Source organism: Blennius ocellaris, assembly GCF_963422515.1.
Source record: "Blennius ocellaris genome assembly, chromosome: 16".
In the NCBI taxonomy this organism is placed as follows: domain Eukaryota; kingdom Metazoa; phylum Chordata; class Actinopteri; order Blenniiformes; family Blenniidae; genus Blennius; species Blennius ocellaris.
In genome coordinates, this window is record NC_137665.1 from 25,434,083 (window position 1) to 25,506,171 (window position 72,089).

Sequence of the window (72,089 nt, forward strand, 5' to 3'; positions counted from 1 at the left end):
CGCACTCCTCTTTTCCCATGAAAACGTGCATGTGTCGTCTCCACGGCCTGTCCTGGTGCAGCAGGAACTGTCGTTACACCTGAGAGCAGAGTATTCTTAACTGCTACTTCCACCTCGCATGCAATGGTCAGCGCTCTGTCCAGAGTGAGGTCCTCCTCCAGCAGTCATTTCTCCTGAACAGCACACAGATGAGCATTTGTAATGAGCTGATCCCGTATCGACTCACTCTCCTCTGCTCCAAAACCACATGGCGCCGCCAGAGCTCTGAGCACGGCGACATATTGACTCGCTGTCTGTCTGTGTATCAGCAATCCAGCACATTAACTTTCGGGACAAAGTGTTTTTCAAGCGTAGCCATGGCTTCACCAAACGTTGTGCCTTTATTCGGTAACCAAGCAATGACCCAAGCAATGTAGCAGAGCGGTGTGGCGCCTCGCATCCGGCCATCCATTCCCAGTAGCATTTATGACGAGCAGGTAGTTAAACAATTTTCCGCACGTTGCAAATGGTACAGGCGGCTCACCAGCTTGATGTGGAAATGGGGGTGGAGCCGGTACTGAAGTTACCATCCTCATCGCCAGTTTGTTGTGTTTCATTCTGGTGAAGGAGGAGATGTACTTGAACGCCTCACGCTCTTCTCTCATTCTCTTAACTCCCACACACAGCGACACCTGTGCTGTGGAAGCAACACAGCAACGGCATATTAACACATGAACATAACAGACATGTTGAGATCTCTTACATCTTTGGCTCCTCAGCTCCGGAAAAAGACTCACATTTGGAAAATAGAAATATCTGCGAGAAAATGTTTTTGTCATACTCATTTAATTAAAGTAATACTGACCATGCCGAGTTACTTTGCAGTAGCTACTTTTAATGTTGCTAAAATACCGTTATTATTCAACCTGGCAACCGTTAGCAATGAGCACAAACTATACAGGGACATAACATAAAAAGAATTACGTTTGTCTTCATCGGTGAGATACTTCGATCCAACTAACATTATTGTGACAATAAATGATTCCTTCATAACTTTGTCTTCATTGTGTAGTTAGCATCATGTAATCTAGCAGGTTAGCAGCTGTGTGTGAACCATTTTAATCATTTGTGAAAAAAAACAAACCAAAAACAATAATTTCGCTTTTATAGTTTTGGAAATCAACATCGAGCTGTGAGTTGTGTATGAACATGAATTGCTGCAATTACAAAGGAGGCTTTGCACATTATTTCTAACAAAGTTTCAAGTAGTCTTCATGGAGCAGTTGGAGCCAACATAATGCCATATTTCAAGTTGGAAACATTTTCCAACTCAGAATTTTGTCAGTTCCAGAAACAGTTTGCATTTCAACATTTTATAATTGCACAAATATAAGCAACCTTCTTTGTTGAATTCTATACCATTGTTGTTAATGTTGTATGAGTGATGATCAGGTTAGTCTCTGCTAAATTTCTTTTTGGTAATAATCTCCTATGTGGGAACTTTACCAGTTTCCAGCTGCCTGAGCGCACCGGAACATGATAGTCTTGGACATCTAGCTACCATGGACGATGCTAACCTGGTCAAATAGTACTGAAAAACTATGTTTGATTTTTAACCAATCATGTGAGACATTATGAAGTTTGTCAATGCCATAATGGCAGCAATATGATAAAAACAAGAAAAACGAGCATCTATATTACTTGTTGTCATCACTGTTTGAATATATGCGTTGTTTGTTCCTCTACTTGGTGGAATATTTGCCCTACTCGCCCAGATTACACTGAAAAAGTAATTCTCAGTCATTTCCACAAACACGAACATAATTTGTTGAGTTAATGTAAATGAATTATGTCTTACATTTACATCTGTTCATATTAAGTAGACTGAATCCCATTTATTCATATTATCTGAACATGTATTAGACTGAACCATTTAACATCAAGAAACTCAATATGCTCATGTTAATCAAACATATTTCTGATATGTAAACCAAAAAACTGCAGTTGATTTTTTTGAGTGTAATGAGCAATAATTTGTTTACATGAGTTCCTAGTGTTTGAAATGAAGCTGCATCTTCAGTGAGCAGGTCTTCTTCCATGAAGCTTAGACTACTGCTCTGTCATGTTTGGACCTCAGGTTTGCAGCCTGTCAACTCCTGCTTTGTACTTTTTGAAAGGTTTGCAATTTGCCACGTCACCATCAGATGCCACCAAATCCCACACACTGGCCTTTAAAAGCTTCACATGCAGCTGCTGCTTAACTGCACCACAACACTGCAATTCAATTCAAGTTTGACCGACTTATGATGTTAAAATCTCATGCACAGAAATCTCTCCACTCAAGGAACTGCTGTTCCTCATATTCTGACAACTGAGGGGTTTTTTTTGGCTGAAGCTCCAGTGCAGGGAACAATGTATAGAAAATAGCTCTATATGCCTTAAGTTTATAAAACACAAGTTAGAAAATGTCTTTGTTTGGAATATGTCTCTTTTATCTGCCCAGTGCACAGAATGTCCTCTGTTGGGCTTTCACAAAATGAAAATGACTAATGCTTTCTGTAGAAAAACCTTTGGAAACTACTGACTCACATTAAAAGCACATTCAAGTTCCAATTATGTCATGATTATCTATTGCAGATCAGAAATCAAAGTTCTTCAAGCCAACGTAAATAGCAGTTTACACAATACAATATCAACTCCAAACATATTTATGGACTGGATTTTCTACTTCCTTTATAAAACTGAGCATTCAAAAAAAATCCCTCAAAAACAAAACATGGATTCACGACGACCTTCAGTACATTTCTGCACATGCCTTCACCAATTTCCATTATTTTCCTTTACAGTTATTTGATTATCTGGAACAGGGATTTTCAACCTTGTTTCCCTGGAGTAATGACTCAGAAATGTTGCAGACCCCTTCTCCAACCTCTGAATTCCAAATACATTCAAGTGGTGACATGTCCCACCCTGTCCAGCACACAGGAACAGGAGTTGTCAATGAAAGCCTTTTTCACATGTCTGATGAGAATCAGCTTGTTTTCTTCGACGAGTTGAGGAAGAACCTGTCGTGTCCGAGTCCCTGTTGGTACCATGGAAGTACAGGGTGATGAATCTCAGCTGTGACCAAATGATAACTGAGAGCTCCACACATTCCAAGCCACTAAACTATCGGGATAGGAGCATTTGTCTTTCATCCAGGTTAATATTCTCGTCTCACAGTCATCTACAGGCAACATCCAGCCACACATTCAAAGTCGATGCAGTAGAGTGCTTCCAGCAGGTACAGTCGCAATGCTTGTTTGTGGCCAGCAAATAAAACGTCACTTCTCAATTTTAATGAGGAAAATGTCCATTGTAGTTCACATACTGGTTTGAGACTCCTTTGTGTAAAATACCTGAGTGCACGTTAAGTGTCTCCACAACAAGTGAAATTCAGTGAAGCAATGCAGAATCACTTTTCGTGGCAGCTTGAGTGTCCACTGCCCATTACGTTAGAAGACTGAAGTACCTTAATATGGTCATGGGGTCATATGGACACAAGGTCAATCAAAAATCCTTAACTTTTTTGATAATCACTCTTTTTCTCTGTGTTTTTGTTAATGGAATGGTCGTGACACAATGACCCACGCACCAACCCAATAAAATGATTTAGCTGTGTCTTTCAACACTGTGCTGTTGATGTTAGCCCTGTCAGGATCTGGAGGTTGCGCCATGAACCCTGGTAATTCTGACCTTGATTAACCTTCACGAAAAGGAGTTAATTTGTTGCTCTTATGGGTTTGATCTCCTCAACTTTTCATTCAACGTACTACCTTGACCTTTTTCTCATCTTCCAAGTCTTTCACCTTTCCTGAGGACTAAGAAACGGACTCATCTCCTCTCTCACTTCATTCTTGAGCCAGTGCTGTTTTGTGTTGGAAGGCTGAGACTAGTAGCCGACCCCCAGGACCTTCTTCATTTGCTCGTACACCACATAGGAGATGCTGACAGCAGGAATGACTTTGAGGAAGTTGGGGGTGATTCCTCGGTACAGGCCCTGCACTCCTTCATGAGAAATGATGTACTTGAACTGTCCGACCATGGTCAGCTTGGGTAAACCATCGGTGGTGGCTGAAAGGAGAGGAAGAATCGAGGTTTTCAGCAGCTGACATGTCGGATCAGTGAACTGTACTTTTGTGCTGGTTTATCTGACCTTGTGCCTGCATCCGTGTCCGGATGAGAGCGAGGGGGTAGGACGCCAGCTGACCACAGGTGCTGGACACGGTTCCACAGCCCAACAGGACCAGAACCCCCGGGTCTGCGGAATTCACACAGTACCTCTGGAGCCAGGCATTCTTCAGCGTCTTCATCAATACACAGTGAAACATTAAATCAGTCAAGGAGGATAGACGAGAAAAAATATTTCAGAACTTATCAGTTGTTCTGACATTGCTAATGCAAACCTGAACTTATTGAATGCAAGTGTGTTGTTGTCGTGTTGCTGTGACACATTGCTGAGCTGTCAGGTTGACAACTGATTTACTCACTAAGTTCATCTGATGTCACATTATTTAGTGCAGAAGTCTGCAGCCTTTATGGCCCCAAGACACGATTTTGACAATCAATTATACTTTCAGCTGTTTTAGCCATTCTTTCAGGTTTTATACCATACCGTTTGAGTGCCCGAATGATCCTCGGAGCTATGTTGTCGGGGGTTTTATGCCCCCCCAGTAGGGTCCCCAAGGCAAACAGGTCCTAGGTGACGAGTCACACTAAAAGCAGTTCAACACAACCCCATGGGAAAAAAAACAAAAGAGAGGAGAGACGTCGCCCGATAAGGCACAGCCGGGACCTCATTCTGGAACCAGCCCTGGGGTTGAGGCTCGTATGTGAGCCTGGTGGCGGGGCTCTTGCCCGTGGGACCCGGCCGGTCTCAGCCCAAAGGGACAACGCGAGCCCCTCCACCTCCTCCTCTTGTGAGCCCACCACCCACAGAGGCTACCCTGGGGGTCGGGTGTAGTGTGGCAGTCGATGGTAGGGGCCTTGACGACACGATCCCTAGACACAGAATCTGGTTTTTGGGACACGGAATGCGACCTCGCTGGGGTGGGGGGGGGGGTCTAGATATAGTCGGGCTCACCTCCACTCACAGCTTGGACTCTGGAACCCAGCTCCTCGAAAGGGGCTGGACTCTCCACTTTTCTGGAGTTGCCCGCGGTGTAAGGCGGCGGGCTGGTGTGCACTTGCTTATTGCCCCACAGCTCAGCCGCCATGTGTTGGAGTTCACCCCAGTGAATGAGAGGGTCAGGTCCCTACGCCTTCGAGTAGGGGACAGGTCTCTGACTGTTGTCTCGGCCTATGGACCGAACAGCAGCTCATGGTACCCAACCTTCTTGGAGTCCCTGGGAGGGGTGCTGGATAGTGCCCCAACTGGGGACTCCATTGTTCTCCTGGGGGACTTCAACCCCCACGTGGGCAATGACAGTGAGACTTGGAAGGGGGCGATTGGGAGGAACGGCCTCCCCGATCTGAACCTGAGCGGTGTTCTGTTATTGGACTTCTGTGCTAGTCACAGTTTGTCCATAACGAACACCATGTTGGAGCACAGGGGTGTCCAGAAGTGCACGTGGCACCAGGACACCCTAGGCTGGAGGTCAATGATAGACTTTGTGGTCGTGTCATCTGATCTCTGGCCGCGTGTCTTGGACACTCGGGTGACGAGAGGGGCAGAGCTGTCAACTGATCACCACCTGGTGGTGAGTTGGATGCGTTGGACTGGGAGGAGGCCGGATAGACTCGGCAGGCCCAAATGTGTTATGAGGGTCTGCTGGGAACATCTGGCCGAGCCCTCCGTCCGCGCAGCTTTCAACTCCCACCTCCGGGAGAGCTTCTCACAGATTCCGAGGGAGGCTGGAGACATTGAGTCCGAGTGGACCATGTTCTCCACGTCCATTGTTGAAGCTGCTGCTCGGAGCTGTGGCCGCAGGGTTTCTGGTGCCTGTCATGGCGGCAATCCCCGAACCCGGTGGTGGAAACCAGAAGTAAGGGATGCCGTCAAGCTGAAGAAGGAGTCCTATCGGGCACTGTTAGCTCATAGGACTCCTGAGGCAATCGACAGGTACCGGCAGGCCAAGCGAGCCGCAGCCCGGGCTGTGGTGGAGGCAAAAACTCGGGTCTGGGAGGAGTTCGGAGAGGCCATGGAGGAGGACTTTCGGTCGGCCTAGAGGAAATTCTGGCAAACCGTCCGGCGCCTTAGGGGGAAGTAGTTCTCCACCAACACTGTTTACAGTGGAAGTGGGGAGCTGTTGACCTCAACTCGGGATGTCGTCGGGCGGTGGAAGGAATACTTCGAGGACCTCCTCAATCCCACCACCACGTCTTCCATTGAGGAAGCAGAGGCTGGGTTCTCAGAGGTGGACTCGTCCATTTCCCAAGCTGAAGTCACCGAGGTTGTTGTGAAGCTCCTCGGTGGCAAGGCACCGGGAGTGGATGAGATTCGCCCAGAGTTCCTTAAGTCTCTGGACGTGCAGGGACTGTCGTGGCTGACTCGTCTCTGCAACATCGCGTGACGATGTTCATTCCTACCCTCACCTATGGTCATGAGCTATAGGTCATGACCAAAAGAACAAGATCCCGGAAACAAGTGGCTGAAACGAGCTTCCTCCGTAGGGTGGCTCAGCACACCTTTAGAGATAGGGTGAGGAGCTCAGTCACCCTTAGAGATAGGGGGAGGAGCTCAGCCACCCTTAGAGATAGGGTGAGGAGCTCAGCCACCAGGGAGGAGCTCGGAGTAGAGCCGCTGCTCCTCCACATCGAGAGGAGCCAGCTGAGGTGGCTCGGGCATCTATTTCAGATGCCCCCCAGACGCCTCCCCAGGGAGGTGTTCCAGGCATGTCCCTCCGGTAGGAGGCCTCGGGGCAGACCCAGGACACGCTGGAGGGACTATGTCTCTCTATGGCCTGGGAACGCCTTGGGGTGCCACCAGAAGAGCTGGAGGAAGAGTCTGGGGTGAGAGAAGTCTGGGCAACTCTGCCTAGACTGCTGCCTCCGCGACCCGGCCCCGGATAAAGCGGTAGCCAATGGATGGATGGATGGATGGATGGACAGCCTAAAAACTGAAATAGGCCCATGTTAATATTGGTTATAAACACGGACGGCTTTAAAATAGAAATAAAATTAATGTAGCAGGTCTCAGGCAGAGTACCTGTAAACAGATAAGGTTTCCTGTAAAACAGGAGAAATAATGAGTTCGGCAACCATAGCTTCTGGAACGTTGAGCCTCTCTCAGCCAAATTTATTTACAGATTTTCAAAACATCTCTTTTCATGCATTATGTATTTTCACATACACATTTCATTTCAACAGAACATCCACAATATCAAAAGCAAAACCAAGGCACGAGATGAGGACTACAAAACGTAACACTTTCAATTACTTACAAATATACATCGATAACTTTAACATCCAATTTTATCTACACATGAACAATATACTGTACCTAAAAATCCTTTTTAAACCAAAGCTGGTTAAATGTGCTGGAAACTATGACGTGGTTTGGTCACAACCCCCCAAGAAATAATACAACGGCGCTATCTTGAGCCATACATGATACACAAAAAAAATCAACATTTCTTTTACACTTGGTGGAAGTATTGATTGTGTTGAAGTGGTTTTCCAAACAAGTTCATCTAACATCCAATCTGCATGTGCAGCAACAAGTGTGGGTGATTGTCAAAGTTTTTATGACTCCACCAACCTATAAAACAGGAGAAATAATGAGTTCAGCGACCGTTGAGCCTCTCTCAGCTGAATGAGGAAGTCCAGGAGAGTGTGCTCATAAAGAGAGTCCCAGAGGGGAAGTAAGGCACCACACTGCCACCTACTGGTGACACTGAATAGCTGTCAGTGCATCAGATACACATGGCTTTTGCTGTTCTAGATCCTATAACTGAACTTTTTTTAGTCCATATCAATACATTTCCAAATGAATATTTTCAGATTAAAACAACCAAAATTACATAAAATGTGACGATACATTTAATGGGTATCACATCAACAACATTACAGAATGACAGTACGGATTTGGCTTACCTGGATTATGGCCATGAAGCAAAATTGAATTAGACTTTTGTCCAAAAAGGCACCGTCAAACAAACCCCGGTCCTTCAGATCAACAAACAGTGCGATGTAAAACTCCAGTGATTCCCTTGTGAGGAAGCCCCACCAGCTCTCTGTCCTCTGATTAGCCGTGCTTGCTACTTCAATGTAGCGGTCAATAGCAGAGGTCCTGCAGATTCTGACGGAGAAAACGCTGAAAGTCTCGGACTTTGACATTCTCCGTGCCCGGGTCGCCTCTAACAATCCTGGGACACCCCCCTTGTCTATTAACTGCCTCCACCTATTTTGGGGTCACTGCTTGTTGGAAATGCATTCATCCCGACGATTTTCCGGGAAAACCCATCGATGTAGCCGTTAATACAGATGCCAAATGGCTTCAGTTTGTCAAATGAGTCCAGATGCCAAATATAATTGGGTCCTTTAGCAAAATAGGTTTGGCGATGCAGCCGTCTTGTTCTTCCAAGTTCGACACCTCTTGGGTCAAGTTCATTCAGGATTAAACGAACGTCTTCTTTCCTCACATGTGATCCGTTTTCCTGGCATTTTGTGTACATCCACCTGTACCCATGGAGCTGGCCCGTTGTTTGTAACTGTGCATTAATGAAAGTCACTAGCCGACGGAAACAGGTGTATCCCTTGCGCTGAAAAAGATTTAGAGACTTTAAATCCGTTTTAAATGTCTGTCTGACACAATATGGCGGTGACGTGAGCAAGCAAAGCAGTTATGTCTTTGTAATTAAGTCCAAGGTTGAAATATAGCTCAACGAAGTCTTGTAATGTCCTTTTAACTACGAGATCACAGAGCAATGACGTTACCTGCTATCTGGTTTCTCGTGTGCACCTGATAGTTTTGTGTGCACACGAGAAAGATTTTTCTTTTCTTTTCTTTCCGATGTCCCTTTAGGTGAGCTTTTAACCGGTTTCTAAAAACCTCAACGGCCTCTACAGCCCTGAGTTTCCTGGCAGGCTGTTCCACAAACGGGGGCCGTAGGAGGTGACTGCAGCCTCCCCATATGTCTGGGTCCTGGTTTGAGGCACAATTAAAAGGCCGGTGCCGGAGGAGCTCAGGGCTTGTGAAGGTCAATATGGTAAAAGCGCCTCGATACAATTTAGTGAGTAGTGAGGTAAAACTAGGGCACCGCCATACAGTGGGTACGGAAAGTATTCAGACCCCCTTACATTTTTTACTCTTTGTTAAATTGCAGCCATGTGCTAAAATCATTTAAGTTCATTTTTTTCCTCATTAATGTACACACAGCACCCCATATTGACAGAAAAACACAGAATTGTAGACATTTTTACAGATTTATTAAAAAAGAAAAACTGAAATATCACATGGACATAAGTATTCAGACCCTTTGCTCAGTATTGAGTGGAAGCACCTTTTGAGCTAATACAGCCGTGAGTCTTCTTGGGAATGATGCAACTAGTTTTTCACACCTGGATTTGGGGATCCTCTGCCATTCCTCCTTGCAGATCCTCTCCAGTTCTGTCAGGTTGGATGGTGAACGTTGGTGGACAGCCAGTTTCAGGTCTCTCCAGAGATGCTCCATTGGGTTCAAGTCAGGGCTCTGGCTGGGCCAGTCAAGAACCGTCACAGAGTTGTTCCCAAGCCACTCCTTCGTCATTTTAGCTGTGTGCTTAGGGTCATTGTCTTGTTGGAAGGTGAACCGTCGGCCCAGTCTGAGGTCCTGAGCACTCTGGAAAAGGTTTTCGTCCAGGATATCTCTGTACTTGGCCGCATTCGTCTTTCCTTCAATTGCAACGAGTCGTCCTGTCCCTGCAGCTGCAAAACACCCCCACAGCATGAAGCTCCCACCACCACACTTGACTGTAGGGATGGTGTTGGGCAGGTGATGAGCGGTGCCTGGTTCTCCACACATACCGCTTAGAATTAAGGCCAAAAAGTTCTATCTTTGTCTCATCAGACCAGAGAATCTTATTTATCATAGTCTGGGAGTCCTTCATGTGTTTTTTGGCAAATTCTATGCGGGCTTTCATGTGTCTTACTCTGAGGAGAGGCTTCCGTCGGGCCACTCTGCCATAAAGCCCTGACTGGTGGAGGGCTGCAGTGATGGTTGACCTTCTTGAACTTTCTCCCATCTCCTCACTGCATCTCTGGAGTTCAGCCACTGTGATCTTTGGGTTCTTCTTTACCTCTCTCACCAAGGCTCTTCTCCCCCGATTGCTCAGTTTGGTTGGACGGCCAGCTCTTGGAAGAGTTCTTGTCATCCCATACGTCTTCCATTTAAGGGTTATGGAGGCCACTGTGCTCTTGGGAACTTTAAGTGCAGCAGAAATGTTTTTGTATCCATGGCCAGATCTGTGCCTTGCCACAATTCTGTCTCTGAGCTCTTCAGGCAGTTCCTTCCACCTCATGATTCTCATCTGCTCTGACATGCACTGTGAGCTGTAAGGTCTTATATAGACAGGTGTGTGGCTTCCTTAATCAAGTCCAATCATTAGAATTAAACACAGCTGGACTCCAATGAAGGTGTAGAACCATCTCATGGATGATCAGAAGAAATGGACAGTACCTGAGGTAAATATACAAGTGTCACAGCAAAGGGTCTGAATACTTATGGCCATGTGACATTTTTACAGATTTATTAAAAAAGAAAAACTGAAATGTCTTCAATTCTGTGTTTTTCTGTCAATATGGGGTGCTGTGTGTACATTAAAAGGAAAAAAAAACATCCTGGAGGGCGCAGCCCTGCATGTTTTCCACGTCTCCCTGCTTCAAACCGGCTGATTGCAGTGAGTGGCTCATTAGCAGGCTTTGTGCTAAAGGTGGTGATGAACCATTCAGGTGTGTTAAAGAAGGGAGACATGGAAAACATACAGGGCTGCAGCCCTCCAGGGTCTGAGGCCATGTTTACATGTACCGGAGTATTTGAAAAAAACTGATATTTCTCATCATAAATGATTCCGGAAAACTCTGGCCACAGTGAAGATCTGGATAGACTCCATGGCTCTGTTTGCATCTAAAGGGGAGGAGGTGGATTTTTACGTCACAATTTGTGATGTGATGTATTTCTCCAGGATTCTGATTGCCTACCCTGGATTCATGCTTCCTGCTACACCGCCCCCTACAGACCTGGCTGCTCATAGCAGCTCTGAACCAGGTGGATATGCGGGTCCGTGTTTTGCAAAAACTCAGGTACGCGTAAACGTGGTGTGCGTTTGAGACCTCTGAGTTAAAGGTGAGTACTCATACTCATACTTGTCCTTTAATAAAGTGTTATCGGTGCATCAGTATGTTTAAGTATTGCAGCTGCTTGGACTCTTTTCGTCCTTTTACAATTTTATGAAATGTTTAGCAATTCTAGCCAATTAACAATGTTGAGAAAGCTGCTCAAACCAAATCACATTTTAAAATGCTTGAGCTATTTCAGTCTTTTTTTTAATACATTCATTTGATTTTTGGGGTACCTCGACTTCTGGTTTTTTTGCAATTTGTTCTTTTGAACTTCTCTAGTGGTTTGAGCAACTTTACATGTTTTAACCATCTTATTGAAAAATAATCAGCCCTGTAAATAAAATATAGAGATCAATAATTTAATTTACATATAGTTTAATATGATGCATCAACCCACAAAATTGGGGTTGATCATTTTCTGTCAGGAGGAGTTAACTCAGAATTAACGAGGCTTCTTCCTCCAACAGACAGGAGGTTGATGAATTAGCAACAGAGCCCCTTTTCACTGCAGACAACGGTTTTGTTTCATGCTAATAAAGCCAAAAGTAAGTGATCCGTTACTGTTGTGCTACTGACAAAAGAAATGACATTACAGTACAATATTTGTACTATATTACTGTACACTATATTATTTCTAACACTGGCTCCCATGCTGCTCAGAATTAGTCATTTCTGATTTTAAGGAAGAATAATTACCTCTATTTGCATGTATTTATTGTTTATCTTTCGTGTGCCTTAATTTTCTTTTTTTCCCCATTAATTATCATTAATGGCATATATACTATATATTTAATTATGTGTGTTCAAGATTTTTATTTCTTTTCTTCCATCCCATAAAAGCTTGTTTTTGTTTTGGTGAAGAACAGGTACTTAAAACATTTCACTGCACATTATTCTATGTATAATTGTTCTTTGTGACAAATAAAGGACTTGCAATGAATCATTGTAAGGTCAAGGCCTTGGCTACAACTGGGAATCAAATCTTTGTTTTCACACACACACACACACACACACACACACACACACCTCGTACACAGCGAGGTCGATGCCGGCGTACGGGATGATTCCCAGCGTGTTGGGCAGGTAGCCTCTGTAGAAGGCCCGGGCACCTTCAGTCCTCAAGATCTGTCGGGCGCAGTCAGCCATGCCTGAGTATTGTGCTGTCTTCCTCAGCGTCAGACGAGTTTTCAGCACCTGGACAAAAAGAAAGGCTCACATCAGTCAAAGGAAGACACAAGATGGCCTTTACGTTAACAATATGAATGAAAAGAGGATCAGAAAGTTATTTTCTCCCTTTTTTTGTTTTGCAGGGTGGATCGTGGCAGCACCAAAATACACAAAGACCACAAACCCCATGGGCTTACAAACCTGCTTCCCTCCGAGTCATGGCTACTTTTATATATTTGTGAATATTGCATCTTTTTTAATCATAACAAACGTCTTTGAATACTGAAACTGTTATGGTCCATTGTCTTTCTGCGTTTCCCCATTCTCTTCTGGTTTTTGTGCAGGCAGTGAGCTGGGGGCGTGGCCCACTGCTCCTGGTGCTGCAGACCAGGACCTTTTTACCTGTTTAAGCAATCAACTCCAGTATAAAAGCTCCTTGGTCTCCGCACCACTCCGTCCTGTTTGATCCAGCTCATGCTCGTTGTTCCTGCTCCAGTTGGCCAGCTCCCTGCTTTTCCTGCCTGCATGATTTTTGTTAATAAAAGCCTCATTTTGAATTTCCCCCCTGCCTCTGTCTGTCTCTGCTTTGGGGTCCGCTCAGCTAAAACCTAACAGAAACCAAGTGCTGATGTTATTTAACTTCAATATGTTTCTTTTTTTGGTATAATAACACTTTAAAATATCTCATTTCTTGACATCTACTGTCGTCTTACCTTATGTAACCCGATGCATCTGAAAACAGGAATCCTTGTATAACCTTTTTCTTACAATAGAAAAGAATAACATACCTAAAATTTCTCTGCAGCATTTGCAGCACTTTATGTAAAAAACACGATGAGAGCCACGTGACACAGTGGAAGAGCTGATGGACTGATGGGATTGCTCAAATCTGAGAATGTAAGAATCTTAAAATGCTTTTCCACTGGGCTAATTAAAGGAAAGAGACCACCACATCAACTCAAACACTTTATTGTGACACTAAGAGACCTCAATGTCAATAGCAGAAAGACATTCCTGTGGGAATGGAAAGTGGTGCGCTGTGAGAGATTAGTAGTGAAGAAGTACTTCATGTTAGTCTGATTAAAACCAGCACACATGACATGGATGTGAGGTAGTACCATGACTCCATGTTGTGACAGCCACACAGACACTGTGTGGACCGTGCAGACTCCCACAGGCCTGAGAGCAGGACTCCAGGTGAGTTCAGAGTTTGGACTGACCTCCATGGGGTAGATGATGGTCTGGGCCGTCGCTCCGGCCAGAGAGCCTGCGATGAACCGCTCCTGGACCCTCAGACTGGCCCCGTCCTTACTGCCCCTGATCAGCCTCTTGATCTGGAGGAACACAGGTCACAACATTAGCCGAGGGGAGCGCATCAGAGCCAGCGTGGGAACAAAGTCATCACTGGGTTCATCTTCAGGGGATTTCCTTCAAAGATAAACGATTTCGCTTCACTTTGAAACTCACATTTCACAACACATGGCGTGAAGTCGTGGTGATAAACACGGCGAGCACTGACCTGCTCGTAGGCCATAAACTTGATGGCAGATTCTGGAGCGATCTTCAGGATGTTGATGCCATTTCCCCTCCAGAGGGAGCCAACGCCTCCCTCCTTGACCATTCCTCTGAGCCCAGACCACAGGTTGACCCCCCGAGATGACAAGCCGTGCACCTGGACACACACACACACACACACACACACACACACACACACACACACACACACACACACACACACACAGAAGGGTTATACAAACTACTTAGAAGTGCTCATTTGAGCACTTCTAAAATTAAATCTATTTAGATGAAAATATCACAATACTTTCCTTACTTTGCAATGAGAAATGACAGACCAAAAAGATACAAAAAACTGTGTTGAGAGTGACTCATCAGAGTGGTTTTCTCTCTTGTAACTGCTCGCTGGCGGGAATACACAGTGACAGTTTTGATTTGAAGAGATTTGCAGCCCTGCACTCATTCCTCTAAAAAGTACTTCTTCCCACACAGGGCTGTGGGATTGAACTGAGAATGCTCCAAACACCCACCATGTGCTTCATGCCCATGCTGTGAGTGTGTGTGAATGTTAGGGCAGCTTGTGGAGAATGCAATAGAAAAAAGTACCATGTTATGTCCAGGGCTCAGTTCAGCCTACAACACAACATTAATACGCATGTACAGGCAGGAAACCAACAACACACTATCTGCACTTGGAGCCGTCGGCTGCTGAGAAAAAAAGAAATGAGTTAAAGGCATTTTAGTCCAAATTATAGTTATTATATTATATATATAATAACGACCAAGGAAAAATCTTCCTTTCTTGTTCTCTGATATTCATGGTGGAATAATAAAAGTGACAGAGAAATATAATTTATAAAATAAATGGCCTAAATAATAGAATTCCCACAGGAAATGTTATTGTGCCTGCCACGCGAGGACCCCCTGCCAGGACCCCCTGCTCTATACTATATGGGGTTGGCCCCGTAACCGTGAGCCTAGGGCGGGATCAAAAGTGTGCGGGAATCAGCTTACTAGCTAGTGATTCTTGATAGTAGCCCCCCCCCCCCAATTAGGCCACCCTCAAAATTTCAGCTCATTTGAACAAACTTGTGAGCATGCTATGCTAACACCTGCGATTTGCCTGAAAATCACAGAGGACACCTCCTGGGTGTCACTGACCTGGAATCAGGTTTTATCTCACATGCTAACATGCTACACTAACTAGCTTAGCAGGTTGGCTAATTAGCGAGGGAACTGTGATTGCAGCGCCCCCTTTAGGCCACCCTCCAAATTTGAGCTCAATTGAACAAACTTGTTAGCATGTTAATTAACATTAGCATCAGCCTTAAAAAGCACTGAAAAGCATGCTACCTAAGATACTGTATGTGTGTATGTGTGTGAGCACTGTCTCGTCAACCATAATATTACTTGTCCACCCTATGAAAGGAGCCGTGTGTGTTGCCAGGCAGATTAGGTACTGCAGTCTGCAATGGCAGACTGATTAGCTGTGTCTGTTGCCTTGGAGACAGATTCCAACACAGGCCCCTGCAGCTGTCACTGAGTAGCAGAGGCTGTGAGAAAAAAGGATGAAAACGAGATACGCAGGTCCCGAACAACTTCTTATAGTTGGAGAGCCATGACACTTGGGTGAAAAATGTCTTCAGCATCAAAAGAAGTTGAAGGATGTATGTGAGCTTCTCATGTCCTCACAATGTTCCGTCTCCGCGTGAGGACTTGAGACAAATGTCTCAACTTTTGGGTGTGAGGGGGAAAATGGCTCCTCAAAATACATTGGAGTGGATGGGAGAAAATCCTGAACTTGCTGCCAATTAAGTCTATTTGTAGGAGAACCGTGTCTTTCCGAGACAAAAGTGTCCCCTTGTGAGAAGCACAAGGCCTGTAGCTACGTTCTGTTGTATAATATGATGAGAAAGACGAAGAAATGTGGCCATGGCAATGAGAGAAAGACATTTTTTTTTTTTTTTTTTTGTAATCCAGCAGCTTCTGCCACTCTAATAAAAAAACTCTCCACTCTAGACTTTCCAATACACACTCATGTCAAACTGGAAAGACGGGGGGAAACGTTATGAAATTTGAAGGCTCACAGTGTAAAATTGGTGAAAGTTTGAAAAAAGTCGTGTACACATCTGAATAGAGGACAAGTGTGGCAAGGATTTAAGACAAAAATCGAGTCTGTAACTGTTTATTTGGCGATGTGATGTGGCGTAGAAAAAGAAATACATTTTTGGTGGATTTTTTCTCGGCTCCCATTCATAGCGGATGGGAAATTCTATGCCGTTTTTTACATTTTGCTGGGAAACCGTTTGCGTTAGCCCTTATCTGAATAGATCCCAACAATTCGGCACGTTTTGATATGCTTTTTGTGTACCTACTCCAAATGGTACCAAAAAAGCAAAAAAAAACGTCAATTTCTCAGGATAGTAATAATTGTGCGATGCCACTTAAAGAGGCAGGCACAATTAATAATGTGAATATTGAATTGTAATTATGTGATTATATTTTTGATCCCCGGACACAGAATCTGGCTTTTGGGACATGGAATGTGACCTCGCTGGGGGGGGAAGGAGCCTGAGCTTGTGAGGGAGGCTGAGAGATCAGGTCTAGATATAGTCGGGCTCACCTCCACTCACAGCTTGGACTCTGGAACCCAGCTCCTCGACAGGGGCTGGATACTCCACTTCTCTGGAGTTGCCCGCGGTGTAAGGCGGCGGGCTGGCGTGGGCTTGCTTATTGCCCCACAGCTCAGCCGCCATGTGTTGGAGTTCACCCCGGTGAACGAGAGGGTTGCGTCCCTACGCCTTCAAGTAGGGGACAGGTCTCTGACTGTTGTCTCGGCCTATGGACCGAACAGCAGTTCAGAGTACCCAACCTTCTTGGAGTCCCTGGGAGGGGTGCTGGATAGTGCCCCAACTGGGGACTCCATTGTTCTCCTGGGGGACTTCAACGCCCACGTGGGCAATGACAGTGAGACCTGGAAGGGGGTGATTGGGAGGAACGGCCTCCCCGATCTGAACCCGAGCGGTGTTCTGTTATTGGGCTTCAGCAGTTCTCCACCAACACTGTTTACAGTGGAGGTGGGGAGCTGTTGACCTCAACTGGGGACATTGTTGGGCGGTGGAAGGAATACTTCGAGGATCTCCTCAATCCCACCACCACGTCTTCCATTGAGGAAGCACAAGCTGGGTTCTCAGAGGTGGACTCGTCCATTACCCAAGCTGAAGTCACCGAGGTTGTTGTGAAGCTCCTCGGTGGCAAGGCACCGGGAGTGGATGAGATTCGCCCAGAGTTCCTTAAGTCTCTGGATGTGCAGGGACTGTCGTGGTTGACTCGTCTCTGCAACATCGCGTGTCGGGCGGGGACAGTACCTCTGGACTGGCAGACCGGGGTGGTGGTCCCTCTCTTCAAGAAGGGGGATCGGAGGGTGTGTTCCAACTACAGAGGGATCACACTCCTCAGCCTCCCCGGGAAAGTCTATTCCAGGGTACTGGAGAGGAGGGTCCGGCCGTTAGTCCAACCTCGGATCCAAGAGGAACAATGCGGTTTTCGTCCTGGTGGTGGAACACTGGACCAGCTCTATACCCTCCACCAGGTGCTTGAGGGTTCATGGGAGTTCGCCCAGCCAGTCCACATGTGTTTTGTGGATCTGGAGAAGGCATTCGACCGCGTCCCCCGAGATGTCCTGTGGGGGGTGCTCCGGGAGAACGGAGTCCGGGATCCCTTGTTGAGGGCTGTTCGGTCCTTGTATGCCCGGAGCAGGAATTTGGTTCACATTGCCGGCAGTAAGTCGGACCTGTTCCCAGTGCACGTTGGCCTCCGGCAGGGGTGTCCTTTATCACCGGTTCTGTTCATCATATATATGGACAGAATTTCTAGGCACAGCCGGGGGCCGGAGGGGGTCCAGTTTGGGGACCACAGGATCTCATCTCTGCCATTTGCAGATGATGTGGTTCTGTTGGCCCCATCAAACCTGGACCTTCAGCGTGCACTGACACGGTTCGCAGCCGAGTGTGAAGCAGCTGGGATGAAGATCAGCACCTCTAAATCCGAGGCCATGGTTCTCCACCAGAAAAAGGTGGCTTGCCCCCTCCAGGTCGGTGGAGTACCCTTGTCACAGGTGGAGTTTAAGTATCTTGGGGTCTTGTTCACGAGTGGGGGAAAGATGGAGCGTGAGATCGACAGGCGGATCGGTGCAGCGTCTGCAGTTATGCGGACGTTGTATCAGTCCGTCGTGGTGAAGAAGGAGCTGAGCCAAAAAGCGAAGCTCTCGATTTACCGGTCGATCTTCGTTCCTACCCTCACCTATGGTCATGAACTATGGGTCATGACCGAAAGAACGAGATCCCGGATACAAGCGGCTGAAATGAGCTTCCTCCGTAGGGTGGCTGGGCGTACCCTTAGAGATAGGGTGAGGAGCTCAGTCACCCTTAGAGATAGGGTGAGGAGCTCAGTCACCCTTAGAGATAGGGTGAGGAGCTCAGTCACCCTTAGAGATAGGGTGAGGAGCTCAGTCACCCTTAGAGATAGAGTGAGGAGCTCAGTCCCCCTTAGAGATAGGGTGAGGAGCTCAGTCACCCTTAGAGATAGGGGGAGGAGCTCAGTCACCCTTAGAGATAGGGGGAGGAGCTCAGTCACCCTTAGAGATAGGGTGAGGAGCTCAGTCACCAGGGAGGAGCTCGGAGTAGAGCCGCTGCTCCTCCACATCGAGAGGAGCCAGCTGAGGTGGCTCGGGCATCTATTTGGGATGCCCCCCGGACGCCTCCCTAGGGAGGTTTTCCGGGCATGTCCCTCCGGTAGGAGGCCTCGGGGCAGACCCAGGACACGCTGGAGAGACTATGTCTCTCGGCTGGCCTGGGAACGTCTTGGGGTGCCACTGGAAGAGCTGGAGGAAGTGTCTGGGGTGAGGGAAGTCTGGACAACTCTGCTTGGACTGCTGCCTCTGCGACCCGGCACCGGATAAGCGGCAGAAAATGGATGGATGGATGATTATATTTGAGAAAACATGTTTCTTACATCTCTTCATTTGAATTTTGAATTACATTTTAACAATGTGATTTCTCTCAGGTATTCATGATTCATAAGTTTAAATTAAACTTACTGAGTCACTGTAGCAAAAGAACCACAAACATGTTGATCCAATATATGTAAGTACAGTGTAAATATGAGAATTGATCAAAACAAAGTGCTATATCTCAACTGTTGATATTATAGTGTTGATTTGCACATGTTGGACAAGTTACTTCCCAAAATACTGTCATTTGAAAGTAAGTTACATTACAATATTACATCTCTAAATTGTCATGATTTACACTATAATACTATAATGCAACACTATAAAGTTACTTTCACCGAAGTAACTCCAGAAATATGACTAGGCATTACAACTAGCTGAAATGTAGTTTCTTTGCAGCCAATTCTACAGTCAGTGGATGTGATGTAGGATAATGACTATTGGCCCCTAAAGCTACTAACAACTTCATATAATAGACACAGTAAAGACTCAAGGTGCAAAACAATAAACAACAGTCAAATATCTACAGCATCTCTGTCATAAGTTAGCTTTGTCTGCTTTTGTGATTCTATCTGTTCATATGAAACACAACAGAATTAGACTCACTATAATGCAACCTATTGCCTGCTGAAACAACATGTTTTATCACTTTTCTATTCTGAGCCTCAAAAGAATTCAACGTAAGTATTCATATTTTTGGGAAAAATTGCTCCTCCATTACGTAGACTGCTCTGCAGGGTTTGCAGCTTAACCTACCAGGATGTCACTGTGTTACCACGGCTGACTTACCCAGACATTTACGATTCTCGATGAGCGGTAGTACAACGCAGGTTATCAACTCTGTAATTCAACAATTCAACATAGAATTTTTTTTCTGTCTTGATCAGTGATCATGTAAAAGGGTGCAGAGTTTGCAGCTCCTGACCAATCACAAACACTGCAGAGTAGCAGATGTAATGGAGGAGCAGACAATTATTCTTCAAGGATATGAAGAATTCGAACATCATCCAGGAGAAAGCAACACTGTTGCTGCAGTCAAAGCCAGAGAGGAATACTGGCAAAGCTTTTCCAACTGTCAGTGTGTAACTTTGAGAAATTATACAATATTAATTCATCGGTCAATATAAATTGACTGCACTGTGATCACTCAATATTTTTTTTCTTAAGTAATCACATTTTCTCATTGAGTTAATGTGAAGCTCTGCCTCCCCGTGGGAGCATGTCTTGTGTTGGAACATTAATCCTCACCATGAAAACACAGGTATTCGTGTGTTTCATAAATGTATAAATGTTCCATAAATGATTCTGCAATTGTGCCATGTGTGCTTATTAACCTCATTGTTACTGATGCGACCCTTGAGGAGATCAACTGATGGCAGTATTTTGCCCTTTGGGTGGTTAGTGTGAGTGTGTGTTTGGTCTGTTTCATTCATATGACCTACAGAACCAACCAGATTCCTTCAAGTGTGTGTTTGTGACGTGAGCCAGGCTGCATTCATGTGAATTACAACAATAAGCACTAAACACTGTTTTCATTTGGTGCTGAATACACCTGAACACACCCCTGTTACCGGGAGGACAAGAAGGACACAGAGATACTGAGACACCAGAGAGTTCTCCAACCTGCATGAAGACTTTGAGCCGGTCCAGAGGAGCGGTTCCTGTCCGGGACACTGCTCCCGCCATGGCTCCCGCAACCAGCTGCCTCCACACCAGGCCTGACCTGCGCTCCTGCGCCGAGAACTCATCAGGAACTGTCAACTGTTCCCCAATGTCCAACATCTGCAGGGAACGTTTTGAAATATTTAAACCAAATCAAACATTAAATTTTCTTCCACATTATTTCACCCTGTGGCCAACAGTGACTGAAAGTGTTGACTTAGTTCATTGCATAATTTTAGTGAATAAATTAGTTATTTCATGTTACTTTTCTTTCAGTATTTCAAATTCAGTTACTTTAATCTGCATAATTTGTTTTGCAGATCAGTGCAACACTGATGATTTGTTTTATTGCTGTCACCAAGTACTCCTGACCTCAACACAACTGAAACCTTTGAAAAAGCTGACATCTGCTACAGCAGAAACAATTCTCTTAAACCGTCAAGACCTTGAAGGCATCACAGATAAATGGTGTAACATTACAGATAAAAGAAACACTGAAAGACTGAGTGTTAACATAATGTTTTAATGTTGTGAAGTTAATGTTTAATCCAAAGAGAATGGACACCATCGCATTAGTCTGACTGTTTCCATGGACGGTCAGCAGTGAGTATCTGGTATTCAAACACTGAAGTTACTTCATCAGTCGCAGAACTTTCACAGCATATAATGTGTGGTATCAGTGAAATAAAGATGTACACAGTAAGGACTTTGTGAAATCGTGGCCAGGTTAATAAATGTTGTCTCTCACTACATAGACAGGAACATTACTTTGATTTGAATGAGCTGACTCACGTGAGAGTGTTTCCAGTAGTGGACAATCTCCTCCATGTTGTGGAAAGGGTTGAACAGGAAGTAATCCCTCCATTCACTCCAGTTAATGGTCATTGTTCCATCCCTATCTATGCTGGGAGGGAAACAGTCACAACATTTTTAATTTTAACACAATTTTTAGGCTCCTCATTCACGAAAAGGCTACAGCAAGTTCTTGTCTTCTTTAAATGTGCGTTTACTCATAGGCACAATGAGTTACAAATAACCTTTTCCCGTCATTCCTGGCACATTCCTGACATTCCTTATATGACATAATGCATCTAAATAAGGTTCATAAATGTGCATGTCTGAGTGTGACATGCCTGATGTTCATAGAACATGCTTTTTGGTGCCAAAAAATCTTCGAAGAAAAAGAAGACTCGAGTTGTGGCGGTTGCTAGGAGCCAGGCCTCTCACCCAAAGGACTATGGGTAAAGGGGCGGGGTTTGGGCTCTCCCGCGCTGGGGCTTTTGTGGGCTGTTCCACTCCTGTTCTGTGTTCGCTACAATAAAGACGTGTTCCAAGATTCAGCTCTGCCTCATCCTTCATCCTGCCACATCGGTGACCCCGTTATGGACATGTTCGAGGAAGTAGAAGACTTCGACGTTGATTCATCCTCGTCTCCTCAGCTGCGCCGGACGGAGGTTTTCACCGCGGCTCTGAGGCTTCCCGACTTCTGGCAAAATGACCCGGCTTCGTGGTTTGTGCATATCGAGGCGCTCTTTCGACTGCGAGGAATCATGGAGGATGAGCAGAGGTACTACTTGATCGTAGCAGCTTTGGACCAGCAGTCCACCAGGCGGGTAATCCAGCTCCTGGCGCTCCCCCGCGGCTCGGGAAATTCACCGCGCTGAAGCAGCTCCTGCTGTGGAGGTTCAGCCTTTCTGCCCCCGAGAGGGTGGATAAACTCCTCTCCCTGCCTGGGTTAGGAGACGGCTCGGCCGTGGACTTGATGGACGACATGCTGTCGCTGTTGGACTCGGACGAGGGTGGATTCCTTTTCCCCCAGTTGTTCCTGCGCTAACTCCCGCCGCCAGCGTGCGCAGCTTTAGCTATCTCCCACTGCTTGGCCGAAGGCGACTTCCGTGGTTTTGCCGAGGAGGTGGATCGAGTTCTGCTGGCGACAAGGAGATTTATGGTGCAAGGTGTGGGAGCGGAGAACCCTCAGCTGGTGACGGAGGATGCAGACCCGGCGGTGGTGGCTGGAGTGGCCGCCCAGAGACGACGCGGGACCAACATGTGCTTCTTTCATCAGCGGTTTGGTGCCATGGCACGACACTGCGTCCCTCCTTGCTCGTTGGAGGCGCCGGGAAACACCAGCGCCAGCACTCAGTAGCAGATGTGGATGCTGGTGGACGGAGTGAGCTGCTTTTTGTCAAAGACTCGGTGTCAGGGAAGCGTTTTCTGGTGGACTCCGGCTCGCAGCTGAGCCTCCTCCCTCCAGGTGAGCCTCCTCCCTCCAGCTGAGCCTCCTCCCTCCAGCTGAGCCTCCTCCCTCCAGCTGAGCCTCCTCCCTCCAGGTGAGCCTCCTCCCTCCAGCTGAGCCTCCTCCCTCCAGGTGAGCCTCCTCCCTCCAGCTGAGCCTCCTCCCTCCAGGTGAGCCTCCTCCCTCCAGCTGAGCCTCCTCCCTCCAGGTGAGCCTCCTCCCTCCAGCTGAGCCTCCTCCCTCCAGCTGAGCCTCCTCCCTCCAGCCGGCACGGATTTGCCGGCCCGGGACACCGGACCTCCGTTGAGCTAACGGTTCCCCCATCTCATCTTTTGGCAGTAGGTCAGCGACTGTATGTTTCCACGGACGCCAGTTTAAGTGGGACTTTGTGATCGCCTCCATTACTGTTCCCATTATCGCTGCTGATTTTCTCTTTACTCATGATTTGCTGGTCGATGTTGCAAACCACCGGTTGATCGATGCAGTGTCATTTGCTACCTTTCCGTGTGAGACCGGGGGACCTGAGCTGTTAACCCACGCTAATTTTTTAGCATCAGAGAATGTGTTTCAGCGTTTGTTGGGGGAGTATCCGTCTTTGACCAAGCCTGTATTTTCCACCACGGTGACGAAGCACGGCGTCGAGCATTTCATTGCTACTACGGGCGCGCCGGTTTTTGCGTGCGCACATTGCTTAGATGCGGAGAAGCTAGCTATAGCTAAAGAGGAGTTTGCCAATATGCAGCGTTTGGGCATCATGAGGCGTTCTAACAGCCCGTGGGCCTCACCGCTTCACATGGTGCCGAAGGCAGACGGGTCATGGCGGCCATGTGGAGATTTTCACCGCCTTAACAATATCACTGTGCACGATCGCTATCCCGTTACGCATATTCAAGACTTTTCTGTGTGTTTGGCACGTCTGTGTTTTCTAAAGTGGACCTGGTGGCGGTTATCACCAGGTTCCTCTGCGTGCAGATGATGTGCCAAAGACTGCAGTGATTACCCCGTTTGGGCTTTTTGAGTTCCTGCGCATGCCTTTTGGCCTTAAAGGGGCAGCACAGACTTTTCAGAGGTTGATGGACTCGGTGTGCGCGACCTCGCTTTCGTGTTTGTTTACCTGGACAACATCTTGGTGGCGAGTTCTTCAGTTGAGGAGCATTTGTCACACCTAAATCAAGGTTTTCAGCGCCTTGAGGAACACGCCTTATTGTTAATCCTGCTAAGTGCCAGTTTGGTCTACCAGTTATTAACTTTTTGGGTCATCGTATCTCAGCTCAAGGTGCCATTCTGTTACCTTCTAAGGTGCAGGCGGTGACAGATTTCCCTCGTCCAGCCTCGGTTAAGGCCCTGCAGGAGTTTTTGGGCATGATTCATTTCTACAACCGTTTTCTTCCGCGTTCCGCCCACCTTCTGCAGCCACTTTATGGGGCTTTGCGTGTGAAGAAAGGCTCTGATCCAGTTGACTGGACACCGGATCGTGTCCAGGCCTTTGAGAATGCCAAGTCTGCTCTTGCTGATGCAGCTCTTTTAGCCCATCCAGCACCTTCAGCACCCATCTCTTTAACGACTGACGCGTCTGATATAGCGGTGGGGGCTGTGGTGGAACAGCAGGTGGCTGGAGTTTGGGAGCCTCTTGCCTTTTCAGCCGCAAGTTACGAGATAGCGAACGCAAGTATAGTGTTTTCGACCGTGAGTTGTTGGCGTTATATCTTGCAACTCGTCATTTCCGTTTCCTTTTGGAGGGCCGTTCATTCACAGCTTATGTGGATCACAAACCGTTGACCTTTGCGATGTCTAAGGTGACGGAGCCGTGGTCTGCTCGCCAGCAGCGCCATTTGGCATCCATCTCCGAGTTTACGACCAATATTCGACATGTGGCTGGTAAGGCGGATTGCGTCGCTGTTTGTCCGTCTCTGTGACGATTCACACCTCGCTCCAGCACCGGATCCTCACAGACACTCCTGCAGGCAATCAGGTAATTGATTGCTCCGAGCTCTTAAGCCCTGCAGTGAGGTGGGTCCGGTGCCAGAGGATTGTTTGTCTACTCTCGACTGCTGTCTAGTGCGAGTCTGTGTTTGTCCTCCCCGGGGAGTGAGTGTCCTCCCCAGGGTGGGTGAGCCCGAGATGCCCGAGAGTCTCCGGGTCCGTTCCAACGGTTTCAAGATACCCGAAAGTCCCCGGGCCCAGTCCGAGATGCCCCAGAGTCCCCGGGTCCATTCCAACGGTTTCAAGATGCCCAAGAGTCCCTGGGTCCGTTCCGAGATGCCCGAGAGTCCCCGGGTCCGTTCCAACGGTTTCAAGATGCCCGAGAGTCCCCGGGTCCGTTCCAACGGTTTCAAGATGCCCGAGAGTCCCGGGGTCCATTCCAACGGTTTCAAGATGCCCGAGAGTCCCTGGGTCCGTTCCGAGATGCCCGAGAGTCCCCGGGTCTGCTCCAACGGTTCCAAGAAGCCCGAGAGCCCCCGGGTCCCCATTCCAGGAAGCCAGAGAGTCCCCGGGCCCCCGTTCTAAGAAGCCCGAGAGTCCCCGGGCCCCCGTTCCAAGAAGCCCGAGAGTCCCCGGGTCCCCGTTCCAAGAAGCCAGAGAGTCCCCGGGCCCCCGTTCCAAGAAGTGTGTGTGTGTCAATGCGCAATAAAAACTGTGACAAGTGCACCAATTCCGTCTTGAGGTCTGCTTTTGGGTTCAAGCTCCACGCACCGGCTCCCAGCCGTGACAGTCTCGAGTGCTTGTGTGTCCCGTGCATCTGGGGGAATTTTTGCCTGTGAGTTCTGTGCCGTGATCCCGGTGGGACTGGGGACGCCAGTTTTATGGGTGTCCTCGCTGACTGGCTGTGGCTAAGCTTGCCATTGCTAAGGAGGAATTTGCCACTATGGAGAGACTGGTTATTGTGCGGCGCTACGAAAGCCCACGGGCCTCATCTTTGCACATGGTCCCGAAATCTGATTGAAGTTGGGGGTCTTGTGGGGATTTTCGGCGCATTATAATGTCACCACACATGATCGGTATCCTGTTCCACACATACAAGACTTTTTCATCCACCTGGTGGGGAAAGTGATTTTTTTTTTCCACGGTTGATTTGGTGAGAGGCTACCACCAGGTACCAGTCCATTATCAGGACATGGCCCAGACTGCACTGATCATGCCATTTGGACTTTTTGAGTTCCTCGGGATGCCGTTTGCTCTGAAAGATGCTACACAAACATTCCAGCGCCTCATGGACGTGCCTGTGTGTCTGTGTGTGCGTATGCGTGTGTGTGTGTGTGTGTGTGTGTGTGTGTGTGTGTGTGTGTGTGTGTGTGTGTGTGTGTGTGTGTGTGTGTGTGTGTGTGTGTGTGTGTGTGTGTGTGTGTGTGTGTGTGTGTGTGTGTGTGTGTGTGTGTGTGTGCGTGCATGTTTTTAAGGTTCCTAATTCTGACTGGTTATTTAAACATGGGAGTGTGTCTGCAGATATACGAGTGTGTGATCTCATGACAGTTGGATTGTAGTGTTGTGGTCTTAATGTGGTTAAAACAGTGGATTGCACTCGATTACGTCACACTGGAATCACTCAGAGGTTGTATTTAAGAGTTAAATTTAAATTCTTCAAAGTAACCTTAATTTAATAAGAACTCTGAAATTCTCATCAGAACCCTTATAAACTAATTTAGGAAGTTGTAACACACCTGTTAAGTTCTTCAAAGTAACCGTTCAAAGGTCGACTCAAACATCAAACTGTTTAAGACCATGTATACAGAGAATTAAACATTAAACTGTTTAAAAACATCCCCTAATACAGGTATTAAACATTTGAAACATCCCTAGTACAGGTACTAAACTATTTAAACCCCTGTATACAAAGGAATTAAACTATTTAAACCCCTCTGGATTAAACAAAACAACCTTAATTCAGTAAAAACTCTCCATAATTTAATTTAGGAAGTTTCCGGCACACCTGCTCATTTCTTTGAAGTAACCATAAAATAATAAAATTCTCATAAAATCGTCATCAAAGGGTTAGGGGGTCATAAATGCAGGTCCTCTGCATGAAGCAATGAGGCGTGGCAAGGCTAAGCAGGACGTAGACTGGTCCCTAAAAAGGACCCTGGCTTTCGAGAAAGCCAAGGTTGCACTCTCTAAACCACCATGCTGGCGCACCCATCTCCAACGGGACTGGTCACACTCGCCACCGATGCCTCAGACTACGCCATCAGGGTGGTATGTGAACAGGTGGTGGCGGGAGCCTGGCAGCCTATGGCGTTCTCAACAAACAACTGAATGACAGTGAGAGGAAGTACGGCTTGTTTGACAGAGAACTTGACTATTTTATTTGCCATACGTCACTTTAGGTTTCTGTTGGACGGCCGGCGTCTCACTGCTTTTGTGGACCACAAGCTTCTCACCTTCGCCATGCCCAAGACCTCGGAGCCATGGTCTGGGTGGAAGCAGCACCACCTCTCGGCCATTTCAGAGTTCACCACAGACATTCAGCATGTGGACATGCTGAATGCTAAAAAACAATGCTGTGGCTGACGGCCTCTCCTGGGCACACATGAACTCTGTGCACCTTGGAGTGGGTTATGCTGCCATGGCCAGCGACCAGCAGACTGACTCCCACATCCAGGTCTTCGGGACAGCAGGCTGCCGATGGCAGGTTTTTGATGCTGTTCATGCTCTATTGCATCCAGGTGTGAGAGCATCTGTGAAGGGCCTCAGGAAGGACATCAGGAGCTGGGCAGCCTCCTGTATGGCGTGTCAGCGGTCCACGGTACACATCACACCAGGGCCCCCCCTGGAGCTGTCCCTTATTCCTGAGAGGAGGTCCGATAATGTGCAGCTGGACTTGGTGGGTCTACTCCCTCCCTCCCAAGGCTTCACTCACCTCCTCACCATGGTGGACCGGACCACTAAGTGGCTGGAGGTGGTTCCTCTGGACCTGGGAGTGCAGCTGCACTGGACGACAACTTTCAACCTTCAAGCCAAAGGACTGTGTGAGCGTTTTCATTGAACGATGAAAACCGCTCTCAGAGACACCCTCATGGACAGCAACTGGGTCAACCGACTGTCGTGGGTCATGTTGGGCCTGCATCTGGCCCCAAAGGAAGATCTCCAGTGGTCATCTGTAGACCGTTCCTCGGAGACTTCCTGCCAGAACCATCAGAACCCTTGTTGGCTACAGCCAGGCGGCCAGTCTTCAAGGAGGCAGCCCGCATATCCAACCCGGTTCCAGCTCATCACTGTCTTCCCCGGTCCTATGTCCCGAAGAACCTGATGGCAGCTGAATATGTATTCATTGCCCCCCACCCCAAAGTTGCCAGCTGCCACGAGGTGCCATGCATCTGCATTAACCCCGGTGCCGGTACCTGCACCAACTCCAGTGGTGGTGCAACACAGCCAGTATGGTCAGCTGTGCAGACCTACCAAACTTTTTTGTTGTTGTTGTTATTAGTGCCATTGTGATTGTTCAGGGGGGATTGTGTGGTGTACACTAGGGGAGGTTCTCTCAAGCAGAATGGAGTGGGTGTGTCAGTGACGTGTGGGGGTGTGTTGGTGACAGGGGAGGTGTTAAAAGAGGAAGTGCAGTGATGCACGGGTGGAAATGTTTCACAGGTGATCTGACATGCTGTTGGAGGCAATAAAGTAAGCCGACAGCTCCTGTGTCCGTCTCATCCTTCACATTGGTCTAAGACAGTGATTCTCTTTTCTTCTCATGCGCTGTGCACCCCTTCGCAGATTGTGCCCTGAGCAGCTGCCGATATCGCTTATAGCAAAATCCACCACTGTATATAACAAATTCTGCTGATTCGCCAGATTTCTGTTAGATTGGTGAGAGAACGTGATGAAGCGCATTAGCGTGCTGTTGTGCATTAGCACGCAACACCGCAGACTAATATTGGTGACCATGCGAAATGACTTGTGATGATCTGCAAGCGTTTTGTACCGCTAATTGTAATGCATGATAACAGGTCGTGACTGTCTGTGATGGCGCGTGATGCTTCTGCCCTGAATCATATCATTTTGGTCAAAATTGTGATCTGTGGTCAGGAATTGAAGTTTGCACCATTCCTGACTTGTCATCATGTGTAAACGCAGCTTGAAGACTCTTATGGGGGTATTACTGTAGCAAAACTATTTGTCTATGCATATGGAGAGTTGTTTCTCTAAAGTTAGATGCATATTGAGAGTTGTCTGTCTGTACCTCGAGTTGTCTGTCTGTACTTCAATCTGTCTGTCTGAAGTTAGAGTTGTCAATGTGTAAAATAATTTGTCAATATGAACCTGAATCTGAAAAGTCTACGCATTCAAATACAAGTGCTGAAAAAACAGACAACTCACCAGTTAGGAGTTGCTTAGTTTCCACAATTGGCTGTTTTTTCTGCAGTCTGAAGGATTCGAAGCTGTAAAGCCTGGGTTTTGCTGCCCTGAGCTCAGGCTCACAGGCTCCTGCATTCTGGCTCCTGCCCTTAACCTCACTAGTTAACAACTGCCAGCCATCAGGCGGCGCAATACCCCAGGCTCATTGAGCGTATGCGACATTGGATATCCAGGTGTATGGAAACAACTTACATCTGCTGAGTTTATGGGTCGCTTAGCAAACTCTTTATTGAAGTGGCACTGGCAAGCTAATCTGAGCAAATAGCTTAGCTGAAAAGTTGCTGATAGAATATGATATTTATAGAAGGCTCAGCAATCGCCTCACTAATTATAAAAAGTGCAAAATTATTGATATATACTTAAAGCATGCAGTCGTGATTCCACTGTTGTCTGCACCCAGGCTCCAATGTCGCATACACTCAATGAGCCTGGGGTATAAGATAAGATAAGATAAGCCTTTATTGATCTCACAAAGGAGAAATGTACTTGTTACGTTCTGCTCTTAAGGGCACTCAGTGGTAGGGAAGACAAGAAATGTGCAAACAGTTAGGTAAGAATAGAGGTATCTAATATACAATGACTATCAAGAACCCAAAGGACCAAAAAAAATAGTATAGCTGTATATAGTAGTTGTTAACTCTGACGTGCAGGGCAGAATGCAGGAGCCTGTGAGTCTGAGCTCAGGGCAGCAAAACCCAGGCTTTACAGCTTCGAATCCTTCAGATAGCAGAAGTATAGCAAAAGAATCCGTGTATCATCCGTTCATTCATTTTTTTAAATTATGTAACAAAAGCCTGAAAAATGAGAAAAAACACTCATCATTTGATATTTGTTTCCAAAACCAAAATGAGAAAACAGGAAATGCCTTGTTTTTCGAATTAAAGATATTTTGCTTCGGTAAAGAAAACGAAAAAGGGAAAAGGAACAATTTATCTGTTTTCTCAATTACCATTTTTGGCCAAATTACGTGATCCGGACGTGAAGAAGTTATCTTGAAGTGGTTATCTTAGTAGCAAAGTTATTCGCAGACAGCACAACCTATGCCGAGATATCTCTGGCTCTGCACAACTTAGGAGTCCCTCAATCCTCCGAAATGTCCGTGAGGAGGTTCTGTGCCCAACACCCGCTGAAGCGAAGACGACACTATCGGATGCACAGTTGGAAGGAGCGATCTTGTCATCAATAGATAAGGTGAGATTTTAACAATATTCAAATATACGTTGGCATTTGATTAATATTGTGACGGACTCAGTGATATTGGGTCGTGAAGAATGTGTTTTACGATTGGTCTCTTACTTGTAATTACATTTTGCGTCCATGGCGACCTGCTAGCAGTTAGCATCGAAACCATATTCCATTTTAAGATTACTGAAGCATTTCAGCCTTCATATTTACGCATTATTTAACAGAATTATCAAATCAGGGGCCGTAATCATTACCTCAACGGTCAATACAAATCGGAGGCTTCTATATTAGTTCAGGTAATATTTACAATAACAATTGAATAGACTGGGCTGAATTATAATATTAGAATAGATAAAACATTTTCTTAATCAAAAATGCCGTATTTTATTACCCTTTCTTATGTAATGTCTGACAAAAAATAAAATAAAATCATTGATCTGAAAACAAGAACACAACTTTGAAAATATACTTTTGCTCTCGCCCCATTTTCAAGTGCAGGGCCCATGCCTTTGTTTACACTGAGTACAGCCTGGTACATTGTACTCAGAACATTGTATTAGAGATGATGAGTTAAACCTATCTTCCACTAACCCATTTTTCAACCAATTATGCATGCCATTGTACTTCTAGAAACTGGAACTTTAATGAACCTTTGCTTTTATAATTGTGCTACTTTATTTATTTATTTATTTATTAAATGGTGTTTAAATGTCTCTATGCTCAAACCCAACAGACGGGTCCAATGGTCCATCTTATGGTTGGAAATGTATGATGGGATGCCTGTCGTCCGTAGGGGTGAAGGTAGGAGAACCTCGAGTCGGAAGGGTTCTGAGAGTGATCCACCAACCTTATCACGAGTTGCGTCGCCATGTAAGTTGACAGCATGAAATTTGACCAAAACGTTTTTTAAAAGTTCAGTTCAGATGAACAGAACATAGCGGAATGGCATAAGGTCTAAAGATAATTTACAAACCATTGTTTTTTGTGTGTTTTTTCTTGTACCTGGGAACCCGTAATTTAAATCCAGTTCCTTATCATGCAGAGTGTATGGGACACAAGCTTCACATGGATGAAAATGAAAAGCTGGGGATGTTTGGAGTGACACGTGTTGGCGATTGATGGATTCAGCTGCCAAATTGTTGCTCAATCCACCACACCAATAAAGAACAACCTTATTATTTATGACGGCGTTTTTTAACAGGTAAGATTAGTAAAAGTTTTAAAAATTATTATTATTTATTTATTTTTTTGTGTGTGCATGACTAAAATTGAAAACGTGGTCAATTCTTAAAGCTTTTATAAACATGTACAAGAACGTCTCATTAAGGGGTCACTGCAGATCATTTCATTTCATTGTTCTGTTATTCATGTTTGCAAGATTCCAGCCATTCAAGGGGTTTCTTCCTTGTACATTATAAAGTTTTATCTTTTGATGAAAAAATGGTGATAAACTTTTACTGACAAAAAAAACCTAATCCCTGTTTTTAACAAAGACATTGCTGTGCTATGGTTTTGCCTAATCAACTTATTATACCTCTGAGAGGTTAATCTTGTTTTTAGACAAGCCCAACATTGGTATTTCTTCATTTCAATCCATCATTTATTTTGGTTTAATGGAAACTGCTCTTCTACAAATGTCTTAAACAGGAAAGCAGTTTCCAATAATGGCATGTAGGACCTACTCAGAGTGGACCATGGCAGGGAGTTCCACCTGACCCTGGACATGCAAGAGAAGTGGTCTCAACACAGACCCAACCTGAGCAGAGTACCTCACATCCAAACAACTTCCTCAAGGCGGAGTTTTGTCTTGATACTTTTATTAGGATTAATAATTGTTTTTAATGGTATTAGTTTTTAATGATATTAGTTTAATGATATTAGTTCATTAAAACTCAGTGAAGTTAGCCAGGTACAGGTTTTTTCATCCCCCGAAAATCTATCCTGCTAACATTTTAATGAGTACTTTTATCTAATTAATCACCAAATTTGGAAAGTGTGTTCAAACAGAACCTCCATGTGGAAAGGGTTTGGCCAGAGGTCAACAACTGGGTGAACTATCCCCTATAGCAGGCTCTCATTTCTCTACAGGATCAAGAAATACTTGACATGCTAAACAAATGCATACATAAACAAATCTTGTGTCTCCAATCTCACATGCCACGTGAGCCGAATTACACTGAGCAGGGTTGTAAAGTCCTGGGACGCTCACATATCCTATGAGCCTTCAGCTAACCAGGTAAGTCATTTGTAATAATCATAAGTTCATGTCAACTTCATTCATGTTATTTGAAAGTTTAAAAAAAATATTCTTATATTTTAGGTAAAGGGACACCAAATAACATTGCAGGCCATGGCTATCCAAAAAGAATTCCCCCAGAGCTGCTGCCAGATGCTGCTGAGGCTGCAAACTTGTGTGAAATGGAACTGGGGTCTTCTCTCACTTTAGTTCTGACCCATTTGCATCCGAGGACCGGCGGCGTCAGGCCGAGCAGCTGTTTGGAGAAACATTTCCAGATATGTCCCTCCTATTTGAAACAGTGGTCAACAATGACCACACTATGTTTCAGGAGGCACTGCTCTACCTGACAAGACTGAGTGATGGTCAAAGTGTTGTCCTTGGATGCTTTTGCATCTATTTGTTCCTGTAAGACTTGGCTTGGCTCCATCTCATCTCACACTGACGTCTACCTTTGCAGGATTCTGGAGGCCTGCTCCAAGGTGACATCCACTCCCAGTTTGTGCAGCGAGTGCTGGATCTCCCCAACATCGATTCGCCCTGTGAACAGAACAACCACAGAAGCACTCAACAACCTGTGTTTGCTCAGAGCATGTCAACATGGCACTGAGCATCGGGAGGAGCTCATCGAGCTGGTACAGCAGCAAGATCACGTTACATGAATGCTACTAGAGATGCTTCAAATGAAAGATGTTTTCAGCTTTCAATGACAGGTTTTTGTCTGATATACCTGCCTGATTTAAGATTTATACCGTGGAACTGTTATTTTATGTGGGATGTTGACTGTTCGGTCTTTTGTAAGGCTTTCTTCCACACCAGAAGTCTTGTCGTCTGGGAAAAAGAGAACTACACGACAGGGGAACTTCCATCGACGTCCATTACTCACACAAAAGTGACATTTGTGACGTTTGCTGATGACACCACTATAGTTGTGCTCACCACAGGGTGGAGGTCCAACCCCTGACTGGATGGTGTTCAGAGAGGTCTGATTGCACCGACAAAGTTTAATTGTTTTATAGCAATGACAATAAAGTGACAATAAAGTTTTCGGATTTATATACTGGAGTACTCTGAGCTATCTGCACACACTTGGAAGTATTATGATACCAAGTTTTGTTGTGCTTACAAACACATAAATACTAAACACAGTGCAGGAGCCCAGTTTAGACCAGTTCTTCAGAAATGAGCCATTATCTTAGATCAGCCTTTTCAATGAGAGGTCCAGTACCTTTAATGACTTACTTAGATGAACCATGACAGACAAGGAACCCTAGGAATGTGTGAGATTTGTCCATGACTCGGTTATGAAGTTTGATTCAATGTCCAGGCAAATTGTAGACAAGAACATTGCAGATACACTGACAGATTCAGCACTGGACTTGAAAAGTTTTTTCTTTGTAGTTGATTCACTTCCATCTTTCGACTCAATGTCCAGCAGCACCAGAAAACCTCTACTGAGCTTCAGCAGACATACTGACATTGTGCATATCTCTCTTTGCTTTAAGGTAATTCAGTTGTTTCCAGGCCCCGAAGTAGTGCTGTAACTCCAGGTTAAGATAATGTTCTCAACAAATTACTTTTCACTGCCCTGTTTAGTACAATGAACTGCTCCGAGGCCCAACAAACCTTGAACTGGGGTCATAATAGATGAACACTTGTCCCAGAAATGACATTTAAACATTTAATAATGATATGCATTGGTTTTATATAGAGCTTTTCTAGACACTCAAAGACACTTTACATTGCATTATTCATTCATTCCATACTGGATGGTGGTGAACTACGTCTGTAGCCACAGCTGCCCGGGGGCAGACTGACGGAAGGGAGGCGGCCATATTGTGCCATCGGCCCTCGACCACCACCAACCACTCACTCTCACACTGCATTCACACAGGCAGTTCAGGGTCTTGCCCAAGGACACTTCGGCATGTGGGCCGGCAGACATGGGATTGAACCTGCAACCCTCCGATTGGGAGATGACCGCTGTACCAACCGAGCCATACCGCCCCTGATTTAGTAACCAAGCTTTCAAGACGGATCGCAATATTAAATAAGGCAAAACAGACTGGCTCATAAATCACGACGAGTCAATACTGTTTCATAGTTTTATATTATTTAACGTACTGTGCAGAGATCTGGCGCACTAACTACAGAAATATAGATATATCAATAAAAGTACACTCTGGTCTCTCATAAGTTATAGAGTCTATCTTGTCTTTGATAAATGGGGGGATTTCTTTTTCTCCGATAGCTGACTATCAGATAGCCATCCACATCTGTCTCTATTTCCTTCCGTCTCGCAAAGCAGTTGTTGTTACACCAGAGATACAAGGTACAGAAATGAAAATAATATTTCAACTATGGAAGGGCCAGTCCTCCTTTACATTTGGCCAGTGGTGGCGTTGAGTATCTTACTGTTGGCCTCTTTCCATTCCAGATAACTCTTGGAATAACTTTATCCTGTAATAAAAACTGGCTTTGGGGGACCTCGACTGGCAATTCCAGGAATAGGTACAGCAGTCTACGGAGAATGTTCATCTTAATTACACCAATCCTGATGTCTAAGTCCAGTAGGTAGGTGGCCCATCTTTCAATATCGATTTTAATATTTTGAATAATTGGGTTAGAGTTTACCTCGTATAATTTACTGAGATTTTTTACAAGATTTATCCCTAAATATTTTATTGATTCCATATCCCATTGTAGATTACACCTGCCTTTCATTTCTTCTGTCAGCTTGTAATTAAATGACAAAAAGTTGTGTTTTTGCAATATTCACCTTGTAACCAGCGTAATAACTGAAGTCTTCAAGGATTTTCATCAGCATAGGGAGGGGGGTTTCAGGCTCGGTGAAGTACAGTAAAATATCATCAGCAAATAAACTCATTAAATCATCCTTATTTCTAAGTGTGATTCTCTGAATTTGAGCATGTTGGCCACTGGGCCAGTGGTTCAATATAAAAAGCAAATAATGCAGGACGAAGGCAACAGCCCTGTCTTGTCACGCTTTCCAATGTGAGTGCTGGAGATAGAGATCCGTTGATTTTTATCCTTGCTGTTAGGTTCTGGTTGAGTGTTTTAATAATGGTTACCGATTGTTCATTAAAGCCAAATCTATCTCAGGTTTGATTAAGGCATTGCCAATTGCCCCTAACAAAAGCCTTCTCAGCATCCAGACTGAAGAGTACAGCTGCAGTACTGTCTTTTACTATTTGGTCAATCATATGTTCTAATATTATCTTGTGTTTGTGGATTTTTCACAAAACCTGTTTGGTCTTCATCAATAAATTCTGGGAGAAGATTTTCAAGTCTTTTTGCGATAATTGCAGTGTAATGTTTCCCATCTACATTAAGAATTGAAATTGGTCTATAATTCTATGTGTACGTATGGATCCTTCCCCTCCTTCCCATCACTGTACTGATTGCCTCCGGCCACGACGGCAGAAGTTTACTTTCTTCTTTAATCCAGTAAAAGGTTTCCAGTAGGAGGGGTATAATTGCTCTTGAAATGTTTTAAACCACTGTAAACCAGCCTGGGAAGCCATCACTACCTGGGCTTTTACTCACTTTCAAATTGCTAATTGCATAATTAATCTATTTTAATGTAATGTCTGATATGAAATTGTCATGCTGTCTTTCACTGGTACTAGGCCAGTTCATACCTTTGAAAAAGTTTTTTGTTGGCTTCACATCCGTAATGGAAGTTTTAATAAATCATTATCTATAATAATTTTTAAAAAAGTGGTCTCTATTTCTATGGATTATCTTTTGTTTCATTTGTTGTAGGGTCTCTAATCTTAAGTTATATATGATATAATAGTGGAAACATGTTTAAATGAATTGATTATTAAATAGGTGGAAGCTAAAACGTATTTTAAATGGGGAAAGGATTTAATAAGTTCTACTTGTTCCTTTTCAGACATGCAACCAGATGAAGCTGTTCTGCTGTTATTTATTCATAGTTTTTTTGGTGAGATAGCTTTTGGTTGATTGTTGTGAATAATTGGTTTGATTTTCTGCATGTTGGAAATAAAAATGAAATAAAATGAAGCGGATGCTGAGAAAGAGCCAGTGGAAGAAGAAATGAACTGGATGTGCTCATACACCTCTGGGACTGGCTACACTGGTGTCTATAACCTGGACAGGAGCATAGAACACAGATGGAGCAGAGTAGTGTTTTCTGGGTGTTCGTTATGGACATCAGTGTGTTGGAGAGTGTCCACACACCGTCATTGTTGCGGTCCAGGCTGTGGAATATGAGCCGCAGTCGTTTCTCATGAGCTCGCAGGTACTGCGAGAACTCTTGGAAATCCAGCAGGCCGTCCTGGTTGGTGTCGCTCTGCAGCACAATCTGTGGGCGTGAAGACAGAGTGGCAGAGGCTCAGACAGCAGAGAGCAGCTCGACAGGAGACGAAGGTCAGCTGGAGGTCTTGAACACGGAGCACATGGAAGTGACGGCAGGGTCAGAGTGCAGAAGGTGAGGAGACAACAGGACATGATGGACAACAGGACTGTGCTCTCGAGGGACAACAAGTCAACAAATCAACTCACTCTTACCTGATGGTAAACAGAACCTGTCCTCCTCTGACTGGATTCAACACACAAAAACACACAAGACTGTTTTTTTCCCCAAGAGTTAAACATGTTGCTTGATTTTACTCTGTGTGTGTGTGTGGGTGTGTGTGTGTGTGTGTGGGTATACTGTATAGGTTGCTGCATTTCATTGTACTCAGTCTGTAAATATTGTAACATCACATCTAACCAATACATGCCACACACACCTGCTGTCCTGGAGGTTGTTGTATGACATCCAGTGCTGCTGCTTTGTGTCTTTCTGTTTTAAAGAGCCTGCAGAGCCTCTCAGGACACAACAGATCCTTTCTGACTCGTATCCCCAAAACCAAACTTGCTGATTGTTACAATCCACAGGTCTCATGAAGCTTCACAGAGGAGGTTAATCAGCACATTACGACTGAAACATTTCACGATGTCCCCCAAAGACCTGCTGCGGTGGACAAACATTTCCACCAAGTCAGTTCAGCGAGGGAAAGGAATCAGAACTCACGTAACGCATAAACATGCCAAAGGAAAACAAGCAATGTGGTCACTGCTTGTGAAGAGGCTCTTCTCCAATGGATAGAGGGCTCCTCCTAGTGGTCATAGTTCAGGGGTGGCCAACCCTGGTCCTGGAGGGCCGCAGTCCTGCATGTTTTACATGTTTCCCTGCTCAAACACACCTGTTACCATGATGAGGCTCTGCAGAAAGCTGGACAAGGAGCCACTAATTGCTGTCAGCTGTATTGATGTGAGGAGACATCTAAAACATGCAGGGCTGCGGCCCTCCAGGACCAGGGTTGGCCACTCCTGTCATAGTTGTATTATGGCATGTTTCCACTGCACAAAAAGTGCAGGGACGGAGCGGAGCCTTACGGAGCGTTATGGAAAAGCATAGCCGGAGCCAAATCCGGTGCCCGTTTCCACTGCAGAAAGTAGGTTAAAAAGTAGGCGGGGCTTAGAGATCCACAAATATGTGACGTTACAACAGCTGTCTCAACCGAGGCGGCAGATCTGGACCTTATGAATCCTGATGTTCTTTCTTCTGCTGCTGCGCGTAGAATCTGCCGTTTCACCACTTCATCAAGCAGCTTGCTGCGTTTTGTAGACTTGCCAAAATAAGCAACAAGGCCCTCCACAGTTTAAAAAAAACTTTACACTCAGGGATCATCTGTGCAGATTGTGAAAGGACGAGGTTCACTTTATGACCGTATCAGTGAGTAAACATTGCTTCCAGGATTATTTCTCTGATTTTTGCCTGCAATCTATTGAGCTGTGATGCCATAACTGATGCGCCATCATATTTTTGCGCAACCAACTTCAGTACACTGAACATGTAGTTTGTGATTGCAGTCGCTCTCCTGTCATCACTGACATCATCGAAGTCTAAAAAAGCCTCCTTCACATCACTGCCAGAGACGTACCATAAAATGACAGAGATTTTTCATGTTTGGCTCTGGCACAGGGCAAGTTCTTCAAATCACAGTATCCTGCATTAGTCCAGACCTTGTCGCCGGTGCCGCAAAACAGCAGACATGGAAAGCAGAACAGCCGGTTCAATGAAGCCAATCCTTCCTTGTGTACCATTCACTTTGGAAAGTACACACAATGTTCTGACCTTTCCTTTGGTGAAGGTCTGGTAGCTCAGGTGTTGGTCTCCCATCTTTTAAAATCTGCTGTTTTCCCGGAAAAGAAAGTTGAGAAAAATTCTCTATCATCTCTAGCGCTGCCATCCTGCCTGTTATCCCACCAACTAGCTGGAGAGCATAGCAGCTCTGTATCAAAACACTAATGCACTGTGGACATACTTCTAGTGTTTAGCATATCACAGTAATGTCCAAAGGCAGCGTAGGGATCTGCCTTTTTGCGTAAATGATTCAATATGGGGAAACTGACTGAGCATGTGCAAACACCCCCATTCACTGGACATGAGCTGCAAAGGCAGAGCGGCAGGCGGCCTTCAGGGGGGGTGGTCATCACAGTAACAGGAGGTGTGGTCATCACAGTAACTCAGGGGGTGTGGTCATCACAGTAACAGGAGGTGTGGTCATCACAGTAACTCAGGGGGTGTGGTCATCACAGTAACAGGGGGTGTGGTCATCACAGTAACTCAGGGGGTGTGGTCATCACAGTAACAGGAGGTGTGGTCATCACAGTAACTCAGGGGGTGTGGTCATCACAGTAACAGGGGGTGTGGTAATCACAGTAACAGGGGTTGTGGTAATCACAGTAACAGGGGGTGTGGTCATCACAGTAACAGGAGGTGTGGTCATCACAGTAACAGGAGGTGTGGTCATCACAGTAACAGGGGGTGTGGTCATCACAGTAACTCAGGAGGTGTGGTCATCACAGTAATTCAGGAGGTGTGGTCATCACAATAACAGGAGGTGTGGTCATCACAGTAACAGGAGGTGTGGTCATCACAGTAACAGGAGGTGTGGCCATCACAGTAACAGGGGGTGTGGTCATCACAGTAACAGGAGGTGTGGTCATCACAGTAACAGGAGGTGTGGTCATCACAGTAACAGGGGGTGTGGTCATCACAGTAACTCAGGAGGTGTGGTCATCACAGTAATTCAGGAGGTGTGGTCATCACAGTAACGCAGGGGGTGTGGTCATCACAGTAACAGGGGGTGTGGTCATCACAGTAACTCAGGAGGTGTGGTCATCACAGTAACAGGAGGTGTGGTCATCACAGTAACAGGAGGTGTGGTCATCACAGTAACTCAGGGGGTGTGGTCATCACAGTAACAGGGGGTGTGGTCATCACAGTAACAGGGGGTGTGGTCATCACAGTAACAAGGGGTGTGGTCATCACAGTAACAGGAGGTGTGGTCATCACAGTAACTCAGGGGGTGTGGTCATCACAGTAACAGGGGGTGTGGTCATCACAGTAACAGGGGGTGTGGTCAACACAGTAACTCAGGGGGTGTGGTCATCACAGTAACTCAGGAGGTGTGGTCATAACAGTAACTCAGGAGGTGTGGTGATCACAGTAACAGGAGGTGTGGTCATCACAGTAACAGGAGGTGTGGTCATCACAGTAACAGGGGGTGTGGTCATCACAGTAACAGGGGGTGTGGTCATCACAGTAACAGGGGGTGTGGTCATCACAGTAACAGGGGGTGTGGTCATCACAGTAACTCAGGGGGTGTGGTCATCACAGTAACAGGGGGTGTGGTCATCACAGTAACAGGGGGTGTGGTCAACACAGTAACTCAGGGGGTGTGGTCATCACAGTAACTCAGGAGGTGTGGTCATAACAGTAACTCAGGAGGTGTGGTCATCACAGTAACAGGAGGTGTGGTCATCACAGTAACTCAGGAGGTGTGGTCATCACAGTAACAGGGGGTGTGGTCATCACAGTAACAGGGGGTGTGGTCATCATAGTAACTCAGGAGGTGTGGTCATCACAGTAACAGGGGGTGTGGTCATCACAGTAACAGGAGGTGTGGTCATCACAGTAACAGGGGGTGTGGTCATCACAGTAACAGGAGGTGTGGTCATCACAATAACAGGAGGTGTGGTCATCACAGTAACAGGGGGTGTGGTCATCACAGTAACAGGAGGTGTGGTCATCACAGTAACAGGGGGTGTGGTCATCACAGTAACAGGGGGTGTGGTCATCACAGTAACTCAGGAGGTGTGGTCATCACAGTAACTCAGGAGGTGTGGTCATCACAGTAACTCAGGAGGTGTGGTCATCACAGTAACTCAGGAGGTGTGGTCATCACAGTAACTCAGGGGGTGTGGTCATCACAGTAACTCAGGAGGTGTGGTCATCACAGTAACTCAGGGGGTGTGGTCATCACAGTAACTCAGGAGGTGTGGTCATCACAGTAACTCAGGGGGTGTGGTCATCACAGTAACTCCGGAGGTGTGGTCATCACAGTAACTCAGGGGGTGTGGTCATCACAGTAAGTCAGGGGGGTGGTTATCACAGTAACTCAGGAGGTGTGGTCATCACAATAACTCAGGGGGTGTGGTCATCACAGTAACTCAGGGGGTGTGGTCATCACAGTAACTCAGGAGGTGTGGTCATCACAGTAACTCAGGGGGTGTGGTCATCACAGTAACTCAGGGGGTGTGGTCATCACAGTAACTCAGGAGGTGTGGTCATCACAGTAACTCAGGAGGTGTGGTCATCACAGTAACAGGGGGTGTGGTCATCACAGTACCTCAGGAGGTGTGGTCATCACAGTAACTCAGGGGGTGTGGTCATCACAGTAACTCAGGAGGTTTGGTCATCACAGTAACTCAGGGGGTGTGGTCATCACAGTAACTCAGGAGGTGTGGTCATCACAGTAACTCAGGGGGTGTGGTCATCACAGTAACTCAGGGGGTGTGGTCATCACAGTAACTCAGGAGGTGTGGTCATCACAGTAACTCAGGGGGTGTGGTCATCACAGTAACTCAGGGGGTGTGGTCATCACAGTAAGTCAGGGGGGTGGTTATCACAGTAACTCAGGAGGTGTGGTCATCACAATAACTCAGGAGGTGTGGTCATCACAGTAACTCAGGGGGTGTGGTCATCACAGTAACTCAGGGGGTGTGGTCATCACAGTAACTCAGGAGGTGTGGTCATCACAGTAACTCAGGGGGTGTGGTCATCACAGTAACTCAGGGGGTGTGGTCATCACAGTAACTCAGGAGGTGTGGTCATCACAGTAACAGGGGGTGTGGTCATCACAGTAACTCAGGGGGTGCGGTCATCACAGTTACTCAGAGGATGTGGTCATCACAGTAACTCAGGAGGTGTGGTCATCACAGTAACAGGGGGTGTGGTCATCACAGTAACTCAGGAGGTGTGGTCATCACAGTAACTCAGGGGGTGTGGTCATCACAGTAACTCAGGAGGTGTGGTCATCACAGTAACTCAGGAGGTGTGGTCATCACAGTAACTCAGGGGGTGTGGTCATCACAGTAACTCAGGAGGTGTGGTCATCACAGTAAATCAGGGGGGGTGGTTATCACAGTAACTCAGGGGGTGTGGTCATCACAGTAACTCAGGAGGTGTGGTCATCACAGTAAGTCAGGGGGTGTGGTCATCACAGTAACATGAGGTGTGGTCATCACAGTAACTCAAGAGGTGTGGTCATCACAGTAACTCAAGAGGTGTGGTCATCACAGTAAGTCAGGGGGTGTGGTCATCACAGTAACATGAGGTGTGGTCATCACAGTAACTCAGAGGGTGTGGTCATCACAGTAACTCAGGGGGTGTGGTCATCACAGTTACTCAGGGGGTGTGGTCATCACAATAACTCAGAGGATGTGGTCATCACAGTAACTCAGGAGGTGTGGTCATCACAGTAACAGGGGGTGTGGTCATCACAGTAACTCAGGAGGTGTGGTCATCACAGTAACTCAGGAGGTGTGGTCATCACAGTAACTCAGGAGGTGTTGTCATCACAGTAACTCAGGAGGTGTGGTCATCACAGTAACTCAGGGGGTGTGGTCATCACAGTAACTCAGGAGGTTTGGTCATCACAGTAACTCAGGGGGTGTGGTCATCACAGTAACTCAGGAGGTGTGGTCATCACAGTAACTCAGGGGGTGTGGTCATCACAGTAACTCAGGAGGTGTGGTCATCACAGTAACTCAGGGGGTGTGGTCATCACAGTAACTCAGGAGGTGTGGTCATCACAGTAACTCAGGGGGTGTGGTCATCACAGTAACTCAGGAGGTGTGGTCATCACAGTAACTCAGGGGGGGTGGTTATCACAGTAACTCAGGGGGTGTGGTCATCACAGTAACTCAGGAGGTGTGGTCATCACAGTAAGTCAGGGGGTGTGGTCATCACAGTAACATGAGGTGTGGTCATCACAGTAACTCAAGAGGTGTGGTCATCACAGTAACTCAAGAGGTGTTGTCATCACAGTAAGTCAGGGGGTGTGGTCATCACAGTAACATGAGGTGTGGTCATCACAGTAACTCAGAGGGTGTGGTCATCACAGTAACTCAGGGGGTGTGGTCATCACAGTTACTCAGGGGGTGTGGTCATCACAATAACTCAGAGGATGTGGTCATCACAGTAACTCAGGAGGTGTGGTCATCACAGTAACAGGGGGTGTGGTCATCACAGTAACTCAGGAGGTGTGGTCATCACAGTAACTCAGGAGGTGTTGTCATCACAGTAACTCAGGAGGTGTGGTCATCACAGTAACTCAGGGGGTGTGGTCATCACAGTAACTCAGGAGGTGTGGTCATCACAGTGACTCAGGGGGTGTGGTCATCACAGTAACAGGGGGTGTGGTCATCACAGTAACAGGGGGTGTGGTCATCACAATAACAGGAGGTGTGGTCATCACAGTAACAGGGGGTGTGGTCATCACAGTAACAGGAGGTGTGGTCATCACAGTAACAGGGGGTGTGGTCATCACAGTAACAGGGGGTGTGGTCATCACAGTAACTCAGGGGGTGTGGTCATCACAGTACCTCAGGAGGTGTGGTCATCACAGTAACTCAGGAGGTGTGGTCATCACAGTAAATCAGGGGGGGTGGTTATCACAGTAACTCAGGGGGTGTGGTCATCACAGTAACTCAGGAGGTGTGGTCATCACAGTAAGTCAGGGGGTGTGGTCATCACAGTAACATGAGGTGTGGTCATCACAGTAACTCAAGAGGTGTGGTCATCACAGTAACTCAAGAGGTGTGGTCATCACAGTAAGTCAGGGGGTGTGGTCATCACAGTAACATGAGGTGTGGTCATCACAGTAACTCAGAGGGTGTGGTCATCACAGTAACTCAGGGGGTGTGGTCATCACAGTTACTCAGGGGGTGTGGTCATCACAATAGCTCAGAGGATGTGGTCATCACAGTAACTCAGGAGGTGTGGTCATCACAGTAACAGGGGGTGTGGTCATCACAGTAACAGGGGGTGTGGTCATCACAGTAACAGGAGGTGTGGTCATCACAGTAACAGGGGGTGTGGTCATCACAGTAACAGGGGGTGTGGTCATCACAGTAACTCAGGAGGTGTGGTCATCACAGTAACTCAGGGGGTGTGGTCATCACAGTAACTCAGGAGGTGTGGTCATCACAGTAACTCAGGGGGTGTGGTCATCACAGTAACTCAGGAGGTGTGGTCATCACAGTAACTCAGGAGGTGTGGTCATCACAGTAACTCAGGAGGTGTGGTCATCACAGTAACTCAGGGGGGGTGGTTATCACAGTAACTCAGGGGGTGTGGTCATCACAGTAACTCAGGAGGTGTGGTCATCACAGTAAGTCAGGGGGTGTGGTCATCACAGTAACATGAGGTGTGGTCATCACAGTAACTCAGAGGGTGTGGTCATCACAGTAACTCAGGGGGTGTGGTCATCACAGTTACTCAGGGGGTGTGGTCATCACAGTAACTCAGGAGGTGTGGTCATCACAGTAACAGGGGGTGTGGTCATCACAGTAACTCAGGGGGTGTGGTCATCACAGTAACTCGGGAGGTGTGGTCATCACAGTAACTCGGGAGGTGTTGTCATCACAGTAACTCAGGAGGTGTGGTCATCACAGTAACTCAGGGGGTGTGGTCATCACAGTAACTCAGGAGGTGTGGTCATCACAGTAACTCAGGAGGTGTGGTCATCACAGTAACTCAGGAGGTGTGGTCATCACAGTGACTCAGGGGGTGTGGTCATCACAGTAACTCAGAGGGTGTGGTCATCACATTGACTCAGGGGGTGTGGTCATCACAGTGACTCAAGAGGTGTGGTCATCACAGTAACTCAGAGGGTGTGGTCATCACAGTAACTCAGGAGGTGTGGTCATCACAGTATCTCAGGAGGTGTGGTCATCACAGTAACTCAGGGGGTGTGGTCATCACAGTAACTCAGGGGGTGTGGTCATCACAGTAACTCAGGAGGTGTGGTCATCACAGTAAGTCAGGGGGTGTGGTCATCACAGTAACATGAGGTGTGGTCATCACAGTAACTCAAGAGGTGTGGTCATCACAGTAACTCAAGAGGTGTTGTCATCACAGTAAGTCAGGGGGTGTGGTCATCACAGTAACATGAGGTGTGGTCATCACAGTAACTCAGAGGGTGTGGTCATCACAGTAACTCAGGGGGTGTGGTCATCACAGTTACTCAGGGGGTGTGGTCATCACAATAACTCAGAGGATGTGGTCATCACAGTAACTCAGGAGGTGTGGTCATCACAGTAACAGGGGGTGTGGTCATCACAGTAACTCAGGAGGTGTGGTCATCACAGTAACTCAGGAGGTGTGGTCATCACAGTAACTCAGGAGGTGTTGTCATCACAGTAACTCAGGAGGTGTGGTCATCACAGTAACTCAGGAGGTGTGGTCATCACAGTAACTCAGGGGGGGTGGTTATCACAGTAACTCAGGGGGTGTGGTCATCACAGTAAGTCAGGGGGTGTGGTCATCACAGTAACATGAGGTGTGGTCATCACAGTAACTCAGAGGGTGTGGTCATCACAGTAACTCAGGGGGTGTGGTCATCACAGTTACTCAGGGGGTGTGGTCATCACAGTAACTCAGGAGGTGTGGTCATCACAGTAACAGGGGGTGTGGTCATCACAGTAACTCAGGGGGTGTGGTCATCACAGTAACTCGGGAGGTGTGGTCATCACAGTAACTCAGGAGGTGTTGTCATCACAGTAACTCAGGAGGTGTGGTCATCACAGTAACTCAGGGGGTGTGGTCATCACAGTAACTCAGGAGGTGTGGTCATCACAGTAACTCAGGAGGTGTGGTCATCACAGTGACTCAGGGGGTGTGGTCATCACAGTAACAGGGGGTGTGGTCATCACAGTAACAGGGGGTGTGGTCATCACAATAACAGGAGGTGTGGTCATCACAGTAACAGGGGGTGTGGTCATCACAGTAACAGGAGGTGTGGTCATCACAGTAACAGGGGGTGTGGTCATCACAGTAACTCAGGAGGTGTGGTCATCACAGTAACTCAGGGGGTGTGGTCATCACAGTAACTCAGGAGGTGTGGTCATCACAGTAACTCAGGGGGTGTGGTCATCACAGTAACTCAGGAGGTGTGGTCATCACAGTAACTCAGGGGGGGTGGTTATCACAGTAACTCAGGGGGTGTGGTCATCACAGTAACTCAGGAGGTGTGGTCATCACAGTAAGTCAGGGGGTGTGGTCATCACAGTAACATGAGGTGTGATCATCACAGTAACTCAGAGGGTGTGGTCATCACAGTAACTCAGGGGGTGTGGTCATCACAGTTACTCAGGGGGTGTGGTCATCACAATAACTCAGAGGATGTGGTCATCACAGTAACTCAGGAGGTGTGGTCATCACAGTAACAGGGGGTGTGGTCATCACAGTAACTCAGGAGGTGTGGTCATCACAGTAACTCAGGAGGTGTGGTCATCACAGTAACTCAGGGGGTGTGGTCATCACAGTAACTCAGGGGGTGTGGTCATCACAGTAACTCAGGGGGTGTGGTCATCACAGTAACTCAGGAGGTGTGGTCATCACAGTAACTCAGGGGGTGTGGTCATCACAGTAACTCAGGAGGTGTGGTCATCACAGTAACTCAGGAGGTGTGGTCATCACAGTGACTCAGAGGGTGTGGTCATCACAGTAACTCAGGAGGTGTGGTCATCACAGTAACTCAGGGGGTGTGGTCATCACAGTAACTCAGGGGGTGTGGTCATCACAGTAACTCAGGGGGTGTGGTCATCACAGTAACTCAGGAGGTGTGGTCATCACAGTGACTCAGAGGGTGTGGTCATCACAGTAACTCAGGAGGTGTGGTCATCACAGTGACTCAAGAGGTGTGGTCATCACAGTAACTCAGGAGGTGTGGTCATCACAGTAACAGGCGGTGTGGTCATCACAGTAACAGAGTGCCTCTCTGTCGTACCAGGAGTCATTTGGACTATAAAAAGCACAATGCTGACACTTGCAAACCCACAGTAAGCTGAAGATGTAAAAACAAATGTGAATTATATTATAATTAAATATATTATAATTGTATATATATATATATTATAATTAAAGCAAATAACCAGATATTTTGCTTTATAAAATATAAAAATTTGCTTTATAATTAAAGCAAATAACCAGAATCAATGTGTTCATTTCAATGTAGCCAAGGTGCCGACCCTGACTGCACGTCACTGGCTACACTTCAATCATCACCTTGAGAACCTAGGCTGATCCTTATGCACAGTCATTTTCCGATGTTTATCCGTTCTAGAGTTGTTCCCTTGGTGCTGCTCCACATGCGTCCCTCCCCATCAATCTGCAGGTGCCCGGATCACTGCAGTGTAACTTGAACTGATGTCATCAGAGAGCAACACCACCTGTCCATAAAAGCTTGTGTAATTTGGTTAAACATTTAGGAACGTAAACTGTGAAAGTATGGATGGTGTTTCCTTTAAATATCTTTAAATTGAAATTATTTTAATTAATGTTAACACCAATCTACATTAGTATTTTCTGTGTTGGCCCACATTTTATGTGGGTTACAGTGGTTACGCTCAGAGAAATAACCACTGCTGATGTCGGAGGTGCAGAAGTCCGTCTGGACCTTCAGTGTGATGTTCTCGCTCCCAGGAGAGGAGGAAGGACAGGCACAAGTGTTACAGATCTGTTGTTAAAATATTCATCCACAAAGTTTTGGATTCCTCTCAAAGTGGAACAGGTTGTGTCTATATGGCAGTGTGCCGGGGCCAGGCTGATGAAGGCATTCCTCCAGAGAGCAGCCGCACTGCCGTCACCACACCATCCTCCTGTCAGAGAACATGGCTGAGCTCACAACTGTAGTGGCCCCAACAGTTCCAACCACACCCAGTGGACACACACACACACACACACACACACACACACACACACACACACACACACACACACACACACTTCCACTCCTCATCAATGAGATTTGCTGCTGATTTTTCTTGTTTTCTGCTTTTGTTCTTTCAATTATCAAAATCATGTGTTTGTTCTTTGTTTTGTGTCATTTTTTTTTTTTTGCTTTTGTTATCATTGTTGTTTTTCTTTTTTTTTGCCTACCTGCTAATTTATACTCTTGCTAGAAAATCATAATACAGTCTAGATAGAGCTGCTCAGGCTGGTTTAATCTAGAAAATCATGTTACTGTCTAGACCAGAGGTCGGCAACCTTTAATGCTCAAAGAGCCATTTGGTCCCATTTCCCACTGAACACAACACCCAGAGACACATTTTATTTTGACAGTCCCCCAGGAAGACCATGCCAGGACGACACGACACACAAAACCTTCTTCACTGCTGGTTGACAACTGACAACTAATAAACTAAACTACATGAACTAAGCAACAAAAACACAACACAACACAATTATTACTAACACTACAAACCTAATATAACCCCCAATAATTACATTTAAAACACGTCAAACAGAAACTCCCACAATGCATTGCAGCTCTCAGCTCCTTTATTGCTCCACATTATTAAAATATATGTGTGAGATGTGGATTGTTAGAACCATGAGTGTGATGGTGTGTCTTTAATGTCCTGTAGTTGTATAATTCACTAGAATGTTCCGTCACTCTCAAAAAGTCTACAATGAACCTCCCGGAACTGTCGGCACTCCGCAGCACAGCAGTTTTACTGTGAAAGGTACAGGAAGCTCCCAGCTTCAGATACCAGTTGAGCCGCTGTCATGACCTGCAGCCGCAATTCTACGTTTTCATGCCATTATTGTTGTAATAACGTTACATCGCTGTGTCGTTCACGACCCTCCTACATTTTACCACTCTTTGTAGAGGGACTGTGCTCTGGGTGGCCTTGCCTCCTTACGTCCCTCCAGGATGAACTGCAGTGGGACAGAGGCTCAAGGAGCCGCAGTGGAGGGACCAAAGAGCCACATGCGGCTCCAGAGCCGCGGGTTGCCGACCCCTGGTCTAGATAGTACTGCTCAGGCTCGTTAAATCTAGAAAATCATGTTATTGTCTAGATAGTACTGCTCAGGCTGGCTTAATCTCATAACAGTTGGAAAACATTTGGATCAGTGTGATAACTGTAAAAAAAAAATAATAAAAAAAAAATAAATATATATATATAACAAGGGTATTGTATGTATCTCCCCACCAAGTCTATCTCTGTCTCTCCTCTCCTCTCCTCTCCTCTCCTCTCCTCTCTCCTCTCCTCTCCTCTCTCGAGGAGAGGAGAGGAGAGGAGAGACAGAGATAGTGTTAGGCCTCAGATCTCCGATATGGCCTCAGAATGGCTGGCGAGCGGTTTGAGCAGTGAGTAAAATCAGGGAGGAGTCAGCTTTGCAGGTGGTCCACATCTTTCTTTCTTTTATTTTCACACGTGCCCAAAACAAAAACTTACAACATGCTACAAATGCATTGGAGGATTGAGGAGTGTGGCTTCTCCAGCAGCAGAACAGTGAATGATGTAAAAAGGCGCCTTAAATACACTTCCCTCAACTGGGTGAAACCATTAAAACTCCATAGGTCATAAAAGTTAACATTAGTGTCTAAAAACTAAGTTAAAATCCTCCAAACCAAAACCCTAACTATAACTTAATGAACCAAAACTCCTATCAGCCAATACCTCTAAAACCAAACACCTAAATAGTAAATTAAATCCTAAACCCTACTACAACTAAGTGCAACACCCCCACTTGCTCCTCCTCTTGGTTCAGCCCGGAACCTTCTTCAATGTGTCCGTCCCAGGGGGAATCTTTTACTGGGACACCAGCCTGAACACAAGACAAGGTAAGTGGAAACTCCTCACACAACACATCTTCAAACATTCACAGCACACACATCAACAACTAAAAGAATAAGATATTCTTAAATACACATATTGCACATTGCTCCATTCATTGTTGTGTTTCTCCACAGGGGGCCGGACCTATCCACAACAGAAGACTCAATAAATAAGTTAAAACAATTGTGTGCAAATTCATTCATATATGTGCAAATATCTTTATCTTAAAGTGCCGTGTGCTTCTTAAAGTGCTGATAAACCTTTTAAAGTGCTGAATAAAGTGCTGTGAGTGCATCAAAATAAAGGAACGAGCTTCCTGTTGGTTACAGATAGGATAGACAGGACAGATCCTTTCACCCCAACCGGTCAGCAGAATTCCTCCACCTCTGACTCTGGTTTCTACAAAGTTCCTCCCTGTTAGAGGGAGTTTTTCTTTCCACAGTCACAAACACACCTGCTGCTCATGTGGATATGTTGGGCTTTTCTATTTTCTCTCTAAAAGCACCTAGAAATGACAGTGTTGTATTTAAAAATGATTTTTTTAAGAAAAAGAAATGATAAGAAAACAGAAAATGGCTGAGCTGATTTCAAGGCTGATCTCAGGCCGTTACAGGGCCAAACAGAAAGCCTTGATTCATTTAAATTCCCTGATAGAGTGTCATTAGTAACCTGCTCTCACAACTTCTACTTTCTAATCCATTTAGTGAAAGCAAACATGTTAAAGCGCACATCTTGTAGAATAAAATAAATCAGCTGAATATTATGAAATTAATACATTTTTCAGTTTATTTGAGGTCTGGATTGTATTTTTCCAGCCAAATTGTGTGTGTAAAATGTTAAATAACTATTATTTTAACAGGCTGAACACATGAAAGCTACAGGCTGCAGGAATCCTGCAAACTAAAAAAAAAAAAAGAGTTTTTCAACTTAAAGGAAAACAGGAAATGTCACATTTTACAGTAACTCAGATTGGCTTCCAAAATGAGATTCTTCCCTCTTTTTACTAAAATAAAAGAATAACGTGGAAGTAATTCATGGCTTATTTTACTGTTGTTTAACTGGTATGAGCCCCTTCAGATCAAAGTGAAGAGGCCAACATGAAAACCTTCTCTGGTCTACAGGTACAAAGTCAAGATCAATTACTTGTACTTACTGTGTGCTCCTATGTTCATGCTGGTCACTGAACATTTCTTGCACTACATGAATTTAAATAAGAATCTGAAGCTGATTTGGATCAGGAAACGGCCAATAGTTTTCTGATCCTTCAGCAGGGTTCAGATCATTGTTGTCACACAGTCCAGTTTCTTCGTCCTGACAAACCCCACTGCAACATTTTCCATCCTCTCGCTGTGTTTTTGGTTTCCACGGTGCTGAACTGAGTCTTTCCTAATGTGATTCCCTCCACCCATGCTCAGGTGCCACAAACGATTTCTCTACTTTTTCCATCACAGATGAAGTCAGCAGGTTTGATGTATTGTTTTTCTTTTTTATTGGATTTAGTCAGTGGGCTGTTCTGAAGTGCGTGTGTGTGTGTGTGTGTGTGTGTGTGTGTGTGTGTGTGTGTGTGTGTGTGTGTGTGTGTGTGTGTGTGTGTGTGTGTGTGTGTGTGTGTGTGTGTGTGTGTGTGTGTGTGTGTGTGCGCGCGCACCGCCAAATTGTGCTGTTTTAGTTGAGTCAAAATCCAGCAACTGAGATCCTTTCTCTATTTGATCATGCAGGCGCAAATGCAGAACATTCTAAAACATCACTGAAAATATTACAAATTTAAATTACATTAAAATAAATAAAATGTTATATATATATATATATATATATATATAATTGAAAATTAGAATATAAGGCAATTTCATTCAAAAGATAAGAATAAACAATCAAAATCTCATGAGGACAATAAAGTGCATTGTTTGGTTGAGCATTGCTGAATGATGTGAGCTGAGCATGCGATCATATTTATCTCTTTCTTTATTTCTTTTGTTCTTTTTTCTTTGATCTACAGTTTCCAGCAGCAATGTTTCACTTTGTTGGTTTTGTCATTTTTGTCTTGGTTTTTCTGCTTTTTTGCTCCTGACTTTGGCTCTATAACAGTTTTTAATTCGTTTTTCAAACCTTTGTTAATTTATCACAATTCATCACAATACTGTTCTTTTTGGATGTTTAGTCAGATAACACAAGATAACAACCATGATTTTACATAAAACATAATTGATTGTATAATTTGAGCTGAACAATTATTCTCTCCCACATTAGTGGCTCTCGCATCACATTTGACCCACAATGCCTTCATACACCCATTTCTGATACTTGTACAAAAGTAAAACAACACTTAGATGTTTAAATCTGTGTGTATATAGAGTCTTTTTGAGGTAAGACCTGATATTTTATGTGTGAGAGTTGTATTTATGGTATTTCTACTGGTTTATAATATTGGAACAAGTCCATTTTAACTGTATGTGAAGGTCAAACAGCTTGTGTGTGACTTCTATTGTTAAATGAAACATTCATTTTGTTTTTCAAAATGAATTAATTAATATTTTATTGCAATAAAGATGTGAAACACAAACTTGCAGTATATTAACACGCACAGTGATTTAAACATATTTGTCTTTTGTGGTTGTCAATACTGTGATCCAATCCTGCAGCCGCGACTTTGAATACAACACAAACAAATAGATGTATAAATGAAATGTGAAGAAAACCATAAACAGCACTTAAATCTGTATTAAATCATGGTAAGTTTTCAGCTGATCACACAATCTTTGGTATCTATTATTTCTGCTTTTCTCTGTGGAGTAATGGACTGATAAAACCTTTTAGAACCGAGGTAAGTAGGACGGTAGGGAGGTGAGTAGGTAGGTAGACAGGCAGATAGGTAGGGTTAACTTAGTTGGTAGGTGGTTAGCTTGGTAGGTAGGTAGGGTTCAGCTTGGTTGTTGGGTAGGATTTTCGTTTGGTCAGTATGTATGGGGTAGGTAGGGTTTAGCTTGGTAGGTAGGTACGTAGGTAGGTAGGCAGGCAGGCAGGCAGGCAGGTAGGTAGGTAGGTACGTAGGTAGGTAGGCAGGCAGGCAGGCAGGCAGGTAGGTAGGTAGGTACGTAGGCAGGTAGGCAGGCAGGCAGGCAGGCAGGTAGGTAGGTAGGTAGGTAGTTAGGTAGGCAGGCAGGTAGATAGTTAGGCAGGCAGGCAGGTAGGTAGTTAGGTATGCAGGTAGGTAGGCAGGCAGGCAGGCAGGCAGGTAGGTAGGTAGTTAGGTATGCAGGTAGGTAGGTAGGTAGATAGTTAGGCAGGCAGGTAGGTAGTTAGGCAGGCAGGCAGGTAGGTAGATAGTTAGGCAGGCAGGTAGGTAGTTAGGCAGGTAGGTAGGTAGATAGGTAGGTAGGTAGGTAGGTAGGTATGCAGGTAGGTAGGCAGGTAGGTAGGGATGCAGGTAGGTAGGTAGGTAGGGATGCAGGTATGCAGGTAGGTAGGGATGCAGGTAGGTAGGTAGGTAGGGATGCAGGTAGGTAGGTAGGTAGGTAGGTAGGTAGGTAGGGATGCAGGTAGGTAGGTAGGTAGGTAGGTAGGGATGCAGGTATGCAGGTAGGTAGGGATGCAGGTAGGTAGGTTGATATCATGCATCATATTCAGACAGGTGGACAGATGCACTCCTGGTTTATTCAAACATTACATTACTCTTACAGCAGTTCACAGAAAAGCACGAGCAATAATCCTCAAAGATATCAGAATTTCTCTCTTTTTTGTTTTACAGATTTTTGAGACACTCAATCAAGGTTCCATCTTTTATGTGACATATTTGAAAGGATATTTACATGACTGGCTTCATAGCATGTACAATTGATTCCATCCTTCGCCTGTTGCAGTGTGTGTGTGTGTGTGTGTGTGTGTGTGTGTGTGTGTGTGTGTGTGTGTGTGTGTGTGTGTGTGTGTGTGTGTGTGTGTGTGTGTGTGTGTGTGTGTGTGTGTGTGTGTGTGTGTGTGTACCTCCTCAGCCTCTCCTCCGTGCAGTCCCCGGGCTGCCAGTCCCATCCTCAACTCGTTGATGTCCACTCGTCCATCTTTGTTCAGGTCCAGCTGCTCGAACAGCTCCGTGTACCTTCTCTCGCGCTCCGGGTCCGGGTCCGGGCCCGGGTCCGGGCCCGGGTCCGGCACTGGATGCTTTTCTCTGCGGTGTGAATGTGCGCAGGACCGCTCTTCGTCCTCGTCCATGAGAAAGAGAGAGGTCCGGGTGTCGGTGCTCTGTCGGTGTCGCAGCCGCACATAACCAAGTCCGCAGCAGGAGGCGAGGCGGCAGCTCCTCCGTCCCCGTCCCGGGGAACCGCAGCTCCTCCGTCCCGGGGAACCGCAGCGGAACGACCGGCGAAGGCGAGACGATGGACGGATTAAAGGGACGTGCTCAAATTATCTCCGAGTCATTTTCATTCTCAGCGAACATCTTTGTAAAGTTTCTGCCAGAGGAGCAGCGCGTCACTCATTCCACTTCTACCGCAAGGAAACACCCGAGTCTCACAAACCCTGTCCAGGTCCCGGTCCCGGTCCCGGTCCCGGTCCCGGTCCGGTGCGTGCGTGCAGGAGTGCGTGTAAAATGCGGTCTCCTCCGCACGCTCCTGGCTGTGTGACGGCGAGCGGGTGTGCTGTAACTGCGCTTCGAACTCGACTGCCTGTTTACATTGCTTATTACGGTGAAGCCGACCGGGGCTTCATGGTGCGTTCATGTACACCCCAGTTTCAAGCAAAAATCAAACCACCAGTACTGTACAGGCTTATTGGACAAAAAATTCAGACAATAAAGTTGATTTCAGAAAACCTTATTTTTCTTCGACAGGCTCCCTGTATCAGTTTTTGTCTCAAATCACTGTAGCATTTTCTCACTTATAAGGATATATAAATTACACAATGAATTCACACCAATACGTTGGTGCATCCACACACAATTTATATGCTTATGGTCAAAGAATCCATAGAAAGACTAATTGTTTTCAGCAAACTCCACCACATTCTTGTTCTACGGGCCCCAAAGTACCTCTCTTTCTCACTGTCATCCTTTCCTTTTGCAGAATTTGGCTTCTTTTAACCAATAACAAGAATTCAAGAAGTAAAGCCCAGACATCAAAATACAGCAGGCAGCTCAGATGAAGACTTGGTCAAAAATAAAAAACAAATAAAAAAATTGTAATTTAAAATGACAATGATGATGGCGGTTTTCAACAATAAAGCTCAGACAAGCATTAGAAACAGGTACAGACTCAGACAGTCAAACTGACTGATAAACACATGATTGTGTTTGAATGAATGAATGAATGAGCTGCAGAGAGGATGGAGATGACCAGGTGAGTTGGACTCCCATGACTGGAGGACAAGCAAAAATGGTTAAAAAAAAACAAGTTCTGCAAAAGGAAAGAATGACAGTGAGAAACAGGTACCTGGGAGCAGAAGAAGAATGTGGTGGAGTTTTCTGAAAACAACTTCTCTATGAATTTTTTGTACAATAAGCACGTAGAGGAATGTTGGTGTGATTTATGTTTGCAACCGAGGTGTGACGAAACGCACCAGTGAAGCACCGGTCGGATTCTGATTGCTTTACCGTAATACGCAATGTAGACAGGCATTCTAGTTTAGAATGCAGATCGCGCTCCAGTTGTGCTGCGGAGCGAGCTTCAGCACGCGCGCTCCCGGCGGCTGGGGTTGTAGAGTTCACACGTTTCAAGGCTTCACTTAGTTACAGTGTGTGAATGATTGGGACGCTGTTAACGCTCCTTATCTGAACCCCAGCTTCTCATGGGGCTTTTCCACCAGAAAGAACCAGGAGTTAGTTCAGGGCTGGTGCCAGTTTCCACCGTTCACGGAGTCAAGCCAGAGCCACGTCATTACGTCACTCCAAAACGTGATACGTCACGATCAGCGCTGACAGCGCTCAGATAGAAGAACGAGGAGACGGACTGGATTCATCAGTTTGGTCCGGGTCCATCTAGTCTGCACACGCACACACACACACACACACACACGCACGCACGCACGCACGCACGCACGCACGCACACGCACGCACGCACACTCATTGATGAGATTTGCTGCTGATTTTTCTTCTTTTCTGCTTTTGTTCTGTCAATTATCAAAATCATGTTTTTGTTCTTTGTTTTGTGTCGTTTTGTTTTTGCTTTTGTTATCATTGTTGTTGTTGTTTTTGCTTTTTGTTGGGGTTTTTTGCCTACCTGCTAATTTATACTTTAATCTAGAAAAGCATGTTACTGTCTAGATAGAGCTGCTCAGGCTGGTTTAATCTCATAACAGTTGGAAAATCTTTGGATCAGTGTGATAACTGTAAATAATATATGTAGCACTTACAAGGGTATTGTATGTTGTACCCCCCCCCCCCCCCCCCCTCTCTCTCGGTGCATGCTGGGAGTGCAGAAGGGCTGGGAGCGTGTGAGAGAGGGGAGCCTGTGTCACATTTTTATGTGAATTTTTCATCTTCTTTTCCTAATGTTCACAATCACTGTAGTTTAATAATCACAGAACACCTTTGTTTTATTTCAATCTTTCTTGGGTTTCGGTGGGTTTGTGTGGTCCGTGTTTGCCGGGGACTGGCTGCCGCCATGTCGGACCTCAGGAAGCTCACCTCAAACACGGGGTGCGCATCTCTGCACCTTTCCCCTGCAGCGTGGAGCAGGATGCTCTGGCTGTAGGGGAGAAGGTTGGTTACAGCAGGTGGAGCAGGATGCTCTGGCTGTAGGGGAGAAGGTGGGTTACAACAGGTGGAGCAGGATGCTCTGGCTGTGGGGGAGAAGGTTGGTTACAACAGGTGGAGCAGGATGCTCTGGCTGTAGGGGAGAAGGTTGGTTACAGCAGGTGGAGCAGGTGGAGCAGGATGCTCTGGCTGTAGGGGAGAAGGTTGGTTACAACAGGTGGAGCAGGATGCTCTGGCTGTAGGGGAGAAGGTTGGTTACAGCAGGTGGAGCAGGTGGAGCAGGATGCTCTGGCTGTAGGGGAGAAGGTGGGTTACAGCAGCGTGAAGGCGGCGGCCCGGATGAACGGCGCCGTGGTGATCTTTGTGGACCAGGTGGAGAAGGACAACTCCATGGTGGAGACGGGAATCACCGTGGTGATCATTGTGGACCAGGTGGAGAAGGACAACTCCGTGGTGGAGACAGGAATCACCATGGTGATCATTGTGGACCAGGTGGAGAAGGACAACTCCATGGTGGAGACGGGAATCACCGTGGTGATCATTGTGGACCAGGTGGAGAAGGACAACTCCGTGGTGGAGACAGGAATCACCATGGTGATCATTGTGGACCAGGTGGAGAAGGACAACTCCGTGGTGGAGACGGGAATAATCATGGTGATCATTGTGGACCAGGTGGAGAAGGACAACTCCGTGGTGGAGACGGGAATCACCGTGGTGATCTTTGTGGACCAGGTGGAGAAGGACAACTCCGTGGTGGAGACGGGAATAATCATGGTGATCATTGTGGACCAGGTGGAGAAGGACAACTCCGTGGTGGAGACGGGAATCACCGTGGTGGTCTTTGTGGACCAGGTGGAGAAGGACAACTCCGTGGTGGAGACAGGAATCACCATGGTGATCATTGTGGACCAGGTGGAGAAGGACAACTCCGTGGTGGAGACGGGAATAATCATGGTGATCATTGTGGACCAGGTGGAGAAGGACAACTCCGTGGTGGAGACGGGAATAATCATGGTGATCATTGTGGACCAGGTGGAGAAGGACAACTCCGTGGTGGAGACGGGAATCACCGTGGTGGTCTTTGTGGACCAGGTGGAGAAGGACAACTCCGTGGTGGAGACAGGAATCACCATGGTGATCATTGTGGACCAGGTGGAGAAGGACAACTCCGTGGTGGAGACGGGAATAATCATGGTGATCATTGTGGACCAGGTGGAGAAGGACAACTCCGTGGTGGAGACGGGAATCACCGTGGTGATCTTTGTGGACCAGGTGGAGAAGGACAACTCCGTGGTGGAGACGGGAATCACCGTGGTGATCTTTGTGGACCAGGTGGAGAAGGACAACTCCGTGGTGGAGACGGGAATCACCGTGGTGATCTTGGAGGACCAGGTGGAGAAGGACAACTCCGTAGTGGAGACAGGAATCACCGTGTTGGACAGGTTCGTCCAGGTGCAGCCGCTGTCTCAGCCAGCTGTCCAGGTCATCCTGTCCAATGTCCCTACTTATGCACCAGACGAGCTCTTAACCAAGGAGTTTTCCAGATTTGGGAAAGTAGTGTCCGGCTACAGAGACATGGCCTCTGGAATTAAGTCCCCGCTGCTGAAACACACGACATGTTTCAGAAGACAAGTCTTTATGATCCTCAACAACCGGTGTGAGGAGCTCAGCCTCCGTTTCCCTGTGAGAGGAAATGATTATAACTACATTGTCTTCACCATGTTTCTGCGGTGAGGAGGGACACGGTGAAATCCTGTCCGCTGCGAGTCGACTCAACCCGGCTCTGCAGAGTCCCCTGGTGCTGCCGCCACGGCTGCCGCTGCCTCTGGTTCCGGGGCCACGGGCCCCCGCCTGGGTAGTGCTCCCCCCCCCCCCCGGAGGTGACTCCGCCTCAGGGCTCCTCCTCCACCAGGGCTCAGTCCGAGGGACCGATCGCGTCTCCTCGGGCTTCACCGAGGAGACGCGCTGCTGTGACCGACCAGGAGAGCACCAAGCACGGGGGAGTGATGTAAATACACCGGGTGAATGTGTGAATGTGAGGAGAGTGAGGAGAGTGTGTCGGGTGGAGCTGGGGAGGAGGGAGGAGGAGTGAATGGCACTGAATGCAGCGTGAATGAAACAATTGTAAATATCACTGGTGAGGTGGAGGGAGAAAAAAGAAAAAGAGAAAAAGTGGGTGAGGATAAAAAGAGTGAGCTTGTTGAAGAGCAGCAGGTGGAGGAGGAAGGAGTTGCAGAGCTGAACAGGTGGAGGAGGAAGGAGAGGTGGAGGAAGGAGTTGCAGAGCTGAACAGGTGGAGGAGGAAGGAGAAGCAGAGCTGAACAGGTGGAGGAGGAAGGAGAGGAGGCAGGAAGGAGCAGCAGAGCTGAACAGGTGGAGGAGGAAGGAGAGGAGGAGGAAGGAGAAGCAGAACTGAACAGGTGGAGGAGGAAGGAGAGGAGGAGGAAGGAGAAGCAGAACTGAACAGGTGGAGGAGGAGGGAGAGGTGGAGGAAGGAGTTGCAGAGCTGAACAGGTGGAGGAGGCAGGAAAGAGTTCAGCCTGGGCTGAACAGGTGGAGGAGGAAGGAGAGGAGGAGGAAGGAGTTGCAGAGATGGACAGGTGGAGGAGGAAGGAGAGGAGGAGGAAGGAGAAGCAGAACTGAACAGGTGGAGGAGGAAGGAGAGGTGGAGGAAGGAGCAGCAGAGCTGAACAGGTGGAGGAGGAAGGAGAGGAGACAGGAAGGAGCAGCAGAGCTGAACAGGTGGAGGAGGAAGGAGAGGAGGAGGAAGGAGCAGCAGAGCTGAACAGGTGGAGGAGGAAGGAGAGGTGGAGGAAGGAGCAGCAGAGCTGAACAGGTGGAGGAGGGAGGAGAAGAGGAGGAAGGAGAAGCAGAACTGAACAGGTGGAGGAGGAAGAAGAGGTGGAGGAAGGAGCAGCAGAGCTGAACATGTGGAGGAGGAAGGAGAGGTGGAGGAAGGAGCAGCAGAGCTGAACAGGTGGAGGAGGGAGGAGAAGAGGAGGAAGGAGAAGCAGAACTGAACAGGTGGAGGAGGAAGGAGAGGTGGAGGAAGGAGCAGCAGAGCTGAACAGGTGGAGGAGGAAGGAGAGGTGGAGGAAGGAGCAGCAGAGCTGAACAGGTGAAGGAGGCAGAGGAGGCAGGAAAGAGTACAGCCTGGGCTGAACAGGTGGAGGAGGAAGGAGAGGTGGAGGAAGGAGCAGCAGAGCTGAACAGGTGGAGGAGGAAGGAGAGGTGGAGGAAGGAGTTGCAGAGCTGAACAGGTGGTGGAGGAAGGAGCAGCAGAGCTGAACAGGTGGAGGAGGAAGGAGATGTGGAGGAAGGAGCAGCAGAGCTGAACAGGTGGAGGAGGAAGGAGATGTGGAGGAAGGAGCAGCAGAGCTGAACAGGTGGAGGAGGAAGGAGATGTGGAGGAAGGAGCAGCAGAACTGAACAGGTGGAGGAGGAAGGAGAGGAGGAGGAAGGAGCAGCAGAGCTGAACAGGTGGAGGAGGAAGGAGAGGAGGAGGAAGGAGCTGCAGAGCTGAACAGGTGGAGGAAGGAGAGGAGGAGGAAGGAGCAGCAGAGCTGAACAGGTGGAGGAGGAAGGAGAGGAGGAGGAAGGAGCAGCAGAGCTGAACAGGTGGAGGAGGCAGAGATGGAGGAAGAAAAAGTTGGAAAACATAAAGCTACAAAAAGGAGGAAAAAGACCAAAAACACAGAAGCAAAGAAAAGCTGTGGGGAGAATCGAGTGTCAGAAGACGGTGAAAGTGAAAGTGTGTTTGACAGCAGTGATTTTTATTTTAACAGTTTTCAAAAAACCAAAATAGACAAACACGACAAAAGCCAGCATGGAGTGAAAATAGAAGATCACTTCCCAGACCTCAGTCTTTTTATTTTCTCAGCCAGACATATGAGCAGCAGACAGTCTGGCCTCACAGAGCAGGAGGGTTTTACACTCAGGAAACTGCTGCTGAAAACTAAGAGGTGATGACGCTGACAGCCAAGTTTATTTGAATTCATGGGCTGTTTGTAGATAGGTCAACATTTGAATTCCTTCCAGCCTGCTTTTACATGATTAACTCCCGTCAAACGTCACACACACAGGATGAAACAATGAGCCAATGTGACGGGAGCACAGGGTGTACTGTCGTGTCCTCACTGAAAATACTTTGCCCTGCATCTGATTATGTAAATACAATACAGGTAGAGTATACATGACTAGGGGTCCAGGGGTCACCACAGCAGGCTGCAGTTCATCACATCTTGCACAGAAAACATTTTGCACCTGATGTCCTTTGTGCTGAAACCAGGATTCAAACTCCAATTCTCTTCATCCAAAGTCAACGCTCAGCCTGATGCACCACCAATAATCATCCATTATGACCTTCTTCAACATTGTTTATCAAAACATTTGTACTGCCCATCTCAAACTTCCACGACATCCCACCTAAAACTCACAGGAAGAGGATAAACCATTTGGAAGGAAAACTGTTGATGCAGGCTGAGTCTCTCCATCTTTAATTCAACAACATGGAGGAGGACGCAGCACACGCATGGACAGTGTTTATGCAGATTCTAGAAAAAGGCAAAGTTCACAACAGAAGGCAATCAGTCCAGATACGAAGCAGCACAGTGATCTGAAATGTCTTCGAGTTACAGTCAAAGATCAAAACACTGCAGGAATATTACAGCTGTCAGGAATAAATAAGAAATACAATCAAGACTGACAGGACACCAACGGTGAGCAGACAAGAAACATCAGTGATTCTTCTTTTTCTGTGTAATCCAGTGATTCACTGGCACGTGAAAGCCCAACATGTAGATTCAAATGTGGAGTGATAGCAGCATGTGAACGCGAGAACAAGAGGCCACAGCAGGCCTGTAGACATTGTGTGAGAACAAACTTACTGACTATTAATAGCATTATTAATGAGGATTGTGAGCTTGTGACGTGCTGCCAAGGCTGGTGAAGTGCCGGGTCAGCAGACACAGGAGAAGGTGGGGGGGATTAGAACCAGCAGTGTGTGCACACACTTTCTCCAGGTCTAAATATTTCAGGATGACTGACAGAACCAGTGGCTATGTTATGATATTAGGAATTCTAAGAGTTAAAGAGGTCCTATTAATCCAGCTTTTCAACACTTTCACTTCGTCTCGTTGGTCCACAAAGGTTGTCTTCAAAGTTTATTGCCCCAAATTCCACTTTCCTTGATTTCAATCCATTTCAGTATTGGATCATAGGAGAGCTGCATAAAGCGTCCCCAGAAAGAGCGAGTCAAACGCCTCTAGTGGCTGCGTGGGTCATCGCATTCTCTCTTTACACCCACCTGGTGGTCGCATCGAGTCATTGCACTCCCTAACCACACGTTGCCACGTGCTCTGAGTGGTCGTCATGGTCACCACCTCGAACTAGACGCCTGCCTCCCTCTGGCGTCCGTTCGACGTTATTACACCCAGTGACACTGACCCTCCAAGGTCTACCGCCATCTGGTGGACACTTGAGGTCATTACATTCCCACTCAGACTCCCTTCACTAGCGTCTCACATCACACACACACACACACACACACACACACACACACACACACACACACACACACACACACACACACACACACACACACACACACACACACACACACACACACACACCCTCTTTCTTTGTACATAGTGTTTGCTGTATAGTAGATTAGAGCTCTGTGTTAGATGATTTTTGCTACTTGAATGTGCTGATTTCTGATATGATTTCTGAATTACTTATGAATTAATACACTTTTGAAATAAACGCCTGTTCGCTGAATTGATCGATTCCTGGTACTTATTGTGTATTTATTGTTGACAATTCACTGGTTTGTAACAGTCTGTGCTCCAATCGCACACTTTTATTAAACTTTTATTTAAGATTGTTATATTTTGCACAAAACTATTAACTAACTTAAATAAACCTTTTTACAAACGAGACTGAAATTTTGGTATTGGCTATTTCCAGTTCAGCTGGTGGCGCCCCATTTAATGATCAACTAATAAATTAGGGTTAGGGTTAGGGTTAGGGTTAGTTATTCATTCCTTCAAATGAATAACTATTCATTAACTTTTAAGTAATTAATCAATTACTTCAGGAGTTTTTAATGAGTAAATGACAGTTTACTTCCATTAATAATTTAAATTTTTCATAAATTATTTCCTGTGATTTATGACTTTCAGTAATCTATTACTTACAGTAATTTTAACTCTAATTACCAACCATGAATCACAAAAGCTGGAAGCAGTGTTACCACAGTTACCTTGAATAGTAATTCAACTGCTGATTACCAGTTACTGCGTCTAACTCCATTACTCACTTTAGTGGCCCTGTGAGAAAAGCAGCTGTAATGCTAAAAGAGCTGCTAAAAGAGCTGCTAAACGCAGCTAGTCGCCTAGCCGCTAACGCTAGCTGCTCAGCACAGCAGCTTCCGACTCCTTACAGTCACACGAGGCTTTCAGCAGCTCCAGTCAGCTTGTAGGTGAAGTTCAGCATGAATGACCGACTCAGCTCGTTTCAGTCGTTCAGCTCACAAACCCGAGTCACCTGGAAACTGGAAAGAGTCGTTCACTGAATCGGTCAGTAGCACTTCCGCTGTGTCGTTCACCTGGTGAGCGGTGAGGCTCCGCCCCTCCCTCACCTGGAAAGCTGCAGTGGCGCTCCGCTCAGAAAGTTTCTACGGAAGAGGATTAGGGCTACTGTGGAAAAAAACCCTGAGTTCTGACTTTATTCTCAGAATTCTGACTTTATTCTCAGAATTCTGACTTTAAACTCAGAATTCTGACTTTAAACTCAGAAGTATGGGTGCCTGTAGGGAACCAACTTCATTGGGCTGCCAGTGACTTTAAATCCCCGTTTCCACCGCACAAAAGTGCGGGGACGGAGTGGAGCGGTACGGTATGGAGCGGTATGGCAAAGCGAAGCTGGAGCTCGGCTCCGGTGCCCGTTTCCACCGCAGAGAGGAGCTTAAAAAGTGGGCGGGGCTTAAGAGCTCCGCAGATATGTGACGTTACAACAGAAAAGAAAGTCGTCAGATCTACATCTTATGAATCCTCTGTTGTTGTTTACATCCTCCACTTTGCACTTGTTGTTTAGTTAACTGTTATTTTTTGCAACGGCAAAAAAAAACCTGTAATTTTTTGCAGCGGTTATGTTTTGCGCCGCAGCCGCAACATCCGTGTTTGTTCTGAGAGAGCGAACGCTCCGGCCACTTGCTCGAGTGCGGGTCAAATCGCCGGAGCGTTGGCCCCGGTTGGCTGAGGCACAGACACAGGAGTCCTGAGCTTTCTGCTCAAACGCAGGAGCAGCCACTCCACTTCACTATGCTGCAAACAGGAAGCTCCAACGCGATGCAAAGTCCCGAGCTCCAGTCTCCCCCTGACTCAAGTCCGCTCTTTCACCACAAACACTAAAGTTGAGCAGCAAAGAAAAGAAAAGGAAAATAAAAACAACCAGAGCACAGCTGACCACACTGACAGTAGAGGATTCATCCAGCCAGCACATTAACATATTGAGGGCGTGTCGTAAATCACTGACCAATCAGCAGACAGCTCCTCAAACTCAGACCCGTTCCATGGTCCTGGTACCCCAACGGAAGGGGAGCGGAAAAGCGACCACCTTTGGAGCGGTCTGGAGCGGTTTAGACCGCATTCCTGTGGTGACACGCGAACCGGAACTGTTTAAACCGGTCTAGGCCGGTACTTTTTGTGCGGTGGAAACGGGGCTTTAAGGCCTGCAGGAGAACAGCCAGATGTGGACCAAGGATGTGGGATATAGATTTTCTGCATGGTCCAGGGGTTCCAGATGAAGCCATTTCATTGATGGAGGAGCAGAAGGTGAGTGAAAATGATAAGCGTTGGTTTGGTGCGTGGTGTTTGTGAAAAAGGAAATGACTGCAGATATGTTAAATGCTGATGCGAGCTAGCTCATAGCATGTTTGTTCTATAAGCGGTTAAGCATTAAATGCTTGGGCTACTGGACAATAACCCCGGGTCTGTCGCGGCTTGTCATTTTGTCACAGTAATTTACTGACATGCTGCTGGCTGTCTGCTCCTGTGGCAGTGATAGCGCCCTCTAGTGTCTGGGCAGGTGGCTTTGTCGCATTACAGTTCTCAATAACGGTGGGGCAGTCAGAGACACACATGATTATCAGTGTATTATTGCTGAAAGTGTCATTTTATCTTATCAATAATGTGACAGTAAGTTTGTGTGGAGTTTCACTTCCTGGTTGGGCGACACCTACTGTCATAAAAAAGTTATGACAGCTCCAATTTTACACCTGATTTAGGAGAACAATAGTATTACAACTTAGAAGTTTAGTTAGTTGTTTTTTTAAGGCGGGGGGGGGGGGGGGGGGGGGGTCTGTTTTTCTATTTTTCTTTGAATAGAGGCTTTTTTCCCCAACCTCAGCAGCAGCAATGGGGTGTGACACTGACATGTGAAGTTAGTGACACTGGTCTCCACCAGCCAGTGGTTCTTTTCATTGGGTCAGTGCTGTCTGTGGCGTCCCGTCTCACACAACTGTGTTAATGTCACTGCAAGTTTGAGAAAAGTAGATTGCATAAATACTGGAATGTGTTGTTGTAAACACAAACTCTGTTTGTGATAGGCTGTCCACTACATGTTATGTACAAATAATTCTTAAAAAACAACAACTAAGCAATCACTTCCACATTTATGCATGTTCACATTGAAAATAAAATGCATTTTCTCATATTTCATTTCCTCTTCTGTGCAGATTGAATAAGATGTCATCCTACTCATGGATGATGCAACTCTGGCCAATTACATCCCTTCCTATGGTGTCCGAATTGCTGTCTCCAATTTCTGCAGGAGTAAAAAGTCCCTGCCCAAAGGAAAGCAAGGGCTTTTAGAGAAATTCTGCGAGAAAAGGAGAATCAGAAAGGAAAGTATGATGGAGAAAGCTTTACATGGAGAAACATGAACCATTGAGAGAAAGAAGCTGTATACTAATATATACATATGTTTTTGTAGTTTTTTTCCCTTCCAACATCCTGATTTTCTTTTTTTACTAGTATCAATAAATAATGTGACATTCATAGGGCAGGTCTAAGTATAGGGGACAATATTAAATGTAACACAATACCTGCTACAGTGGTATTTTAAAGGTATAGTAGAGGATTTTCTTCTTCCGGGTGGATCATCAAAATAACTGGTCCTCCCAATTGTCAATCATTCTGGTGATATATGACGTAAGGCCGTCGTACGTGCTCGTCCCTGCAGCTCACTCCACACGGTTCTCATCATGCCGCTGGCCGACCCCACGCATTATTCTCTGACATTTTTACACAGTTTCACCCCCTCTGGTGCAAATCTTCTTGTAAAGTGAGCTTATGTGAGTGATGCCGACTTGTGACTTGTAAACAGAGCGTGCACGAGGAGAACTGGGCTCGTCACGTCTCTCGCACGCGTTTTAGTAGGCGTTCCGTCTCGGGAGCAGGTACAGCGTTGCGCATGCGCATTTTTTTCAAACGGTGGAGAGGGCGGGTCTTTCCTAAAATTCCTGAAAATCCTCCTGTACACCTTTAACATTGTTTATTGTGTATTTATTCATGTATTATTCATGTATTTATCTTTACAAGCTTTGAGAAACAAACAATGTGTGTTTTTTGCTGCAGATTTCCAGGTGAGGGAGGGGCGGAGCCTCACCGCTCACCAGGTGAACGACACAGTGAAGTGCTACTGACCGATTCAGTGAACGACTCTTTCCAGTTTCCAGGTGACTCGGGTTTGTGAGCTGAACGACTGAAACGAGCTGAGTCGGTCATTCATGCTGAACTTCACCTACAAGCTGACTGGAGCTGCTGAAAGCCTCGTGTGAATGTAAGGAGCCGGAAGCTGCTGTGCTGAGCAGCTAGCGTTAGCAGCTAGGCGACTAGCTGCGTTTAGCAGCTCTTTTAGCATTACAGCTGCTTTTCTCACAGGGCACTAAAGTGAGTAATGGAGTTAGACTAGCAGTGAAATTTAGATTTTCCTCTCTGCAGCTGGAGGCTGTAGCAAGAATGACTCAGTGAACGAGTTAATGAATATGATGATTCGTGAGTCACCGTTCAGTAAAGTGACTCGCGGGTTTTGAACGATTCGTTCAAATTCGACCATCACTCCCGCAGTGTGTTTGCTCACCACAACAGCACTACTAACTTTCTGCTCCGTCTGCTGGACGACACCGATAAACAGCGGACATCAGAGCATGCCTTTGCCCGTGCAGGTGTTTAACTTCCAGGTAAGGCCTCATCGAACCTCCCCGTGTCACCGAAAACAAACGGACTGCGGGAGCGACGTTACAGGAGGTCCGCTAGCTGCTAGCGTGCTAAGTGTCACAAACAGAGTTCACGTTGTCGTGTTTAATCAGCACTTTGATCACCCATTGTCTTATTTTTTTCAATACCTACATGGAACATTATCCAAGAATGTTTCTAAGAATAAATGACTAATAAACAAAGGCCAGTGACCACGGATGGAAAGGCTTCTGCTTGCTTACAACATTAGCGCTGATGCTAATGCCGTTTCACATTAAACAGACACTTTAAATGGAGAAGTGTTGCACGTTTCCTGTGGTTCATTCTTTAAACAACACTAAATGTCAGTAAACTGTAACCATCGTCTTTTGTAACTGCAGCGTGTAGCTCTAAACACCTGAATCCCGTGTGTACACCCGGCTTCCGGTTAGCATTGTCAGCTCGCTGAGCTGCTGGTAGCAGGTAGCAGTTAGCGCTTCTCTCTGTTTATCGAGGTAACTTGTTTAAAAGGTTTGCCTCATCTTACTATGATGCTCAGAAATAATGTCACCCCATTCTGTCACTGTCAAGTTTGAATAACTTGAATTACAATCAAAGTAATTGAATTGTGTACATACACCGATGTGTTAATGAACCGTTTATGGAATCCTAAACCAGTGACACACTTTGTGATGTGGAAGTGGATAAAGATGATGTGGAAGTGGATAAAGATGATGTGGACGTGGATAAAGATGATGTGGAGTGAGGTAGATGTGGATAAAGATGATGTGGAGTGAGGTGGAAGTGGATAAAGATGATGTGGAGTGAGGTGGAAGTGGATAAAGATGATGTGGAGTGAGGTGGATGTGGATAAAGATGATGTGGATAAAGATGATGTGGAATGAGGCAGACGTGGATGAAGATGATGTGGAGTGAGGTGGATGTGGATAAAGATGATGTGGATAAAGATGATGTGGAGTGAGGCAGACGTGGATGAAGATGATGTGGAGTGAGGTGGATGTGGATAAAGATGATGTGGAGTGAGGTAGATGTGGATAAAGATGATGTGGAGTGAGGTGGAAGTGGATAAAGATGATGTGGAGTGAGATGGATGTGGATGAAGATGATGTGGAGTGAGGTGGATGTGGATAAAGATGATGTGGATAAAGATGATGTGGAATGAGGCAGACGTGGATGAAGATGATGTGGAGTGAGGTAGATGTGGATAAAGATGATGTGGAGTGAGGTAGATGTGGATAAAGATGATGTGGAGTGAGGTGGATGTGGATAAAGATGATGTGGATAAAGATGATGTGGAATGAGGCAGACGTGGATGAAGATGATGTGGAGTGAGGTGGATGTGGATAAAGATGATGTGGATAAAGATGATGTGGATAAAGATGATGTGGAATGAGGTGGAAGTGGATGAAGATGATGTGGAATGAGGTGGAAGTGGATAAAGATGATGTGGATAAAGTTGATGTGGATAAAGATGATGTGGAATGAGGTGGAAGTGGATGAAGATGATGTGGAATGAGGTGGAAGTGGATAAAGATGATGTGGATAAAGATGATGTGGATAAAGATGATGTGGATGAAGATGATGTGGAGTGAGGTGGAAGTGGATAAAGATGATGTGGAGTGAGATGGATGTGGATAAAGATGATGTGGAGTGAGGTGGAAGTGGATAAAGATGATGTGGAGTGAGATGGATGTGGATAAAGATGATGTGGAGTGAGGTGGATGTGGATAAAGATGATGTGGAGTGAGATGGATGTGGATAAAGATGATGTGGAGTGAGATGGATGTGGATAAAGATGATGTGGATAAAGATGATGTGGAGTGAGGTGGATGTGGATAAAGATGATGTGGAGTGAGGTGGATGTGGATAAAGATGATGTGGATAAAGATGATGTGGATGAAGATGATGTGGAGTGAGGTGGAAGTGGATAAAGATGATGTGGAGTGAGATGGATGTGGATAAAGATGATGTGGAGTGAGATGGATGTGGATAAAGATGATGTGGAGTGAGGTAGATGTGGATAAAGATGATGTGGATGAAGATGATGTGGAGTGAGGTGGATGTGGATAAAGATGATGTGGAGTGAGGTGGAAGTGGATAAAGATGATGTGGAGTGAGATGGATGTGGATAAAGATGATGTGGAGTGAGGTGGATGTGGATAAAGATGATGTGGATAAAGATGATGTGGATAAAGATGATGTGGAGTGAGGTGGATGTGGATAAAGATGATGTGGATAAAGATGATGTGGATAAAGATGATGTGGATAAAGATGATGTGGAGTGAGGTGGATGTGGATAAAGATGATGTGGAGTGAGGTAGATGTGGATAAAGATGATGTGGATGAAGATGATGTGGAGTGAGGTGGATGTGGATAAAGATGATGTGGAGTGAGGTGGAAGTGGATAAAGATGATGTGGAGTGAGATGGATGTGGATAAAGATGATGTGGAGTGAGGTGGATGTGGATAAAGATGATGTGGAGTGAGGTGGAAGTGGATAAAGATGATGTGGAGTGAGATGGATGTGGATAAAGATGATGTGGAGTGAGGTGGATGTGGATAAAGATGATGTGGATAAAGATGATGTGGATAAAGATGATGTGGAGTGAGGTGGATGTGGATAAAGATGATGTGGATAAAGATGATGTGGATAAAGATGATGTGGATAAAGATGATGTGGAGTGAGGTGGATGTGGATAAAGATGATGTGGAGTGAGGTAGATGTGGATAAAGATGATGTGGATGAAGATGATGTGGAGTGAGGTGGATGTGGATAAAGATGATGTGGAGTGAGGTGGATGTGGATAAAGATGATGTGGAGTGAGGTAGATGTGGATAAAGATGATGTGGATGAAGATGATGTGGAGTGAGGTGGATGTGGATAAAGATGATGTGGAATGAGGCAGACGTGGATGAAGATGATGTGGAGTGAGGTGGATGTGGATAAAGATGATGTGGAGTGAGGTGGATGTGGATAAAGATGATGTGGATAAAGATGATGTGGAGTGAGGTGGATGTGGATAAAGATGATGTGGAGTGAGGTGGATGTGGATAAAGATGATGTGGATAAAGATGATGTGGAGTGAGGTGGATGTGGATAAAGATGATGTGGATAAAGATGATGTGGATAAAGATGACGTGGAATGAGGCAGACGTGGATGAAGATGATGTGGAGTGAGGTGGATGTGGATAAAGATGATGTGGAGTGAGGTGGATGTGGATAAAGATGATGTGGATAAAGATGATGTGGATAAAGATGATGTGGATAAAGATGATGTGGATAAAGATGATGTGGATAAAGATGATGTGGATAAAGATGATGTGGAATGAGGCAGACGTGGATGAAGATGATGTGGAGTGAGGTGGATGTGGATAAAGATGATGTGGAGTGAGGTGGATGTGGATAAAGATGATGTGGATAAAGATGATGTGGATAAAGATGATGTGGAATGAGGTGGAAGTGGATAAAGATGATGTGGAGTGAGGTGGATGTGGATAAAGATGATGTGGATAAAGATGATGTGGATAAAGATGATGTGGAGTGAGGTGGATGTGGATAAAGATGATGTGGATAAAGATGACGTGGATAAAGATGACGTGGAGTGAGGTGGAAGTGTGAATATAGGTGTGTGCGAGATTTTGTGTTTGTCCTGTATGGCTTGGCAATCGTATCAAGTTATCAAAATCAAGTTGCATTATTATTTCTGTGGTGAACATTATGAAGCAAATGCAGGATAATCTAAATTGACTTTGATTTGTTTCTGCATTAAATGCTACCTGCAGCCTCTGGCTGATCCTCTGTTGTCCCTACAAAGGGCTCGCTGTCTGTAGGCAGTGGCTGAAATGACTTTCTGCAGATAGTGAGCAAGTGTTTGTGCCCTGCGTGTTTGTTCAGGGGTCTGTGGAGCCAATGCAGATCGACGCAGACCCCCAGGAGGACCAGCAGAATGCTCCGGACACCAACTACATTGTGGAGAACCCGACACTGGTACTGACCCCATCTGTTTCTCTACCCTGATGCACCAGTCTGATGTGGCTGCTCACAGCGATTTCTGTTTTCATTTAAAATGTTGGGTCACAGCAGACAATCTCAACAAGTTTGTGGTGACCAATGAAAGCCCTGTATAGAAGAATGGTTCAGTAATTTGTCAAATAAAACAATCTAACCCGTCACCTGCACACCTTTCACTTTAAGAGTTGAATCTTGAATGATGGGATAACCGCGGATGAATTAAAAACAAACTAAAAGTCCCAGGGAAATTGAGAAAGTCCTGTTTAACGTGGAAGGCCATTCAGTTCTACTGGAACAGTGCTGCATTCGCTGGACGTTCATGTTCAAAGATGGCAGAAACTACTGGGAACGGGGAAGAAAAATATTGAATACACCATAAAATGCCTGCAAACGACATATTAAAATATGTCCAATTTGGTAAAGAAATCATAGATGACTAAACTGCCAAAAGAAGAGGCTATTAGGGGCAGAAGTGACTCTAAAGCGCTAAAAGTGACAGAGGTGTCCATGTCGGGGACGACAGGATGGTGAAAGGTTTCTCGGAGGTGTGATGGTCTCTGACCCTTCACTGCGTCTCTGCAGGACCTGGAGCAATATGCCACCAGCTACAGCGGCCTGATGCGCATCGAGAGGCTACAGTTCATCGCGGAGCACTGCCCCCAGCTGCGCGTGGAGGCGCTGAAGATGGCCCTCACTTTTGTCCAGAGGACCTTCAATGTGGACACATATGAGGAGATCCACCGCAAACTCACAGAGGCCACACGGTACTGGGTGTGGGTGTGGGTGTGGGTGTGGGTGTGGGTGTGGGTGTGGGTGTCCTCTGAAGGCTTGTCTCTCTTGAACAAGAACCAACAACATCAGATCTCCATCAAGTCCCCTAGTTTCACAGCAGGCCGGGTCGGAGCTCGTTGCACAGCTCACCCACACATTTCCTATCCAACACCAACAAACAGGCTTTTAAAAAACCTTTAAATCTATGCAAACTACTTAATTATCGACAAATACGTTTGAACTAATTGTGATGCATAGCGGTTTGTGATAAATAATATTGTGCAATAGATTTATATAGGAAGAACTTGTATTTATCTGTTTCTTCTAAGTTTATACTGTACTTTTGCACAATTTTGTGTTTTTAATGGTCGCTATCTCATATATGGGTTTTTTTAGTTATTTAATTTCTAATCACCACAACAAAAATAAGTCTTATCGACCTTGTTTTTTTTTTTTTTTTTTTTTTTTTTACATGTCATCAAAATGATTAATAT

The 72,089-nt window shown here is 46.1% G+C and overlaps 2 protein-coding genes across 2 annotated transcripts in view; one reads left to right on the top strand and one right to left on the bottom strand.

Moving 5' to 3' along the window:
* Positions 1 to 3,622: 3,622 nt before the first annotated feature.
* Positions 3,623 to 54,446, bottom strand: LOC308141820 (mitochondrial adenyl nucleotide antiporter SLC25A23-like). Its single transcript, XM_080512047.1, has 10 exons — positions 53,852 to 54,446; positions 36,866 to 36,989; positions 33,091 to 33,178; positions 21,426 to 21,537; positions 20,595 to 20,753; positions 13,965 to 14,117; positions 13,666 to 13,779; positions 12,305 to 12,472; positions 4,175 to 4,325; positions 3,623 to 4,092 (listed from the first exon to the last, which is right to left on the bottom strand). Exons 1-10 carry the CDS (start codon positions 54,074 to 54,076, stop codon positions 3,911 to 3,913), a joined length of 1,476 nt encoding a protein of 491 aa, XP_080368173.1. The 5' UTR covers positions 54,077 to 54,446; the 3' UTR covers positions 3,623 to 3,910.
* Positions 54,447 to 66,667: 12,221 nt separating this feature from the next.
* gps1 (G protein pathway suppressor 1) overlaps positions 66,668 to 72,089 on the top strand; it is a 12,067-nt gene continuing 6,645 nt past the window's right edge. Inside the window, exons 1-3 of the mRNA XM_080512007.1 lie at positions 66,668 to 66,796; positions 70,708 to 70,800; positions 71,407 to 71,588. Coding sequence (XP_080368133.1) covers positions 66,764 to 66,796; positions 70,708 to 70,800; positions 71,407 to 71,588 — 308 coding nt within the window. The 5' untranslated portion in view covers positions 66,668 to 66,763. The remainder of the gene's footprint in view (positions 66,797 to 70,707; positions 70,801 to 71,406; positions 71,589 to 72,089) is intronic.

Coding starts and splice junctions, on each gene's coding strand:
- LOC308141820 (XM_080512047.1), bottom strand. CDS start 54,076: ATGGACGAGGACGAAGAGCGGTCCTGCGCACATTCACACCGCAGAGAA. Junction 36,990..53,851: donor ACGGAGGAGAGGCTGAGGAG/GTACACACACAC, acceptor TCACGCCCACAG/ATTGTGCTGCAGAGCGACAC. Junction 20,754..21,425: donor ACTACTGGAAACACTCTCAC/GTGAGTCAGCTC, acceptor CGTTCCCTGCAG/ATGTTGGACATTGGGGAACA.